Genomic DNA, 72,089 nt, shown 5'->3' on the forward strand with positions numbered 1-72,089 from the left:
TTTGTTCTTTCTTAAATTTTATTGAATCACCGTGTGACAGTTACAAGCTTTCATGTTTGGGTTACAATCGCATAATGATCAAACACCCATCCTTCCACCAGTGCACATTCCCCACCACCAATATCCCGGGTATATTCCCCCCTTTCCCTCCCTACCCCAAGGCAGTTTGTGGGTGTGACTTCCAGGACCCCATGGGGATGGGGGGGGCGGCCCATCCCCTATCCCTCGAGGCTTGGAGTTTGTCATCACTGAACCTGCGTACCTGCACTTCTCACTGGGTTCTGGAAGTTGGTGGCCACCGGGGTTTTTAGGGGACAGGCGCAGTGATGACACCTGCCTCCATCTGAGGCACCCCAGTGAAGATGGCCTGGCTTAAAGTCCGGAGGCTTCTCTGCAGCGAGCTGCTTGTTTCAGAGATTCTTTTGTATGTTTTGGGATCATGGCCCTTATTTCCATCTTTTCCAGAGAAATGAACTATTGGCATATGCCCTGCTGGGTGTGCCTGCTCACCACATTGCTCCGCGCCACCGGTCCTAACAGCATCTTTTGATCTCTTTTGAGATTTATGGGTCTCTGAAATAAGGCCAATAAATGAGCTTATATAGCTGAGCCGGAAGTGGTTTGTGGGTGTGGCTCCCACATGCCTAACTTTCGGCTGTTTAGTTTCTTGGTATACTTGGCCCCAAGTTGCTGGGGTCTGGCCAAAGGCACTGCAGCAATTTTGGGGTATCTGGAAGCCTGAAAACACCATCAGGCTGCTGATGCACTCATCCCGCAGGTACAGGTTGACCTCCAGGTGGCACCGTACCTCCACAGACAAGGTTTTTTAAAGCATCACTCAATCTCTCAACACACTGCCCTGGGGGGAGTGAGGATGGGGAACAGCCCCAAATACAACTTCATAGCCTGGGTAATCCTTCATTATTTTATAGGCTGACACATGCTTTCAAGTTCTCCTGCATGCGTGCTCTCTCAGCTCCCTTATCTCTTCTTAAAACATATTATCTAAAAATCTATTTTTATTCGCATTGTAGTTATTTACTCATTTGAAGCAACTTTTCTAACTGTCCTTATTCAAAAAATTGGTTAAAATCTTACGGGCCTTGAGCAAATTTCTGTAATTTGCTCAAGTTCCGTTGACAAATGTTTAACCTGGGATTCAATCCCAGGAAGACCTACTCCAGTAGCCATCTTTATAAAAAGCTCTGCATATGGCAAGGATGATATTTGTTGCTTTTTTGTGCTGCAAGAACAAATCTTGGGAAATCCTAATAAATGTATTTGTGAAATTTCCGTATTTCTACCCAAGATTAACAGTAAAGGAAGTTCTAGGAATGTCCCATGTGAAGAATCAAAGTGCCAGCCCTAAACTTTAAACATTCTCTCAATTACCAGTGGATAAACAATGGGTTGCATTATCATAAAATTTAATACTACAATGTAAATCATATGAGCAGCATGAATAATACTAAAATATATTATTCTGAGGGGAAATAGTGAATGATAGTTTCAATGTAAAAGCCTGACTTTGTATATGATCCTCTCTAAAGGCCTAGAGAAAGTCTAGTGTTACTGTTTAAAGAAGTTTCCTTGCAATTTTAGATTTTTAGTTCATCTTAAAATGAGGCTCTATTTATGGGAATCTTTATACAAAGCTAAGAATATTTTCAAGAGCAATTAGTTTTATGCTTGGTTCAGCCAGTGAATAACTCCTCTTCCTTATTAGTTTGTTGTTTTCTGTATATTTGTTTTGTGGGGCGACATCCAGTGTGTGCTTTGCAGTCTCGAAATCCCAATATTCAAACCATAATCTCCCACATGTAAAACATACATTCAGCCCATCGAGTTATCTTCCTGGTCCTTCTTTTAAATTAGATTTTTTAGTTTGGAGACTTGTGAAACTATGAAACTAGTATTCCAGTTTCAATTTGTAATCACCAAGCTTTTGATAATTATTTCCCAAGGAAGAGTATTATTTTTCAGCACAAAGATCTAATGAAGATGAATTCACTTTTTGTAGCCTTGTGTTAGTGAGATTTTTTTTTCCACTGTTGTAGCTGTGAATGTTACTTACTTTCAATTCCAGCTTTCCATCTTGCTATAATCAAACACACTAATCATATGCGGCCATTAAAACACATTCTGTGGTTACTGAGGGGAGAAGTTCACCACAACCAATGCTGTCACTGGCTTGGCCTTAGTACCAGGTTGTTTATTTTACTCATGGTTTTTGAGGCTATAATTTTTTCTTTTGTGGTGAGTGCTGCTTTTAAAAATATATATACTATCTTTCAGCCAACATTTTTAGCTTTTGTAGCAGAAGGATTTTTTAAATTTTCTGTTCCACAGTGTTCTCTTCAAATAAATTTTGGAAATGCTAAACTCTTAGGAAATTCAAATCATTAGCCTGTTCTAGAAGAGCAGGGTGACCCTTCTGAAACAGTATGCACCAAGCTCACTTCTGACCTGAATTTACCCCCAAGTCCTCATTACATTTGAATATTATGGAGATGATTCTCCCTATGGGTACTCAATCATTGTATAACTAAAATCCAAGCACAAAAAATTTTAAGTCTACAACTGTACCTCATGGTGTTTCACTAATAAAAATTTTTTAAAAATCATGTATTAACTTTTACTTTATTTGTGATTGCAAGGATTTTACAGCACACAGGCTTGTGTTTCTACTAGTGGATGTAACAAATCTGCAGTTTTTAAAAACAAATGCTAATAAAGCACAGACGATACTCATGTTTGAATATTATGGAAAGTATAATTTGCACTAGTAAGAAAAAATACAATTTAAAGTCTCTGAAGGATGACTTGGTGCCACGGTATCTTCATGTGGTTTTGGCCACAGCTGGTTCTCATCTATGGAACAGTCAGAGATATGAAAAGTCTTAAAATACCCTGCATGGTCTTGTTATTAGTCAAAATAGTTAAAAGCTGATGATCTAATCAGAATAGTCATCACTGAATGTTACTGAGATTCATGCTTAGAATTTATTCCATAGAAACTTAGAATTTGAAGGAAAATGGAAAAACGACAGTGCTGTAATTTTGTGAATCTAGCAGGCTGTCCCTTTGAGGTATAAATGTGCTTTGAATCTAAGAAACTAATTATAATTTAAAAATTTAGCAACTAAATTATGTCGCACCATTTACAACAGGGCATAAAAAAATCTGATAGCATAAGTATTTCTAAAGTATAAAATTAAAGAAGCATGATTCATATCTGTTAACTAGATTCAAACTCTTTATGGAGATTTATAGAGTATATAAATTATTTATAGAGTATATGCCACTGATTAGTTACAAAAATAAGTGAGAGAAAAAGCTTATCCAAAGATTAATATCAAATTATGCCTCTATCACTTTCCTATGTAAAAGGAAAATGATTTTCAGAATCCAATCCTAGGTCTGCAAAGAACTTTCCATAGAGATTATTGCTAGGGGTTCCTGTCTCCCTTCTCCACCCACATCACATACACAGCTTAAAGATTACTTGTGTACAGCTGAGCGCTCACAAATCTTTTTCAACTTCAACAACTAATACTGTTCACATGCATTAGTTAAACCTCATACTGGATCAGCTTTTATTTATTTCATTTTGAGTTACACACTGTGCTCAAGGCTTACTACTGGCTCTGCACTCAGGGATCGCTTCTTGTGGGCTTTGGGGACCATACGTGGTGCCAGGGATCAAATCCAGGTCAGACATGTGGAAAGCACAAATCCCCAAACCGCTGTACTATCACTCCAATACCTCATCTCCCTTATTTTAATATTTTCTTTACCAAGAAAAAAGCTCTAAGGAGGACAAACAATATTGGGTTCCAATGTATCCATTTCTCTCCTGTATTATGCATTCTTACTGAAATTTCTCAGGAACTTGTACAACACTAGTACAAACTTGTACAAACACTAGGTTACAAAGGGAAATACGATTAAGTCATGGTGGCAGAGATGTTAAGTGTCAAATCTCCCTGTTCTTAATAAGAACATGGCAAAATTTCATAGCCCGGCTTAGTGTATGGTGAGATGTGACCCTGTGACAAAGTCCTCTAGCTGGAAAGGCAAACGAAGTAAAGTATGTGTGGTTTTTGGCAGCCTAGTTTTCAAATCTCTCAGGAAAGCTCCTCACACTTTCCTCTTCTGATGGGTTGGGGTAAAAATGGCCACAGACACTTCAGAAGCCATGTGGTGATTGGACTTAAAACCAGTATGTACTGGATAGCATAGACTCTCTTAACCTGAATCCCAGAAAACCCATGGGAAGAAGGGCGGTGACTGCCAGTGATACCTGACACGAACAGAGTCAACTGTAATAATATATTTGTCCTAAAGATCCTGGGATTTGGGAGTCTGTACTAACATTAGTAACCTCATGAAATTCACATATTCAAAGCAAGAATTCCTATTATTGTGGAGTACCTGCTAAAGTTCCTTCAAGATTTGCCCACTTCAAAAAAAAAAAAAAGTGGACTGTTTTGCAATTCAAGGTGATTGGCTTCAAAAGTTGTGATGTTACCTACCAGGAAGCATGTATGACCATGTTTATGTAGGCTAAAATACCATAACATATGATGATCTGGGGTGGGGGAGGTTTGGGACTAGTCCCAGCTGTGCAGAGGGATCACTCCTGGTGGTACTTAGGGGACCGTAAGAGGTACCAAGGACTGAGCAGGGGTAGCCACCTGCCAAACAAGTTCCTGCTGTACTTTCTCTCTTAGCTCCACCACAGTCATCTTGTATTTTTTTTCCTGTTTATCTCATAATCTCATATTTCAGACAGATAAGCATTTTAGCCTATTCTCTGAGAGAGGTGCTTGGTAGTATGGAAGTTTGAGAAATTTTTTTCTTACTATATACCCCTCTACCACATTTCAAAAGTGAAAAATCAAATCTCCATTATTTAATTCTGTTTGAAAGGGAACTCACTGAGAAGCATCCCCTCCCGCCCTTTGTGCTTTTATCTTGGCTCTGGTAGTGGGGAAGGTGAACGGTAGACCAGAAGCAAGACCATGTTAGTCCACAGTGTTTGGATGGACCAATCAGAGGCCTCTCTTGCCATTTGCTCCAACCTTGGCCTCAACAAGCCCCAATGACAGAAAGACATTCAAGAGATGCAGAGTTCTCACACACAATGCAACTGGTCAGGCTGAGCACATGGACTTATCCTTGATTTTATGCACTTGGCAGAGTTGGTAAAAAATACAGTTTGGGTTTCATCAAGTAAAAGAAAAAATGAGAAAGAAAAAAATAAGACTGCATGGAGAACAGGCACAGAGGAAAAAATAATTTTAACAAATATTTTCATTGCTTAAGCAAATTTTTGTGAAAATACATGAAAAGCATCACAACATTTTACCTTACTTTTCACTATCATAAGATTTCGATACAAATGGAAATTTACAATAAAATAAAAACAAAATATCAAAGAATATGTACAAATTTGTGTTAAGTTGTAATTCACGCTATTCACTGCTTGAAACTCTTATATTGATTTTCAATTCCAGTTGCTATAGATGCTATCTGAGGAAGTAAAACAAATATGAAGAGAAAAATAATTAAATATATCACTAGGCTAAAGAACAAAGCCTATTAAAAATAATATAAATAACAAATTTATAATGTATCACAAAACATTTTAGTATAAAAATGGCATCTGCACAAAGAAGCTACAGTTGTTAACAAATATGATTAAACTACATTGAAATCTGACAAAGCTATGAGCCCACTTATACATCATCACAGTTCACATGAAACTTTACTGAGAATGAGAGTATCTGACAGTCACATCCTGATCTGAAGCTTTCAAAGGCCTTTTACCTGAGCCTCCTGATTCAGAAAAGCTTTCACCTAGCTTCCCCCCTCAACATGCATCAGAGCTGACTCCAGTTTGGCTTTTCAAAACAAGCTATAATCTTCTCAAGACGACCAAAACAGGACTGAGGTAACAAGATACCACTAAATAAGAAGGAAACTGTTGGCACAAAAGACTGACACGAACACTTCCCAAAACGTTATATTTGGTAGGATCAGTCAGTTACACATTTTTATAACACTAGCAGAAATAACACTTCAACACTGTGATGAAGAATATAGATAAAACACTGTTATACATTAGCAAATGAACCTTCTTCTCCGTTCTTTCTTTCACTTCATACCATTTTAAGATTTTATGCTGATAACTAAGATGTACACCCTCCTTTTTTCTACTCTGGGGGAATATTTCTCAATGGATTAACTCTTGAATGCTTTAATAATAAACTTTCCTGGAAAGACATTTTTAAATCATTTACTCCAAAGACTGTGATAACACTCAGGCTCCGTAGACATAAGTATCTTCTAAATGTTTAGCAACCACGGCTACCAAACAAAGGTTTAGGAAATACAAGTTAAAATTTGGCTTTCTCCGAGTCAAAAATCAAACAGACTGTCCAAAGCTTGTTTATTGACCACTATAGCAATTGTGAATTTTTTTTTTAATATTAGAGGTCTGAATCTAACAGAGACCATGTTTATGAGAACAGATTCTTGACCAGGCAGTACAAAGTACAGCAAGTTAAGTGAGTCCTGCGTCTCCCCAAAACCAACCTTTTTATTTCAAAGGAAGAGGAATGACTATATGTTCTGTCCATATGAGCTCTCTAGTCAAGTTGGGATGGTTTTGCAGATCTAGAACAAGAAGAATAATTAAGAAAATAGAAAAAAATAGAAAGATATTTCAAACTTTCCTTCTAAACAATGAAAAGGTACTTTACTCCTATTACTAATATATGAAGTATGGTACCCCTATTATAAAATGCAGATTTATATATTTAATTATTCAAATTAGGATTTAACATAAACACTATAAGGGAAAAAAATAACTGAAATTACAACACAGGGATGTCCAATTATTATTTAATTTTAAAATCCAGTTGTCATTGAGTTGAATTCTGGTCTAAAAACATTAGTTACAGAAAAAAATTTATAAAAAATCCCTTCAAATGTTCAGTCTAATTTTAAATTATTTTTGGCTAACAATTCCCCTTTAGTTTTATTTTACATTTGAAAATAAACTTAATGACCTTAAGTGGAAAGAAATAAAATTAGGTACTTATCAGACTATCAATAAAACTTCTACTTTTTTAAAAATGAAAAATGGTTCCTACAGTCTCAAAATTAAAAATTTTAACAGACCCTCCTAACAGGTTTCTCTCCCCTCCCTCAAATTATTTTTAATGAGAAAGAAAAGACCTTTTTCTTTTTAATTAGGTGCTATCTGGGGTACATTTGGAAATTAGCCTTACATTTTTAAAAAGCTAAAATAGCTTTTTTTTTTCCCTTCTCACTCTTCTGGTTTTCAGTAATCCAGTTGGCATGTGCACAGGCGCACACGCAAGTTGACTGGTGAGCACACACAATTTTCGTGTGGCAAGAGGTCTATCTGAACTCCTTCCATATCTCTGAATGGGAACTTCATCATTCTGAAAGCTTTGTTTTGGCTGCTTCTAAGAGGAAGCTACACAGTGACAGGAGGCAGGTCCAGCTCAAATCTGAACCAGTTCCTGCTCTCTGGGAGGCAGAACTATCAAAACTGCGGCACTTCGGGTGAGGATGCGGCAGAGACCTGCATGGTGGGAGGGGCAGGTGAAGACCAAAGTCTCTCAGTTGTTCATTTCTCTAAAATCTAAATTTTGCCAGAATAAAAACTCTTTGTGTGAGGCTTGCTATGAGTTTATTCAACTAAACTAATGTAGAGAAAGTTTCAGAACCTCATCGTATGTGAGCCTGCCTTCAGAGTAAGTTAACACAGGAAAGGGTTATCTAAACAGTCAGGAAGAAGAATGCTGCATATTTCTTTTTAAAGATGACAGAAACTTTTTGAATTTCATAAACCTGTTCTACTTATTATTCTGTCTGGACTCAAGGGGAACAGGATCAACTCTAGTCATCTTTCATAAACTTGAAATCTAATTCTATGCATTTATTCTAGGACATAAATCAGGTAAGCAGTAGATGTATGGATTTTTCAAAAAGAAACTGGGCCCCCTGGGTACTTAGGGTAGATTGAGTATTGAGAGATTTACAGGGATACAATTCTATATGAGATTAAGAAAGAAGGAAATGAAACAAAATCTTTCATTTCCAGATACTCACTTTCATTAATTCTTTCACCAAAAGCACATCACAGAAAGAAAACCAGAAATGATATTTTTCAGTTATTATTAGAGTGGCTCAAGAGCCAGAGAACCCCTTGAGATGAAAATCAAACAACACAGCATTTAAGGTTTCTTCACAAGACTCCCTTATACCAGGAAAGACTTTGTGCTTCAAAAAGAATACTGTTAAGTGAACTCTGGGGAAAAAAATCTACTACATTGTGGCAAAAAAAAAAAAAATCCTGTAAAACCTCTACTTCCTTTTGAATCTCCAAAGATTACAACATTTCATTCAAGATGCCTGGCAGTCATGGCTTCATGAACTGTGGTTCCTGATTGTCTCAAGTCTTAAGCTGGAATAAAGGCAACTGACGGCAAGTTGGCTGCTGTCTTTTGTTGGCTTTCTCTTACGAAGGAAGTCTGGTGAAAAGTGTGGGAAGCCAGTAGGCCCACAGTGGGAAGCTGGAAAACTTCAAGAAATAAAATTTAACAAGGACATTTAGAACACTGTGATGATCTCTAAGCTACAATACCCTGTCGGGCCTTCTCAATTTATATTTCTAAAATTGTGTGCCATGTACTATACTGATGTTTCTAAGAGTCTGACAAAAATTAATACTCAACCTAAGAAGAGAAGCAAGACCTCTGCTGCACTTTGAGGATGCTTGGGACATTTATTTTTGTCGCAGAGGACCTGAGTCTTGCCTCGGATTGTGCTAATGAGGGGGTTTAAATCCTCTGTCAAAGATGCTATAGTCCCAATGAAAAGAGCTTGTGCCCCACCGAAGTCCCCCCAAAGGAAGCTAACACCATGTTTGTCTATATCCTGATTGTCCTGCCCATAACATTCTCATAATGTTTATGAAGCTTAATGCCACGAGATCACATGAGTAGAGATCTTTTTTGAAGAGAAGCTTGCTCATTCAGGAAAAGGATTTGGTTTGAATAGCAGAGCAGAGGGAAGTCGAAGTATGCCTCTGGTCTGTTTCCTTGGGAATACTGCATCACACTGATGGTCCCTTACTAGCATGTGGAATTTTGCGCTTCCTCAGCATCTCTTCTGGCACCTCTGAGGCAGCTGCAGGGGGCTGCTCAGGGAGGTCTCCAGTCCCATCAGAGTCTGCCTCTTCCTGGGTCTCTCTCAAAGGCCCCTGATCCTGAGTGTCACCCTTTTCCTCATCCACACAAGAATTAGAGTTATCTTCTTCCTCTTCTTCCTCGGCTTCATCCTCATCTCCAAGGTCTTCTTTCTCTTCTTCATCATCTACAAGGCTGTCCTTGTTCTCATCTTCATTAGAATCATCTTTCTCCTCCTCTACATCCTGTTCAGCTCTATGAGCCTCCTCTGACCCCCGATTCTGTTCTGTGGAAGAAAGAGAGGGAAGCGCCTCTGAATCAACAGCATTACCTAAAAAATCAATGAAGTGCTCTTAGCTATAAAATGAAACAGTGGGGGCCCCTGGTCACATGTCAGGAATCTCCACTTTGGAGCTGCACTTTCAGAGAGCAAAGCTCTCCAGTTGGTTTTCTATACCCCCATTCCAGACTTGTATCTGTCTCTGGAGATTTGTCTATTTACAAATTTTGGAAGAACATATGGGCAAGGAAGGCAAAAGTTCTTTCAGACACTGTGTTTTGAACCTTAGAGAAGGTACTAAAATGAGAAATTATGATTAAAGGAGAAAAACTCTCCTCTAAGGTGACTGCTAAACTGATAAAAGGTTAAGTGGGCATTGTTGGCATCCATGGAATCAGCCACGTGAAAACAGAAACCTAACAACGCTTGACCTTCTCTTGAAGTCAGAACATTCTTGGACTTTCCTTATGTAAGCTAATAAAATTTCCCTTCCCCTCCTAAATATTGTTAAACTGGACTACTGTTACTTTTAAGGAATTGATGGGATACTGGAAATACATTTTCTAATTATCTACAGAAGTCTCAAGGCCTCGAAAACCTCAATAACTGAAAATAAATATAAATTTACTTTAACTCCCATAAAATTCTATTATTATAAAGTCTCATAAAAGCCTTCATGAAGCTGTTAGGAGAGATGAAGTCATGAAATTTGCTTATAAGTGGAGAGTTTCATGCTAAATGAAATGAGTCAGAAAGAGAGGGACAGACATAGAAGAACAACACTCATTTGTGGAGCATAAAATAATATAACATGAGACTGACACCCAAGGATAGTAGACACAGGGGCCAGGAAGACTGTGCTATAGCTGGAAGCCTGCCTCATGAGCTGAGGGGAGAAGGCAGCTGGAATGGAGAAGGGATCACTAAGAAAATGATGTTTGCAAGGATTGGTCGGGATGGGAGATGTGTGCTGAAAGTAGATAAAGGATATACTGGGGAGATTGGCGGTGAGGAATGTGCACTGGTGGAGGGATGGGTGTTTGAACATTGTATGATTATAACTCAAACATAAAAGCTTGTAACTGTATCTCATGGTGAGTCAATAAAATTAAATTAAAAAAAATTAAACAAAAAAGAAAATTAATAAAAGGAAAAGCAAATAAGTATTTGTGCAGGGGCCAAAGGGTAGCACTTGCTCGGCATGCACTGGATACGGGTTCAATCCCCTAAACCCCACCTGGTCCCCAGACCCTGCCAGGAGTGATCCCTGATTACAGAGCCAGGAGTAAGCCCTAAGCACTGCCAGGTGTGTACTCAAAACAAAACTGAACAAAAAAGTCTTCATGCTAAGTCTCAAAATAGGAATAAAGATATTAAATTCTATCAGAAAATGTGGCATCACAAAAGGATTGGGAGAGAGCTTTCACATGACTTAGAATACAGAAACTTTTCAAATGAGTCACTATCCTCCTTCTCAATCCAATTAAATGAAAGAAAATTTATTAACTGATTAGTAAAGGGTATACCTAAATGGGAAAGTGCAATTGCCAAATGAAATATTCTCTAATTTAGAAAAATGGGGAAAGAATTGTTTTTTCAAGTCTACTTCGAGAACATAATGGTAGTGGTTTGGTCACTTAGAAAATCAGAGCAGAAACCAACATTTTATAGGAGTACAAGAGAGTACACTATAGACCAAAAAATACTCTATTAGACTAGTTTATAATATTTTACAAGACTTACCAACACGTTCAAACAGATGCCTAGGGAACGGCACATAGAAACATTCTGATATTACCACCAAGACCTAGAGAGAAAAACGTAGTTTTACAATGAATAGATAGGGCACTTACAATCACAGAACTTCCCAATTGGGCATTGTTTCTATAACCAATCACATATAATTAATTAACAGACCCCAAAAATGCAAGGATATCATTATGGATGTCTCATTTTTTTCAGTGTGACAAAATACAGGAAAACACTATTGATTTACCAATCAGAATTTCCCATTTCCATACTAAAACAATTAGGGAAGACTATTAATTTAGAACAAAGTTAGTGTTTATAGAGAGTGCACAGAAAATAGATGCCCACAGACCCCCACTGTAGCTCAAGTCATAAAGCATCTGTGAGGCCATGTCTGCCATCTATGGCACCATATCCAAACACCACCTGCCTCCTGCATGCCAGGTTTGAGTAGAGAACTATCAGATAGACTGAACATTTTCAGAACTAGCACTGGGAGACAATCCCCAAGGAAAACAAACCCTGATAAGCTCAAAAGAACCGTGATCTGAAGTTAAATGGGGTGTAGACTCTGGCACTCTGGTGGTCAATATGCACAGCAGCACTGCATATATGAAATAATTAATACAGGTAATATTGTAAAAAAATATTTCAAAAGAGAGTGGTACTAGAAATTTCTATAAATTCAAATCGTGAGAAAATGCATCAAGAAGAGGAACTCAATTACATTTTCAAAGTGATCGATTGACTTCACTTCTCTAATTCCCGATTCCCATGAGTTACTTTCTGCTCTGTGTAAGCATCCCATTTTCTTGATATTCTCCTTGAGGAACAGATTCATCCTAATCCATGGCCCTTGCCCAGCGTGAGCCACAGTGTTAATGTTGATGTACCATGTGAATGAAATGAACAAGTTGGCTAATGCTGGAATAATGTGGAATCAGTACTGACATCTTCCTCTACAATTACACACACCACAAGAGATCCAACATAGAAAGAGGCTGCCTGTTTAGAAAAGTATACATTTCTTCTCACAGCTAGCTAATACCAGAACTTAATCTTCACATTCACAAACTGTTCAATATGAAGCAAAAGATCACTGTCTCTGTTTTCCAGTCTTTTCTGCCTGTCTAGAGTTTTGCTGTCTCTCGTCCTTTAAAAGAGTTGCTGATGGCATTATGGAATTATACTGCCAGAGCAAACTGTTGCACCAACTATGCACTTAAGGGTCTTTCCGGTAAGAGGTTTGAATGCACAGTATATATTTGATTTCTAAAAGTAAGCCCTTACTTTACCTGTTAAAAATACTTTTCAGTAAACTATTTCAACTATCACAAGGTCCAATCAAGTAACAACACATAAAACTCAAACTAGCATTCTTGTTTGATTCTCCAGCTTTAAAATTTAGGGGAGGGGAGGAATCAGAAACTTAAGTTAACTGTACAGAAAACAGTAAGTTGATCAGGAAATCATTTCTCTAACCTATTCTGCCCCTCTTTGCTGCTGCCTAAGTTAAAAGCGTAAAGACTCTGAGGGATGGGACCTTGTCGTTGGGACTGGCTTCACCTGGTCCCAGAGGCGTCTGCTTTCCACTCCCATGCCAGTTCGGGGCAAAGGTAACAGAGAGCACTAAGCCACATCTTGATACCTAATTGAAAGAAAAAATTGAGGCTGTTTTCTGTGTGGTAGTTTTTTTTTTAAAACACATATTATAACTAGATATGGATTCTGAGCAGATGGGTGTGCTTTTTTGTTATTTTATGGGAAAGTATAACAAGTAATGTATAGAAGTTAATGTATGAATTTATTACTACTTTAAAATTAATATTTTGTCAGATGAATCTTTTCCAATTTTTTTTGTTTTTTTTTAGGGTCATACACAGCTGTGCTCAGGACCTCTGGCTCTAGACTCAAAACTCTACTCCTGGAGGTGTTTGGGGAACCCCATGTAGTGCCGGGGATCGAACCCTGGTAGTGTGCATGCAAGCTAGGTGCCTTAGCCACTACATTCTGTGCAGGACCAGCAGAAATGTGAAAAACAGTCATCTTTATATTTTCACATTCCTGTTCTGTTTGGTGGCGTGTGCATACTCCCTCCCTCCTCTCCCTTTTTTTGCTTTTGGCTCACCCTTGGGTGCTCAGGTGCTCAGGGCTTACTCCTGATGGGGCTTAGGAGACTATATGCAGTTCTGGGATTCAGGAAAGAGCTGACTACGTGCAAGAAGTGCCATAACCCCTACACAATCTTTCAGTCCCTCCTCACAACTTCATATACAAAAATGATGTTCTATATCACTTATTCAATTGATTAAACTAGATTAATCAACTGCTTTATTTTGTTTTGTCTTGGTTTTATATCACACCCAGCAGTGTTCAGAGCTTACTCTGGGCTCCAGTCCCTAGAATCAACTTTTGTCTATCTTCAGTCCAAGCCATAATAACCTTTCTACATTGAATATTGGAATTACTTTTTAACATTAACTTAGGACATAAGCATGCCCAAAGCTATATTTCTTGTTAATCTCAAAGATAAAATTCTAAACATTCTTTAACAAAGTAAAATTCTAAACATACTTTAAACTGAGAAGTTTACAGCCACCTTCTAATTTTTACTCATTCTACCTTCTTCCATCATTTCACCTTAGGATCTCATTTCTTCTACTTAGAAGAAAGAACCTCACACTCATGGCTCCAAAAAAATAGTGTAGAAAAATCTCTGACTGGGCATTGGATGGGAAAAGTATATTTACACTCAATTTTTTTTAGGTAAAGCATGACATGTGAATTAGTAATAAAAACCAATGCAATAGCATAGAACCCATCCAGAGCCCAAAGAATGTTCTATCCCCATGTGTGAAGTTAACAGCAGCAGAACAACCTCAAATTTATATTTATGTTTATATCATAACATGAAAGAGTATGAGGGTCTCTATAGAGTATAGTTTTGCCCAATCATGCTATGGCTTGCTATACTTTTTACGACCACTAAAAAACTATTATAAAACTTGAGGGTAAAGTTTGAGATCATGTTAACATGTCCTTTTCATATAAATTTTTAGTAATTATCAATTATTTTTATTGTAGAGTTAGGAGCTATGTCATTAATATACAGCAAAGTCAACCTTAATATACTGTTGTCTTACAGGTTAAAGAAAATCAAATTAACTAATGTAGAAAAAGAGAAAGACAAAATATTTATATCAAAGAGGTTAACAGTAGTTTATCTTTATAGTTAAGTAAATACATGTATTATTTCTACTCTAAAGATAGCTATGAAAAAATGCAGATATGACTAGGTAATGTTTTTATGCCCAACTAAATAAAGTGATGCATATTAATGCATCTTCAGTTTTTCCCCAAAATATTGACATTTTTTTAATCCATAATATCTCACAAATGTATCTTGGGAAAAACAGCGTGTGTATAAGCAGCTGGTTCAGATTAGAGGCTCAACTAGAGGATGTAAAGAAAAAGAAAATCAGCCTGTTTACTCAAGAAACAAATTTAGCACCTCGGAGCTTTTTGGAAAGCCAGGTATGAGCCAGTCATGACTGGGAGACTGAAACCTCAAGGGAAGGAGGGCGTTCCGGGCTCGTCCTTCACGCCCTACCAAGGTCACAGGTTGCCCCCCACGAGCGGCTCTCTGGCACGGCCATGGCTCTAAAGCCACTGAAACCAATCTCATAATTATCTGACTCTCGGCAGAAATACTTCCAGGCTTAATAAGTAAAATATTAGAAATCCAAAATCACGCGTGTCATCATTTGATTCTTGTAACCAGCTATAGAAACAAATTATTTCACAATGTCTTTTCAACAGGTCTGATCTGGGGGTGTAAGCTCTACATAATAATGGTGCATCTTTTGTCCAAACAATGAATCTAATCAAAGTAGATAGAGTGTTAACTAGAATTCATCTGCCACACAGGCATTGGGAGGGTTGGGAGGGCGTATATTGGGGTTCTTCTTGGTGAAAAATAAGTACTGGTGAAGGGAAATGTGTTTGATGATCGCATGACTGAGACTTAAACCTGAAAGCTTTGTACTTTTCTCACAGTGATTCAATAAATAAATTTTTAAAAAATTACCATTTTGTTTTTATCACTACAGTGTCCTGATCAAGTAGGCACTGTGAAAAATCACAGGTGATATGGTTCTCTTGGAAAAAGCAACTGTGGATTCAGAAAGGCCTCTGTTTCTCCTTTTATCACTGTCTGCACTCTGGGGAGCACACAACTGCAGAAGTTGTCAAGGTCAGAATTAGGAGATAATTTAGTGAATTCTTTCATAACAACTCAAATTAACATTGAAAGTAATATAAAATAAGCAGTAATACTACGCTGCCTCGATTATACAGTAACACACAAAGGACATGTATGTGCTTCTTTGTTGGCTGCTTTCTACTTTGGCATGAAACCTATACAGCTTTAAGGACAGGCTGGCGTTGTCTCTTACCAGACCCATGAAAAGGCCGAAAATCAAGGTGGCTAAGACGAAAAAGACGTAAGAACACCAAGCAGGAATTCCCAGGTTCACAGTGAAATAGTTGTGAAGATGCTATAATCGGAAAGAAAAAAAAAATTGACTTATGTGAACCACAAATGTGTTCAACTCCCTTTAAGCTGTTACACCAGTCTGCAAATTATTTTTCCATATATGAGCTCCCCAGCAAAAAATCAGAGTCTAACTCTATTTTAATGTCTCAACATAGAAATTGCTCAAATATCTCCCACTGACTTCTCAATTTAAAAATGTCAATACAATTAAAAATGCATAATTAACAGGTATTCAATGACGTGACAGATTTAATTTCTTAAGTAGGAGAAGATAAAGATATAAAGTCTCAGCAAGTCTTACTTATAGCTTCAACAATTATATTAAACAGTGTCATGTGTAACTGAAATATTTAATAATATCTGTTGAAGAAGGAAAAGATACCTTAACCAAAAAAACCCTTAACTTCCTTATGCACAGAAAATACAAACAACTCTTGTAGTGGAAACATGTCATCTGTCCTTTGTTGAAGGTATACACGGTCACCCTTTTATCTTTATCCTGGGAAATTTCTTATTAAGAATAATCAAGCATTCTAAGGCTAAGGGCAGAAAATATACTTAGGGGACAAGAGCAATAGTACAGCACCTTGCATGTGGCCAACCTGGGTTCAATTCCAGGCAACCCATAGAATTCCCCAACCCCCAACAGGAGTAACTCAAGTGCAAAGCCAGGAGTAAGTCCTGAGCACTTCCAGGTGTGACTCCCCGCTTCCAAAATATACAGGTTATATAATATTTAATATGTAAATATATAGTTGGGATATTAAATGATTGTTTCATTCAAAATGTTTTCAAAAGAAGTTCTAAAATTTACTGTACAGTTCTCTGGTTTAGAAAATTCCATGTACTAAAGACAGTTTATGCTTTTCTTGACAATTCAATGCCAGTATCAGGATTAACCTCTGAAATACCCAGTGAATGAGAAGATGTGGAGAGCTAATCTAGCTTGGTGCTGATGCATGGATGCATGTCTTGAGGAACTGGGTTTATAATTAGCTGCACATTCCCATTATTCATAGAATAAATCATGCAGTTATATGCTAGAGAGTCATATGCCCTTCCTGCAAAATAAGTTAATCCTCAAGAAACTTTTAAAGTTGCTTTCTCAAATTTAATAAATCATTTGCTTTTGAATCACAGCAAAGCCAAACTTTTTTTTTAACACAGTCAAAAACATCCTCTAATTTTAATAGGTGCCACTTCAACCGCCTTATTTGAAAAGTTTATGCTTCAAATGATTTCTTTGGGCTACTTAGAGAGACCCTGCCATCTTGTGGTCTTTCATGTGATTTGTATTGAAGTTTCATTAAGCAAATTCCGTTTTTGCAACTATAAACTACAAATCTTTGTCTTCTGTCTTAAACCAACAATTGTTTTAGAGCACCAAAACTATAGTAGTATTTGAGATCTGCTGTATATTTCCAAACAATAACTAAACTGAATACAATTAAATTTTATATTTCTGTGTTTATTTTAATTACCTAGAAAAATAACAGTTCTCACTTAGGTAAGTAGTATTCCTTGTTCAATATTATATATGCTCACTACACAAAGTACTTTATTTTGTTTCCTTAACATACCCAAGAATTTTTTTGATGAGACTCCTGGACCTACTGCCTCTTATTATACTACGACAATAGATGACTGAGTTAGAGCTAACTTTGAGTTACAGTTAGGTTTAAGTAACAATGATGGCACCATTAAAAGTAGAATAAATGCACAGAATATTCTAACCAGTGATAAGACAGACTTAAGGAATAAAGCCAGGTCAAAGCATCCAAATAAGAGGTAGGTAGAGACTTCATTTCACAAGTTGGCCAGCTTCCCCTCTGGGATCTGAATGACTGAAAGGCAGACCAAACACTACTCAACTATATGTACCTATTTTGCCCAATGTTACACAGTTCTCATTCAGAGATGGAACAGCACTCAAGATAAAAAGTCCTTTAGACTGAGATTCTACTCATGCTAGAGCCTAGATCCTAAGGAGGTGTGGGGCAAGCCCTACATTTTCAGACTGGATCAGGATCCTAAAAATACCTTTCCTGGGTAGGAATAGCTCATAAAAACTTCTTCAGTGGTGCCAAGGAACGGTTCCTCTTGGATGGTTTCATCTCAACACTTGCAGTAAGATATAATCTTAGTCTCTTAAATGTTGTGGGTTGCATGTGAAGTATCTTAGAGATCTGTACTATTTCACTGTGATACGATGCTGACTGATTTTATAGGGGGAAAGTGCAAAATCATAAGAGATAAGGTGCCATTTTCCAGATCAGTTATGGGAGGGGAATGTTTTGGAGTTTTACAATACATTCTGGTGATTGTTCAGCCTAAACACTCATGACTCTTAATTTTAAGAATAAGGCATTTATTTTATTTTTTTCTGCTTTTTGGGTCACACCCAGCAATGCTCAAAGGTTACTCCTGGCTCTGCACTCAGGAATCACTCCTGGCAGAGCTTGGTGGACCATATGGGATGCAGGGAATTGAACCCAGGTCAGCTGCGTGCAAGGCAAGCGCCCTACCCGTGGTGCTATCACTCCAGCCCCGAATGAGGCATTTGTAAAACATTAAATCTTCATCACCTAGACTCTGATGCAAAGGATACTACTATAACTGAATTCTGAAGAGAGGTCACTGTCACTGTCACTGTCCTGCCATTGTTCACTGATTTGCTCAAGCGGGCCCAGTAACATTGTGAGACTTGTTACTGTGTTTGGCATATCGAATACGTTATGGGGAGCTTGCCAGACTTTGCCGTGTGGGCGAGATACTCTCGGTAGCTTGCTGGGCTCTCCAAGAGGGGCGGAGGAATCAAACCCAGCCCGGCCCGGCTGGCTGCAGGCAAGGCAAACACCCTACCCGCTATGCTATTGCTCCAGCCCCTGAAGAGAGGTGAGTTAGATAATACACTAGGATTAGTGAATAGCACAAATTAATCAACTACAATAAAATTATGGTTACGTACACTAAATTGTTAAACCTAGCTAGCAAAAGAACATGTCGTCTAACTGCCAGTGTATATGCTATTAGCTTTGGTTAACAATAAATGAATAAAAAGATAAAATGCTCCCTGTTGCCTCATAAAAGTTAAAAAAATGACATCAATATTGATATTGAGGATATGAATAAGACAAAGTTAAGAAGTACACACCAGGGGCCAGGTTCTTGGCTAAATCATTCAGCATTTAAGAAACAGCCGTCTATAATAGGGAAAGCAAATGGGTTTTGAGACAGATACACAAAGTAGAGAACAATGACTAGGCTGTCTGAGGGAGGTTAATGGCACTCAAATCACTCTGGCCAACAGTGAAAAGAGATGAAAAGACAGAAAGACTTGCAAGTCTCTCTACAAATGTGCACAGATAAACCCTAGGATTCCGAACTCCTGTGACAACTGACCTGTTAATAATGCTTCCCACACTAAGTCCTCTGCATACTTACTTCAGAGGATTGGTCCACCTTGTACTGTCCTTTAGATTCTGAACGTTTCATTAACTTGAATCACTTGATTCCAGAGAAACTTTGTATTTCTACTGCACTGTAGCACTGTAGCACTGTCCTCCCGTTGTTCGTTGATTTGCTCGAGCAGGCACCAGTAACGTCTCCATTGTGAGACTTGTTGTTACTGTGTTTGGCCTATTGAATATGCCACGGGGAGCTTGCCAGGCTCTGCCGTGCGGGTGGGATACTCGGTAGCTTACCGGGCTCTCCGAGAGGGATGGAGGAATTGAACTCGGGTCAGCCACGTGCAAGGCAAACGCCCTACCTGCTGTGCCTATCACTCCAGTCATGATTCAATTTTGTACTAAAATTATAGAACAAATTCATCTCTTGACCTTTATCATAGGTCCTAAGCTTTTCACCTTCTATTGTTCCTCACAATGACCAATCATAATTATCCTCTACATAAAGACAGTCTGAGGAAACAAGGCTCTTGATGTCTATTAAGACAGATTTCTGTCAAGCTTTAGTGTAAATACGCTAAAAAAAGAACCTCTTTTTCGCAATTCTCAGTTTTTAATTACTAATTGTCAGTCTGTGAATAAACATCTAATTTTAAGAAAACAGTAACTATAAGAAACCATAAAAAATCAAACACTAACAATCAGAGCAATTCTGTTAGATGTGGCAGAAATAAGTCCACCTATAAATAAAATTCAGCCAAAGGTTATTTGATATACTCAAGATTATATAATGTTCAATATTTGAACTTAAAATTTTTTCACTAAAATGACTTGGTGAAATAAAACAAGCTATACAACTTTTTTTTTTTCTCCAAAGGACAGAGAGTAAATATTTTCAGCTTTTAGATCAATTCTCCACAGTATGAAAGAAATCATAGATAATGGGAAAAGTAAAGTAAAGGCCCACCCGTTGATCATCGATTTGCTCGAGCGGGCCCAGCGGTGCCTAAGGTTTGCCTTAGGCGGTATAGATAATGGGTAATAATGAATATAGCTATTTTCCAATAAAACTTTATTTATAAAAATACATCAGCTCACAAGCTATAGTTTGCAGATTCCTGACATATAAAATCACTTTCCAATGTAGGTTATTTTGACAACAGAAAACAAGATGAACTGATAAATTTATCACTAACCTAAAAAAAAAGACTGATTATTTAGATTTTTGTTCAATTTATGCTTTTCTACACAGACTTTTCTTCACCAGGGAACCCATGTAAGAGTAGATCAGAGAATGGCTTAAGAAAGGTTATTCATAAATGTTTTTCTATTATTTAGAAACTACAGTCTTATTCTTTAAATAAAAAAAACTTTATCAAAGATAATTGCAGAAGATAAATTTAAGATTACTCACCCATATTTGGCCAGAGATGCTAAAAAGACCAGCCATGCCAGACATTCTAAAAAAAATAAGGAAAATAAGGGCACGGAGTAAGGTATACTGAAAACATAATCCTCAGGCTACATGTTTGCCTCTAGATTACTTTCAATACCTTGCTCTTCCTTGAATTTACTTCCATTCTTACAGGGCTTTGGGTCCCAAGGCAATTATTTAATTCATCCTGCTCATGTACACTAAAATCCCTAATTCTTTCTCTATTATAAATTCTTTCTCTCCATATATATGTTATCTGTAATATATATACTCCACAAGCACAGCAGGTAGGGCCTTTGCCTTGCACACAGCCAACCCGGGTTCGATTCCTCCACCCCTCTCAGAGAGCCTGGCAAGCTACCGAGAATATCCCACCTATACAGCAGAGCCTGGCAAGCTCCCCACGGCATATTCAATATGCCAAAAACAGTAACAAGTCTCACAATGGATACGTTACTGGTGCCCACTTGAGCAAACTGATGAATGGGAGGACAGTGCTATGTCATATATGTTAATATGTATAATTTATATATTAACATATATTATGAATTTTATATATAGTATATATAATATTAACATATGAATGTACATATACACATACACACAAAACCTCCAACCCTGGGTTGCTAAATGTCAGTGGAAAAAAAAACCTCACACAAACAACTGACTTCTCTTCCTACACAGTCATAGAATTTAGTAAACACTTTACCACATTCCACTAGAAATTTTAGACTCTGAGAAGCTAATTCTAAAATATCATGTAGTACATGTTCTCCTATCTCTGAACCTAATTTCACTATTTCTTTAACTTACCCTATCAGTGAGCAAAGACTCCTTGTATGTCACTTTGAAATTAGAAGCCAATATGTGATCTCTCTTATCTTCCTACAACCAAATCTAAGCCTGGTGTATATAGCTGCATCTGTCTTCTTTCATCACAGCTAGAGAAAGTCTATCTCCCAAGGAATCTATTTCCTTCACTTTTGTCCTGGATCTAATCCCTTGGGTCTAGCCAATAATCACTGGTTCTGTTATTTCTTCTTTTGCAGCTATAATTTCTCCCTTTCTACTGGATCATTTCCTTTGGCATAAAAATAAGTTTTACCCTTTCATCTTCTAGAAAATATCCATGGACTTAACATGGAACCCTCTATTGTTCAAGAGCTATTCCTTTACCTTAATAATAATTAAAAAGGATAAATAATTTAAAAAGGAAAAAGATAAAGAGCATACAAGGCCATACTTTTTAAAAAGCAAACATGAAAATATAAAGCTAGGAAAGGCTTTCTTAAATGAATAAATACTAATGTACTAATATGGTTATGAATCAAATATTTAATTACTAGTATACTAATAGCTAGTTAAAACATATTCAGGTAGTAAAAAAAGAAACAGCACACAGGCCGAGCAAGGCTATTTACAGTTGGGATAATCAGAAATGAATTTACAGAAAAGTATAGGATGTGTAGATATATGGTTTGGTGATAGGACACTTTCTATTATATTAATAACAATAATTTAAAAAGTTACGTTAAGGAAGCTGGAGATTTCCATCCAGTCAGAGGCTCAACTGATTGCCATTTCTTCTCTAAGATATAATTCTGCAGATCTTCAAAGATTCCTGGGCCACGGTATCGGCGGAATATCCCATCCTTTGCACTGTTATAAAAACAAGCAGGAAAAAAAATTATAGGCTATTGTATATGTATTATATACCAAAAAATGTAAGTGTTAATACGTTACAAATATGAAATTTCAAAATAGGAAGCCTTAGACATTTTATCACTGTATAGCTTGTGTTTATAAGCACAAAAAAATGTTGTTTTTGGCCATACCCAGGCATGCTCAGGGCTTACTCTTGGCTCTGTACTCTGCGATCACCCCTAGTCATGCCCAAATTACCATACGGGTGCCAAGAACTGAACCTGGATTGACTGCACACAAAGCAAATCCCTATCTGCTGTACTATCTCTCCAGGGTCTAGAGCCTTGACAGAGTTTTACTATTACTATGTTACTTTTTTATTACTTTTTTTACAATGATTTAGTCATTTCACTTAAAAAGTATGTTAGCAAGTTTTAAAAAATTATACTCTCATTTTCAAATTCACATCATGCCCTCAAAATCAACAAAACATTTCCTACTGGCATATTCCCCCTCTGTCTTCTCTCCTCTCACTTTCTTCCCAGATCTCTATTTTTAACTGTTATCTGACTCAGATATGCATTCTCATTACATATCTCCAGTCTAGGTCCCTCTTCTAAGATTTGGATCCTGATCTCAAACTGTCAGTTAAACTTCTCCAATCTGAAAATAACAAAGGAATTTCATACTTTTCCTTCTGGTTTCTAATCTTCCAAGTCCAATCTAATCTACGGCTTCTCAATAGCTTTTACTAGTTAGGAATAATGGTCATCCTAGTATCTCCCTCCCTGCAGTCAGTCAGTCACCACGCCTCAGTGATTCTGCTTTGTACCTATCTCTCGAAAGCATCCTTCCTGTCACTGATCAAGCCTCTCAGGTGACATCACCCAGGAAGATCCAACTGTACTTTCCGGCCAGGCAGAGAACAGCTACAGTTTTCAGGAGGCACAAGAGTTTTTCCTGGGCTTTCCCACATATGAAATCTCTTTCTGTTTTGAAAGGTGTTTCCCAATTTGCTTATGAATTCATATTTATCTATTAAAAATCTGGAGGCTGAAGTAATAGTACAGCAGATAGGGCCTTTGCCTTGCACTCGGTCAACCCGGGTTCAATTCCCAGCATCTCATATGGTCCCCCTAGCACTGCCAGGAGTTAATTCCTGAGTGCAAAGCCAGGAATAATCCCTGTGCCTTGCCGGGTGTGACCCAAACAGCAATAAATAAATAAATAAATAAATAAATAAAATAAAAATCAGCCTATCTTTTATATCATCACAAAAATCTTTGTCTCCCTCCTCGCCACTACTGACTGCCTGAAAGTAGGTTCCTTCTCAGAAGCACCTGTTGGAAATTAACCCTAAGTGCTTTAGGCTTCATCAGTGAATTGCCCCCGTTTCTTCCCCCAGAGAAGCTTAAACAAGTGCTCTTATGAGCACTCCGAATCCCCCAAATTTATCTTGAACCTTTCATTTATGCTTTACCTCTTACTGCTATATTCCCCAAGTCAGTCATGGTTACTTGTAAGTCAAAACTTCTGGTGATCCTGGACTTTGTATTTGAAGTAAATTGCTTTTCTATTTCCCCTTTAACTTTTCATATTTTACTATAGAGCAATGTTCTTTGCTTAAACACAGAAAGACCATTAATATTTGGGGGTTGACTGACTCAATTATATCTACTCCTGGGCATCTGTCAAAATTAGTTGACTCAGGCTTTGGTTTCTGTCGCTCCTAACACCCTATAAGAAGGGTCCCACTGTGGGTCTTAGATAGACCAGGCATCGAAATGGAAGAGTCTAGAAAGCATAAAAACACAGATACAAGCTGTTATGAATTAAAAGATGGGACCTCCATGGGGAAGGACAAGATAAACCACCTTAGGACTTAGTCCTGGATTTACCTACCTACTGTAAAAACGCTTAGCTTTGCACACCCTCAGAGCCGAGAGAACTAGTGTTGGACTCTATATCTCTGTGTTTATCCAAATAACTGCAAGTATTAATAAGAAGTAAACTTAATTGCTTAATATATACAACCGAAGGCAAAGAAAAAAGCAATACAGATGTCCCTGGAAGACAGAGAATCTCCTTGAATTAATCCCAAGAGACTTGGCTCCATCAACAGGCCTTACCTCTGTAAAGGATTAAATACACGTATGTGCAGACCTATACCTCAGATTTCTATGACTATGCTAAAAGCTCTGCATTCACAAGGGCCATTTTCATCCTTCACGCCCAATCGAGGCCATGAGTTGCCCCTCACAAGGGGCTCTCCGGCACAGCCTTGGCACATGGAACCAGAGGCACATGGAACTAATCCAGAGCTTGCGGCAGAAATGTTAATGGACTATGCATTAAGTTTCAGCACCATGCACCAACTCCCTGGGAGGGAAAGGGTGTCTGTCTCTTCCGCCCCCCCCACTCCCCCCACAGCATGGTGGCCGCTGCCTCAGAGCTTATTGGAAAGCCAGGTATGAGCCAGTGGTAATGGGGCAACTGCAGCCTCATGGGAAGGGGGGCAGAACTGGCTCATCCTTCACGCCCTACCGAGGCCACAAGTTGCCTACCCCCCCCCCCCCATGAGTGGCTCTCTGGCACAGCCATGGCACCAGACGCACAGAAACCAATCTCGTAATTATCCGGCTCTTGGCAGAAATCCCTCCAGACTTAATTAATAAAGTACCAGAAATCCAAAATCACATGGCCGTGATATGGTTTTCATAACCAGCAATAGAAAACAAATTATTTCACAATGCCTTTTCAGCAGTTCTGATGTTCGGGGGGTGGGGAGAATTCCAAACAACAATGATGCATCTTTTGTCAAAATAATGAATGCATTCAAAGTTGAGAGAAAGCTAAGTAGAAATCATCTGCCTCACAGGCATCGGGAGGGATGGGAGGGGGGTATATTTGGGTTCTTGGTGGTGAAAAATAATTACTGGTAAGGGGAGGGGTGTTTGATTATTGTATGACCAAGACTTAAACCTGAAAGCTTTGTAACTTTTCTCATGGTGATTCAATAAATAAAAAAAATTAAAAAATAAATGGGCCATTTCACCATCATTTCGTGAGTCCCTGTTTTTTTGTGCCTCTGCTGGGAAAACCTGGCACCCCAGAACCTGAGCACATTGGCATCCTTCCCTTTAAATAGAATCTTTTAAGAAAAATCAGTTTTTCTTTCAAATGTTAAGATGAACGAGTGGTGACAGTGGAAAACATCAGTGTCTTGGTAAAGGGGCCAAGAGACAGTACAGTAGGAGGGGCACTTGCCTTGGATATACACGGCCATCCCTGCCACCCCCTCCTGAGCCCCACTAGGAATAATCCTTGAGTGCTGAACAGGGAGTAAGCCCTGAACACTGCGAGGTGTGGTTCCAAAACAAATAGAAAACAAACAAAAAAGCATTCTGTGAAACATATACTAATTTATAGTGCTTGATAGGTCAGAAAATTTTTTATACTTACTGAAAAAATGCTGGGAGAGTGGTGACAAAGAAGCGGCCACTCAAACCTAATTGAAGAACAACAAAGACACAAAAGAAACAGAGATTAACCAAGCACCCAGCTTAAATTCTTTCTATGAAGTCTCCCAACTGTTTTTATGACCACATATATAGGAATCATTACCAAAGAATAACATTTACTATTTTACTTAAATGAATTTTATTTTTAATCATTTTTATATATGTGACATTTTCCACTTACTGACACAGAACACTTACGTACTTCAGTGTGTTACACTGGAATTTTCTAGCTTTTCTGTCACTTAGAGTTAGTTGAACAATAGCTGAGTGAATATCATTTAAAGTCATGTAACACTGAATAAATACATTAACTATTTACTAACTTGTGACCTTAGAGAAATTACATAAATTTATCAACAAAATGGGTATATTAAAACCTAGCTGAATTATTCTCAAGTTAAATAAAGATTAGTATATTATATGTTGAGCACACAGTAAAAGATATACTAAATTGTGGGTAATGTTATATCAAGTATAGGCTTCGAAATAAGATAGGAAATAGAGTTAAAATTTGCATATTTACATTCATCTGGGGAACATAAAGTAACAAAATAGGAGACTAACATCCGAGATTAGTACCAGGAATTTTGCTCCATGGCTTGGAGGCCAGCCACACATGCTAGGGGAAAAGGGAGCTCAGATAGAGAAGGGAACACCAAATAAAGGGTGTTGGGAGGATCCTCCCAGGATGGGAGAAGCATGCTGAAAGTAGACTACAGACCAAACATGATTGCCACTCAATGCCTCTTTTGCAAATCACAACACCCAAATGGAGAGAGAAAACAGAGGGGAATGCCTTGCCACGGAGGTAGGATGCAAGGTGGGGGGCGGGGGGGGGAAGGGATACTGGGCTCCGTGGTGGTGGGAAATGGGCACTGGTGGAGGGATGGGAATTTGACCATTGTATAATTGAAACCCAAGTACAAAATCTGTAAGTCTGTAACTGTACCTCATGGTATCTCACTAATAAAAATTTTTTAAAAAAATCAAAGTTCAAAAAAAATTGCATATTTATACTTTTTATAAGTTCTTCAAGGAATACGACATACATTAGCTGTCTTGCAAACCTTTACTGAACACTAACTACATATAAAATACTGTCCTGGGAACATGAGAAAACAGATAAATTTTGAAAACCCTACTCAACAAATATTTACAAAGAACTTTTTCCTCCCCTAGGAGATAACTGTTCCACACATGGATAAGCAGACAACAAAAGACAGCTTTTACTTTCACACAACTTACAATCTAGAGGTAGAAGGAAACAATGTAGTCCAATAATTATAATCACAATTATAAATAGTGACAGATAACATCAAAGGAGCAAACCACAAAAACCTGAATGGGACTAGTTATAAAGAACTAATGACTGCTCTTAAATGCTAAATAAACATTTATGTCTTTGTTTAAACACCCTTAAATATCATGGGTAAGTGACCTGAAGAAGGAAAGTTACAATATCCCTTCTTACATCAGGGTGACAGCATAAGGGTGAGTGTACATGCTCTGCAAACGGTGCCCAGGGTCAGTCCTGAAACCACATGTTCCTGATCACTAGCCAATCCCTGAACACTGCCACGTTTTGTTGTTGGTTGCAACAACAAAAATTGAAAAATAAAGCATCCTGGCTATCCTAGAAAATTGACATATTTAATGTATCTTTATTTACTGTAAGTAACATTAAATTTAATGTAAATCACAAATTTAATTTATATCTCATCAGTTTGCTTTTCCCACTAAGGGGAATATCTGTACAAAATAAAATACTGATTGTAGTAATCTGTCTTACATTTTAATTTTATATCTCTACGGCTACCTGCAATTTGAGATATTAAATCTTCACTTTTAATGGCATGGGAGATGTGTTTATAACCACTTTATAAACCAAAATTTATTCAGCAGAACAACTTACTAAGGATGAGCCTTCTTCTCAAAGCTTTGTATATTGTTTCCCGTATCAAACATAAAATTTCCCTACGACACTTAAGCGAAAGCATACTGAAGATAGTAAGAGTTTATGTTACAAAACAAACAAATAAGCAAAAAAAAAAACCACATTTAGTAGGTTCATTTATCATCATACATTAAAAAACTAAATAAAGATTATTCTGAGAGTAGAAAGACATTAGTGTCTTGAGAAGTCAAGAGAGGATTGTTGCAAACACCTCTGAATGGACACTTTCAACCTGAGCATTGTTTGAAATATCATGCTACCAGACAAGAATATCTTCTGAAATATTTAAATTAACAAAGGAAAATTATTGGTAACCCTAAATGTTTAAAAATCATTATACACATTTAACTGCTAGAGCGGTAGCACAGTGGGTAGGGCGTTTGCCTTGCACGCGGCAAACCGGATGACCCAGGTTCAATTCCTCCATCCCTTTAGGAGAGCCCAGCAAGCTGCCGAGAGTATCTAGCCCACACGGCAAAGCCTGGCAAACTACCCATGATATATTCGATATGCCAAACACAGTAACAAGTCTCATAATGGAGATGTTACTGGGCCCACTCGAGCAAATCAATGAATGGGAGGATAGTGCATACAGTGCTATCATTGGCCCTAGCAAAAAAAAAAAAGTGAATCTATAAATCAAAAGAACATTATTTTACTAATTATTTTACACAAACATTATTTTACTAATTTTCAACCTATAATGGTTAAGCTCCCTAAGTTCCAATTTTCTTGTATCATTGTTTTTAATCTTAAAATATAGTTTTTAAGATTAAATATTTGACATCAGAGGCAATTCATCTCAAATGTCACTTCTAAGAAACTGAAATATTTCATAAAGCTCTATGTCTCAAGTTATTTCTCCAAAACATCTCATCCATAATACTGATGCCATGGAGAGACATCAGTTTTATGTTTGATACTGATATTGATGACATTTCAATCTTATAAATTTGGTTGTTTTTCAGTACTTTCTACTGCTACTTTCTTGGTGATAATAACTAACATTCAATAAGCATTTACTTTAGTTTGTAATTGTGCTAAGCACTAAGGTGTTGTCTCCTTATGACAACACCTTTATTATCTGCATATCTCTGTATATCTTAGCAAACTGAGAGAGAGTTTCAACTTTGACTACCTGAAAAGTAGATGACCAACACATTTAAGGTTGTGACATCAGGGATTTGTATACCTTTTATTCTTTTTCTTTTCTTTTTAAATCTTTTTGATTTGGGGCCACATTCAGATGTACTCAAGGTTTACTCCTGGCTCTGTGCCCAGAGATCACTCTCAGTGGTGCTTGAGGGGTGGTGTTACATGGCTGGCCACATTCAAGACAAGCACCCTGCTCACTGTACTACCTCTACAGCCCTGAAAACAAGAAAAGATTTTTAAAAATTATGAAGCTATGAGAGCAGCTTATTTCAAAATTTGAAGAATGGTTCACTGCAACAAGCTTCCTAGAAGTGTAGTAGAAACATATCGTGTGATCGTGTGTGTGTGCGTGTGTGTGTGTGTGTGTGTGTGTGTGTGTGTGTGTGTGTGTGTGTTTTAGGGGCACATCTGGCAGTATTCAGGTTTTACTCCTGGCTCTGTGATCAGGGCTGACTCCTGGAGGTGCTCAGCTGACCATAATAATGCCAGGGATTGAAACTAGGTCAGTCATGTGCAAGGAAGGAGCCCTTAACCCCTATACGATCTTCCCTGTATTATATTTTCTACCCTGCACTCTCTCCAAATTTCTACATGTCCTGTTACTCGAAGAACAATTTATACTTTTAAGTGAAGATTTAAAATTGTACAGGGGCTAGAGCATTAGTACAGCGAGTAAGGTGCTTGACTTTCATGCATATGCCCAAACCAGATTCAAGCTGTGGCATCCAATCTGGACTTCAATCCTTGAGAACTGCCAGGAGTGATTTTTGAATGCAGAGCCAGGAGTAACCTCTGAGCCTCACTGGGTGTGGCTACCCCAAAAGAATATAATGCAATATCAAAAGGGGAAAATAAAAATTTTAATTAGCAAGTTGACAAAAAACATATCCAAATACACATGTTAAAATCAAATGGAAAATTATGATAGGAAACTAACTATACTTTGAGAAAGAATGACATATTGGATATTATTTTTAATTAATACTAAGTAAATTGGACTAGATATTAACTTGTTCTACAAGTTACTAGTTGCATTACCTTGAGTGTATTACTTAACCTTGCTAACACTCAGTTTGCTGAGATATACAGAGATATGCAGATAATAAAGGTGTTATCATAAAGCTAAAATATATAAGTGCTTAGCACAATTACAAACTAAATGCTTATTGAATGTTAGTTATTATCACCAAGAAAGTAGCAGTAGAAAGTACTGAATCATTTCTGCCCAGAGGGGAAAGGGTGTTGCTCCCTTCCGCCCTCCTCCCTCTGGAAAGAAAGATGGCGGCCACATGGGGGCCTTGTGGACAGCAGATATGAGCCGGGGGTGTGGGGGCGACTAAAACCTCATGGGAAGAGGGGCGTTCTGGTCCGTCCTTCACGCCCTACCGAGGTCACCAGTTGCCCCCCGCGAGCGGCTCTCCAGCACGGCCACGGCCCCAGAAGCACAAGGACTTAATGCAGAACCCAGCAGCTTGGAGCAGAAAAGTGAACGGACTCTGCATTGATCCAGGCCATCAAGTCTGCCGGAGGGGAAAGGGTGTTGCCCCATTCGCCCTCTCCTCTTTGGAAAGAAAGATGGCGGCCACATGGGAGCCTTGTGGACAGCAGGTATGAGCCGGGAGTGTGGGGGCGACTAAAACCTCATGGGAAGGGGGGCGTTTCGGTCCGCCCTTCACGCCCTACCGAGGCCACCGGTTGCCCCCCGCGAGCGGCTCTCCAGCACGGCCAGGACTCCAGAACACAGAAACCAATTTCTTAACTATCTGACTTTCAGTAGAAATACTTCCAGGGTCAATAGGTAAAAGAGCAGAAATCCAAAACCAACATTTAATTCTTGAACCCAGCCGTAGAAAGCAAATCACTTCACAATGCTTTTTCAGCATGTCTGATTTGGGGGGGGGGGGGGTAAACTCTAAATAATAGTGGTGAATCTTTTATTGAAACAATGAATCTAATCAAAGCAGATAGAGTGTTAACTAGAATTCATCTGCTTCACAGGGACGGGGAGGGGTGGGGGGTGGGGCTTTATTGGGGTTTTTCATGGTAAAAAATAAGTATTGGTAAAGGGAAATGTGTTTGATATTTGCATGACTGAGACATAAACCTGAAAGCTTTGTAACCTTTCCCACAGTGATTCAATAAATAAATTAAAAAAAAAAAAATAAAAAAATAAAACGTTAAACTCCAAAAAAAAAAAAAAAAAAAATAGAAAGTACTGAAAAACAACCAAATTTATAAGATTGAAATGTCATCAATATATAACTCAACACAATAAAAATTACCATTGTCATTGTCACTGTCCCCCCTTTGTTCATGGATTTTGCTCGAGCGGGTCCAGTAACGTCTCCATTGTGACAATAGTTACCGTGTTTGGCATATCAAATACGTCACGGGTAGCTTGCTAGGCTTTGCTGTGCGGGCAAGATACTCTCAGTAGCTTGCAGGGCTCTCCGAGAGGGGCGGAGGAATCAAGCCTGGGTGGGCCAGGTTGGCCACGTGCAAGTCAAACGCCCTATCCACTGTGCTATCACTCCAGCCCATTACAAAATTAAAATATTAGCAACACTGGAATAGAGTGCACTAAGTTGATTTCTGTAATAATTCAGTGATTTTTAAATGCAAGGCTTAATTGTGGTTATAGAAAAATCTAAATTATCTCTAATCTTGTGAAATAGCTATCACGAAGGTGTGTTCTCTGAACAGGTGATGCTTTTCTGTCCTTGACAACTAATTTTTGAGAACAGAAGGTTCGAGTACATACTCATTAAAAGTAATTTTCCAAATTGAACTTAACTGAACATCTCTCTGGACTATGCAGTGTAACCTAATGTAAGGCCTAACCTTTGTGGTGACTCCCACATCTCTTGCTACAAAGGTGCAAAGTGATTATAGTGCCCAGCATTTATATTTCTATTTTCGATTAAAATATCTTGCAAATCTATTAGATATACAATAGAGAATTATAGGCATAAATTAAGAATATGCATGAGCACTTCGTAATGTTTTTCTCTTTTTAAATTTCACTTGCATGGAAAAAAAAAATAAAATGACTCTGTATTATCATTGTAGTGGCAAAGTAGCCCTGCTAAGTTACTGTACTATAGGAGATCTGTGGCAAAATATAAATCTATACACAGAAATAGTCATTAAAATATAATCAATGTATCTATTTTGATTGTTTCCACTGATCACTCAAGATGATAGACTTTGTGAAAATGAAACAAAGACTGAAATAGTTCCTTAGAATAGAAACAAAACTGCTCCAGGGACTTGAGAGAGAATTACTGCTCTATAAGACACTACAAAATACACCAGAGGTTTGAGAGTAAATTAGTACTATGTAAGACACTCCTCTCTAGAGGTCATTGTTTGGGGGGTACAGAATCATTCTGGTGGTACTCAAGGCTTATTTGTATTTCTGTGCTCAGGGTCACTTCTGGTGGTGCCCAGGGAACTAACTTTACACACTGCCAGGATAAGAAACGGGGGTATGCTCCGTGAAAGCAAGCACCTTACCTCCTATACTACCTGTCCACACCATCGTTTTCTTTTCATCGTTCCTGTTTCTAAGTCACACCAGTGGTGCTCAGGACTCCTGGCTCAGCACTGGGATAACTCCTGGTGGGACTTAGGAAGATGGAATCAAGGTCAGCTGCTTGTAAGGCACCCTGTGTACTGTCTCTCCAGAGACATTATCTCTCTTTTTTGGGAGGAGGAGGGAGGGCGCATACACAGCAGTTCTCAGAGCTCACTCCTGGCGGGACTCAAGAAGCACACGTGGTGCCAAGGACCAAGCCTCGATCGGTCGTGTGCAAGGTGCCATGCCCTCTGGACTAGTATCTCCAGACCCAGAAGTTCTCTCTTTTAATTTGGCTTCTAGAACCCCCAATTTTTCATCTCTCTAGTATCACAGAAGCCTTATTCTTTCCTCTCTGCTAGAACAATTTCAGAAAAATTTCTGACATTGAAGCTCCCTGGTTCACAGTCCTCAAAATTCTTCTCTGCCACATAATCCTTAGGTAATCAAAATTTATCCCGTTTCTAATACTGCTGCATCGGCAGGTGCACAATTCAAGCTCATTTCTATTTGATTCTATTAAGTATCTCAAACTTAGAACTTGCACCAAATCTATTCTGCCTCCATCTTCTCCCTTCTTTTGCTTTCCACCAAATACTATAAGAAATTAATCAAGAAGCTCTTTTCATATAAACCAACCAAAAGTGATATATCGAATCAAACCACTTACTATTGCTGCTACGAGTTCAAGCTATCACTTTTATCACCTTGGACTACAACACTTAACTTCTTAATTTCTATTTCTTTCCACTTATGAACTCCTATTCTACAATTTATTTCACAGAGCAATGAAAAAAATGAATTTAAAATATACTGTATCTAAGCAACCCCATGCCAACACATTCTTTCCTCTCGGACTTCACACAGCATTGAAACTTCTTGCTAATTAAGCAACAAGACTTTTAATAGATGCCGTTCATTTTTTTAAATCCAACTCCACAAATCTATAGCAGCATTTCTCAACCAGAGGCCATATGACTACCTGTGGGATTCCAGGACAGTCCAAGGGGTGACAGGAGAAAATCACATAAATGGGGGGCCATGGGCTGGAGCAATAGCACAGCGGGTAGGGCGTTTGCCTTGCACGCAGCCAACATGGCCGACCCGAGTTCGATTCCTCCGCCCCTCTCGGAGAGCCCAGCAAGCTACCGAGAGTATTCGATATGCCAGACACAGTAACAACAAAGTCTCCAATGGAGACGTTACTGGGCCCGCTCGAGCACAATGATGATCAACGGGAGGGCCTTTACTTTTACCTTTTATGGTACTCCATGGTACTAGAGTAAAGGGCCAACCATTAAGACTGGTGACACAAGAAGAGAAAGTTTGAGGAGGGTGACATTCAGAAAGGCAGAAAAACACTCAACTGGCAACTCCCTTGATCATCATAATTGCTCCACAAACAGCCAAGTGCAGCCCCACTTCCACCTGCTGTTTGCTATGCCAAGAATTTTCCTAACCTAAAACATACTGAAATCTACTTCTTGATCTGTCACGATCTCTGATCAAAGAGACTCTTCCCTGAATACCCTGATTAAAATAATGGCTACTACATTTGTATTCTACTTTCTTCATAGCTCTAGCTACCAGATGATATTATTTTTCCATTTTGCATAGTTACTGTTTATCTCCTTTGCTACAATGCAAATTCACTGGGGAACAAGTTCTTTGTTTTTTCTCTAGGCATGTAATTTTCTTACCATCTGTATCAATAGCACTGGAACAGAACCTTGCACATGATAGAAATTAAAAAAATTTTCTGAGTCAACACTTTTTTCTAAACCTTATAAAATATTATTTTAAAGTCTTAGGTTCATGATTTAAAGTAAATAGCATAATCTTCAAATGAAATATTCTCTAGGTAATTCAAATAACCATGTGTGCACAAGACTTAGGGCTGGAGCAATAGCACAGCGGGTAGGGCGTTCGCCTTACAAGCGGCCAACATGGCCGACCCGAGTTTGATTCCTCCGCCCCTCTCGGAGAGCCCGGCAAGCTACCGAGAGTATTCAATATGCCAGACACAGTAACAACAAAGTCTCCATTGGAGACGTTACTGGGCCCGCTCGAGCAAATCGACGATCAACGGGAGGGCCTTTACTTTACTTTACTTTTATATATATTTATTTTATTTATTTCATTAGCTTTTGAGTCTTAGCAAAAATTGAATTTTTAGCATTTCCTAAGAATTCTAGCACTCTATTTTAAATTTTTGTTCTAAGAGGTAAAGCAACCTCTTAGAACCCTTTTCATTTTTGTTAATTAGATACCAAATAAGACTACTTTGCCTCTTTGATAAATAAATTAGATGTAATGTATAGTTTTTGAAAATAAATATTATGAATCAATGACCAATTTTTAATAATTCATAATAGATTTATTATACTTCATTTACAAAATAGCATGCAATTTACTAACAATGTAAAAGTAGATATGAATCTACATCTTAAACTAGAAAGACAATACTCAGACTTTAGATATGTAAATCCAACACAAAGGCAGTTCTTTTTGTGTAAATCATGAGACAAATTCTGGGCAAGTATGCCAAATCACTCAAGTATAAAAACTGGCCAGTCTGCATGTCTGAGGCACTCATCATAAAGTGTGTGTGGTACTCACTAATTAACAAAGCTTACACCTAATTTCATTGAACTCAAACTTCATACTAAAAGATGAAAACAAGTTTACAGTAAAAATGAAGTAACACTGATTTGACCTTCAAATAAAACAAGTTATTACAATAGACAAAAATAATGAACTACTAATTATAATTTCCCAGCTCCTAGGAGCACATGAGTAAATATGGCTTTGATTCAAATGCTCAAGGCTCTTTTTATTTTTATCTCTCCATGGGTTTGTCAATGTATTGATCTTAAAATATACCATCCATATTTTTTTGTCCATGTAACTGGTAATTCATTACTTTTTTTTTAAACTCTCTATGTTTATTATAAATTTACCTTCTACTTTCTTTTTACAGGAATGGAATAGTTAAAAATTAAATGTAGATGGAAAAAAATGACTGTTTGATGGGAAAAAAATCAAACAGGCTGGATTAATAAAAACCTAATAATGTTCATATTAATATACAAAACTATTCCTAAACTACAAATACAAATTTACCATGTATATCTGTTCAGAATTTAAAAATCTATTAGTCTCTCCTTTGAAAAACTGTCACTAACAGCTACAACACAGAGAAAATGACAGCAGTATAAATCATTCTGGAAACTACAAAGAAACATTTGGTATAGGCAAAATTCTCATGGATCTTAAAATGACAGCACACAAAAAATACTAATATACAAAAATAATAATAATACATCTTTATGTATAGGGTATTTACTGCCATCACTGTTCACTACTCATACTAAACACCACAAACAGTAATAGCATGTTATCTCTGATAGGTTATGATATAACGTCACAGAATCATCTATGAAATGCCCTTGCTAGAACCTAAAATCATGCCTCTAAACTGAATTTTGTATATTTATAGAAAATGCAGAATAAGAAAACACCTAGACCAATCCCTGGACTATTATTTACTAACATCAGTGTCAGGAAAAAATTGAGTGAGAAGGACTAAATTAATGATGTAAAAGCCAAATGCACTTGTTAAACCCTTGTTAAACCCTAACTCTAACATTATTTAAATATGTGAAAAATAAAGCAAAGTTAATATATGACTAATATTTAAAATTTAAGCATGAAAAAGCACTTATATATATATGTGTGTCTACACATACACACACAAACACACACACACACACATATATATATAGGAACGTGGCTCAGTGATAAAGCACAGGTCTTATATGTGAAGCCCTGGATTCAATCTCTAGCACATAAAAACAAAACAAGAAGTATATATATGTATATCTATAAGATATACACATATATCTGTATATATATGTGATGATACATATATCAACCAAGATATATAAAAATATTTGCTGATACCAGGTGATTTGGTATGCTTATAAGTGATAACTGTCCTATCAGTTGCCATTTCTATATGTTTAAAATACTCAAAATAAAAATCAATTCACTTCTGCAACTAATATTCAACATTAACGGTACCTGGTTCTTGAATGACATCTACCTTCCCAACACTAATCTGAAGTTGTTCACCATTCTTTGCAAATGTCTCCCATTCTGAATCAGTCTGTTGGCAGGACGGACACCAAGGAGCATAACTGTAAATGAAAAATAGCTAATGAATATAATCGGATGAAAAAATTCTATAAAATACAGTATTTAAATCAAAAAATAAATTTCTAACTAAAGGGAAACAAAAGTAAGCTTCCCTCCAATTCATTTACTGTAAACAGAAGCACATTTTCCCTCTAAAATTAACAAACATCACCTCCCTGAGAAATACATTAGCAAAGTTTGAGACATTTTCAAGAATCAATGTCATACATTAAAACATTTCATTTCAATAGGGTTAACTCTCATTTTGTAAATTTCAAGAGAGCATTTGATTTGAGGGTGAAGAGTTTTACATGCTCTACAAAAAGAGGACAATTTTCACAAGGGTATCCCTAAACTAGACAAACCAATTTCAGATTCCATGAGCAGAGCCTAGCTCCTCTGAGCTGGTTCACCTAGAATGTCAGTCATTTTTCAGTTCTGTGGTAATACTGAACCATTCTGAGAAGCAAAGTAAAAGCCATTAGCTAAAACCTCTCTACCTAGCTTCTGCACATCAAAGGAAATGATGACAAAGATACAAAGAGAGCCCAGAGAATGAAAGAAATTATTTACCCAACACTCATCTGATAAAGGGTTAATATCAAAGATATATAAGGCACATCTAGAACTTTACATGAAAAAAAAAAAAGAAAATCCAACCCCATCAAAAAATAGGGAAAAGAGATGAGCAGAAATTTACTCAAAGAAGAAATACAATGAGCCAAAAGGCACATGAAAACATGCTTTGCATCACTAATCATCAGAGAGATCCAAAAAAAAAAAAAAACTACAACAACAAGATACCATCTCATACCACAGAGAGTGACACACATCAAAAAGAACAGGTACAACCAGTGCTTCAGTGGATACAGAGAGAAAGCGACTCTCATTCACTGATGGTGGTAATGTCAACTGGTCCGGTCCTTCTGAAAAACACGATCATCCCTAAAAAAATCTAGGACCTCAGCTTCCATTTGACCAAGCAAACCCACTTTTTGGAATATACCTCAAGGGCCTAAAACAGAATAGAGAAAGACATCTGCATGCTGTGTTCCTTGGAGCACTATATCCACAATAGCCAAAATATGGGAAAAAACCCAGTGTTCAAAAACAGTTAACTGTATATGTCATTTGCTGCAACATGGAGGGACCTAGAGAGAGTATCGTGCTGCGTGAAGTTATTCGGAGGGAGAGAGGAAAATGATCTTTCCCATATGCAGGACATAAGGAAATATAATGGCAGAAAAACAAATGCCAAAGACAATGGAAACAAAGAATGTGAGAGACTCCTGGGAATATATCCCAGCAAAGCAAAAAAGTATAGTCGAAGTGACATCTGCACTTGTTTGTTCATTGCAGCACAAATTCTTTACAATAGCCAGAATCTGGAAAAAACCTGAGTGCCTGAGAAAAGATCACTGGTTAAAGAAACTTTGGTACATTTACACAATGGAGTACTATGTAGCTGTTAGAAAAGATGAAGTCTCTGGGGAATATAAAGAAACAAAATATGAGATTAATATCCAAGAATAGCTGAGATCAACACCAGGAGGATTACTCCATAGCTTAGAGGTCAGCCAGGCATTCTAGGGGAAAGGGCAGCTCAGATAGAGAAGGGAGCACCAAATAAAGGGTGTTTGGAGGATCCTCCCAGGAGGGGAGATGCATGTTGAAAGTAGACTATGAACTGAACATGTTTGCCACTCAAAGCCTCTTTTGCAGACCTCAACACCCAAAAGGAGAGAGAGAACACAGGGAATTGCCCTGCCACAGAGGCAGGGTGAGATGGGAGGGATAGGGGTGGGAGGGATATTATCCATGGTGGTGGAAAATGGGCACTGGTGGAGGGATGGGTATTTGATCATTGTATAATTGAAACCCAAGCACAAAAAATTGTAAATCTACAACTGTACCTCATGGTGTTTCACTAATAAAAATAAATAAATAAATAAAAAGAATGTGAAATAGTATTCAGTAGGTAACATGCCACTTGCGGAGATAGGAGAGGGAGGACGCAACCTGATGGTGCAGGGAAGCATTCGCCTGGGAGGAGCAGGAGGTACTGAAAGGTGGAAGCATTAAGCATGAAGCCCTATCAGTAACAACACTGGAAGCCACAGTGCAAAATCTCAGACACATAAAAGAACTCGTAGAAGAGACTGGCAGGAGGGAGGCAAATGGGGTGAGGGAGGGGGGCACTGGTGGAGGGAAACGGACACTGGGTAAGGGATAGGTGTAGTGCAATTGCATGCCTGAAACCTAATCATGAAGAACTTGATTGTCACAGTGACTAAAAGAGTCAACTATTTAAAAAATAAATAAAAATAAATAAAAACAGCTTCACCTGACACTTTCTTAAGCACAAAAGCTAGAAATACAACGTTTCACATTTTCCCCTCATTAGATAAACAGGAACAAGCAGCATGCTACAGCTGCTTGTACGGAATGGTGCCTCCTCTTCTCCTGTGGGAGGGCACAAGGCAGACACGAACACAGGGAAGTACCAGAGTGATAATAATCCAAATGGGAAACAGCCGAGCCGAGAGGGTAGAACAGGTGCTATGGAGACACTCTGGAGACAGGGACCTCAGAAGGGCCCACAGACAAAGAGGCATCTAAAACTAGTGCTGGCTTGCACACAGCAGGCCAGGGCTCAGTCCCCAGCATCCTATATGAATGATCCCCTAAGCCCTGCCAGGAGGGACCCCTGAGCTCAGAGCCAGAAGTAAACCCTGAGCACTGTCAGTTGTGCTGAAAAACCAAAAACCAAAAGGTAAATTATTTAAGGAACCAAACAGCAATCAAACTATCAAGTAGCAGCATAAGGGGCCAAGCACTGACCGCATCTAAATAGGAAAATGGTCTACATGAAGGTTCCTTCACATTAATGAGAGGGGAAGTTGAAGTAAACTGTTCAAAAGACAGGGGAGGAGAAAGACAATATTTCACTCATACCGAGTGAAATATTTCTCAGAAATGATTTCTCAGGAATCTGACCTTACAAGTTAAAGAGTCTGATTAGGGGAAAAAGCTGATTAACTTTGGGGAAGAGAGCATAGAGAAGTGGTTACAGATAAACAAAGGAACAGGAGTGACTGGGGCACTGTGATGGGTGTAACCTGATAAACCTAAGCTCCTTGTAGCAAAGGAGAAAGAACAAACCAATGTTCTCCTATAGTGAGAGATACCAAACCCCTGGGTTTTGGTGGAACATTCCAGAGGGAACTACAGTCATCCTGGATGCAACTGGGGGAAGGGGAGCCATTTCTATTTGTTCATTAAAAGAATGCAGGTTTCCAGGGTAGTGCTGAATGTGCCTTTTTCCCCCCTTTGATGATTAAACATGCTTCCCTAGTTGGAAAAACATTTGCTTACCAACAAAGCCCTATTTTTGTCTTCAGTTATTCCTGTGATTTGGAGTAATACTGGTAACTATTAAATCTGGATGATTACTAATAGAGTTTTTATACACTTTTACTACTTTTGAGTCCATTTGAAATTTATCATAATAAAGAATTTGAAATGTTATTAAATTAAAAGCTGCATCAAGCTCTAGAGAGGCAGGCTCGGAATTGCAAAACAAAGTAAATTTCTGCTACTGTATTTTCCACTCCTAAACTGCTTTTGTAAAAAGGGACGTCTGTTATTCCTTGATTGGGAGGAAGGATGTGAGAAAGAAAGAGAAATAGGGATAAAATGCTTAGCAAAAGAGTAACATGTTTATGCCCACATCCACAAATACTGTAAAATGCTTGAGGAATGGAAAAAAAACAACTGATGAAATTCTGTGAAAAGATTTAGTTATTTTATCAGTTTTTTTTATTTACTTATTATTTTCTAGGCCAAGGAATGTTTCGTGACAATACTCCGTGGGAACCTGGATAGTGATGATTTTCAGATTGTTCCCTTCCCTGCCCATGCTAAAGCTGTTTCTGTGATGACTAGCGGTTGCACGTGTGCCTGCTGATGGGGTTTGTACTCATTAGCTGTGATGCCCACAAAAGTGCTCACCAAGGGAGTCATACTACTAGCCATATGCCAGCACAACTTTTGAGTTGTGTCAAGGGGGATTGCACCCCTTGGCGCAAGTCATTACACACACCTGGCAGCACAGCTGCCGGAAATCATTGAAGGCACCAGAACCCACATATGGCAGAGCTGCCAAGCGCAAACAGCAGCGCTACAAATCTCCTAATTTGGGCACGCAGGCAGTCAAGAGGACGGAACTTACAGCTTTCATCAGTGCTGTAGCTGCTTCAGTCACTAAGTCATCTTGTAGTCCCCTGGTTCTATTTATTAATCCTGCTATGCTGAACTGAGTAGCAGTACGTGTGTGTGTGTATGTGAGATTCAGAGTGCAATGTATTGATACATGCAAACTGACTTTGCAGAAAAGAGAAAATTCCTGAAATGGAGCATTTGATTTCATTTTTATTGTCGTCCAGGTAGCATGGTTACAATACTGTTAATGTTTATGGGTATCTTCTTTCCTTGCAGTGTGTGTGTATGTGTGTGTGTGTGGGGGGGGGGTACACCCAGCAATACACAAGCGTTACTCCAAACGTGGAGCTCAAGGATCACTCCTGGTGGGGCTCAGCAAATACATGTGGTGTGGCGATCTAACTCAAGTTGGCCATATGTAAGGGTCCTTACCCTATCCACTGTTCTATTACCCTGGCTCCTTGATTCACAAATTGAGTGATTTTTTAATACATGTGGATGTCTATATTTCTAAAGCAAAAACATATTTCTAGTAAGCCCCAACTATATTTACATGACAAGTACTTGATAAATGTATAGTGAGACTATAAACAAACTTAAAAGCAACCAATTATGTTCTTGGAACAATTATTTCTATCCAAAAAGGTAAATGAGACTGAGGCAAGCAGCTAATAAAACTTTTAGAAAAAAGGAGAAACACTTTGTTATTAAATATGCTTCAGAGAAATTTCATTAGATAAGAGTTCTGCCAAAGGAATCAGAAAGATCAGCGATAGGGACTGGAGTGATATCACAGCGGGTAGGACGTTTGCCTTGCACGCAGCTGACCCAGGTTCGATTCCCAGCATCCCATATGGTCCCCTGAGCACCACCAGGAGTAATTCTGAGTGCAGAGCCAGGAGTAACCCCTGAGCATCAGCGGGTGTGACCCAAAAAGAAAAAAAAAAGAAAGAAAGATCAGCAATAAATTAATCATGTGACTTTGAGTAGGCTGGTGAACACTCTAAGCCCCAATTTCTACTGCAAAATGGGATGCTAACAACTACTAGACATGATATGATTACTGGAAAATTAGATGACACATGGAAAACAGGTACATATTAAGAACAACCATTGCTACCTTTGTGACACACTGTTAGTTTCCAAAACTGACACCTGAGTCAATCTAAAAATTAGTATCTCACTTGGTAACTTACAAGTATTTGTGTGATAAAAGAGTACAAGAAAATTAAGATTCAACATCAAAAGAGAGACAAAGGAAACAAAAGAAATTATGAAAAGGGAGAAATCTTGAAAGAAATATTTAATAAATACTAGATGCCTGTAGTTTTATTTCCCTTGGATGCTATTTTTATATATGCCTTGGAACACATTTTCTACATCAAAAATAATTAAATAATGCAAATGTTATTATTTTTTAAATCCCAGTCCCAGATCTCTAAATAGTCTACTATTTGAATTGGGGTTTTGGTGATAATTGATCCTCAGATATATAAATGCCATTGAGATAGTCTGAGATGTTCCATTTTCTATGGAGTTACTACCCACTGGTCTGTGACACTTTGAATGTCATTATTACTGAGATTTCATTAGAGCACACTGTGTTAGAATGTACCAAAATCATTTATTAATCTAGTGTGTTCTTTCAGTGGTGCAGATAAATCAGCTCTCAGTCTCAGTATGGGAATTGAGGCATTGCTGTTTCAGCTTTTTTAATTACTAGTATTTTCCTGTATATAAAGGATAATAATTTAGGCTTGTAACTTAGAACCTACTATAAAAAAATACCCCTAGGGCTGAACCAAAGGAAAGTCATCTGACTTTCATGGTGCTTCTTTCTCTGGATGTAAAAATTTTTATTCATATACATATGTATGAAAAATAAATCTGAAAGGGATGAATATGATTTTCACTTATATTATTTCAAGCAAATTCACAGACTCAAGAACTACCAGGTTTGTACCATGGCCCCCAAAACCTTATTTGAGGGACCCTTCCAAAACTAAGCAAAAATCAAATTATTAAAAACCTAAGTCATTCTTGGGGGCTGGAGAGACAGCACAGTGGGTAGGGCGTTTGCCTTGCACACGGCTGACCTGAGTTCGATTCCCAGCATCCCATATGGTCCCCCGAGCACGGCCAGAAGTAATTCCTGAGTGCATGAGCCAGGAGAAACCTCTGTGCATCGCTGGGTGTGACATAAAAACAAACAAACCAAAAAAAAAACCTAAGTCATTCTTGTCCTAAGAACCGTAAGACTAGACCTTCCACATTTTGTTTTTCACATTAATGTTTATCCTTCCTTAATTAAGAAACCCCAAGAGGAATTTGAAACATCTATAAGCTAGGACTCATAAAACAGTATCTTCCATTTATATTTTTTACTAGAGGCTGAAGTATACTAAATTAGCAAGCCTAATAAGCACTTAAAATATTTCCAAATAGCCAAAACACTATTTTGTCACAATAACTTAAACATTAATTTCATTATTTTTAGTCAATTCTGGAAAACAAAATTCAACAAAATGTTTTGATAATAGACCTTTTATGTACAAAGTACACTTAGATCCTGACATATACAAGGTGACTGAAGGCATAACCTCACTATGATGTGGTTCTTTATAGGGGGTTACTTAAGAGTTCTTCCTAGAGATAAAAGCATACTAAAAATACACTTTATTCTCCAATCAGGACAACTGTTATTGCTTTCTTGCCTAAAATTTGATCAGTGCTTCCAGCATACTTCTCTACCTCACAAAAAAGAAATGGAAAATGAAAACAACCAATTTTTTATTTATAACTTACAACACTGGTCTAATAGTCAAAAGATCCTTGACAACAAAGACAAAATGGTACACTAATCATTTTTATACATAATAAATGAAGCTAAGTAAGCCAAACATATATTAACTAAATCAATAAATATTTCCTTACTTAAACTGGATATTAGTTTTCTTTCAGGGAAATAAAAAAAAAATCCTATTGATAGCCACAAAATCATTTCTGGGATCCGTTATTTTAAGATGTAGAGGAAAAATAAATAAAGACATCAACTATGAAATCCTGACACCTGCTCAAGAAGTTGAACTCACTGCTTTCACAAGAATAAACATTCCATGAGGGCCCTAAAAGAGGCACTCCTTGGACCTGAAACAGAGCAAGGCATGTCAGTTTACAGTAAACATTTAATGTAATTAATTACATCAATTAACAGAGAAAATGCTAGTGATGACCCTTTAAAACCTAAGGGTCTGAAACCTTTAGAGAAAATCTAAAACATACATACATGTTTCTTTCACTGAAAAATCTCTTGATTTGAAAGAACAACTAACTGACAGGCTGGAGAGAGGGCTCAACAGATTGGCCTGCAGGGACTACAAGCAGGAGGCCCCACTGTGATCCCTGGTCCTGCATGATCCACTAAGCAACACCAAGAATGGCTGTTGAGCACTCGACCAGGAGTAACTTCTAAGCCTAGCCGGATGCACCCTCATACACAAAATAAAAAACTAAAGTCCATTTTCCATGAATTTAACCAAAGAGTATTGACTGAACAATAAATGAAGAGTTAAGATTCTGGAGGCAAACAACAAGAAGATATTACTTCTCTCTCAAAGTTTATCACTCAGTGGAGAAATCAGGAAAACAAAACCTAGTACAAAAATCTTATAAATTAATTATGATAAAGCCAATGGACTTAGAAAAAGAAAAAGGCAGAGAGAAATTTCTGGGAGCTAGGATATAAGACAGGCAGGGCACCAACTGAGTGGTGAGGAATGTCAGGAATGAGCATACTGTAATCATAAACTTAACTACAAAATCCACAGAGATGTTTGTAAAACCATGGGAGGACCTCTGAACGCTCTTCAAGTGGGTCAGGGTGCCTGCTGAAGGCTCTGGACTTCCTCCACAGTCCCTGCTAGTAGCTACACTCCCTGGCTTGCATCACGAATCATAGGGCTTGGGCCTACATTCTAGTTCCTACCCTCATCCATCATTCCATTAAGGTTCCCGCTGCTGCCCATGCTATAACTTTGTCAAGTTTTTATCTCTTCTAATGAAAACAATGACAATCCGGCATCACATTGCTGGAATGATCAATGTTCGATCAAACAATGCATGCAGAACATGTGATATTAACCAGTGTAATTATTTTCTGTGACTGAAATGACTGTGTTAATGAAGCTGACAACAAAGGTGAGGGTACTTGGTGGAAACAATCTGAAATCAGCCCCTGTATTTTAGTTTATGAGCTTCTCTTCGGCACAGCAATTTTCACCAAGTTCATTTAAAAATGTGGTGAAGCTCAATCTGGAAGAAAGAATGAAGTTGGACGGAAGCTCTTAATTTGTCTGATGTCACACGACTACTAGAATATCTAACATACAGAAAGAGCAGAGGCCACAGTGGGTTTTCCTCACATATTAAAGAACTGTCCACCCAAAAATACTAATATGCCCTGGTGAGAAGCACTGAAGAGTAAGACAGACAAGAGACACTCAGTAAACATTTACTAAATAATTGAATGTTCTATATGCTTGTTTTTTTCCTCAAAGCATAATCCTGAATTCAAGGAATACAGGTCTTTCATCTACACAACGAGGTCCACAGCCCTGAATTTAGTACATACTATCAAACATTCAATTGCGAAGTAAAAGAATGCAAGAAGTTGTAAATATAAGGTATTTCATTCATCTATAAGAAAGATATTAGAAAAAAATACTAAAACCTAAACATTCTAGGGAACTGTATCAGTCTTCTCTATCTCCAAAGGTCTAGTTTCACGTGTTAAATATGACCACACCAAGAAAAAGTCAGAAAAAGCAAAAGCTGCAAAGATCTATATGCTTTACAGAGGTGTCACGGTAGCACTGTCCTCATCAACTTTGTTGTTCAACAACTTGCTCGAGTGGGTCCAGTAACGTCTCCATCGTGAGACTTGTTGTTACTGTGTTTGGCATACTGAATACATCACGGGTAGCTCGCCAGGCTTTGCCATGCAGGTGAGATACTCTCAGTAACTTGCAGGGTTCTCCCAGAGGGGCGGAGGAATCGAACCCGGCTCAACAGAGCCGATGCACGCAAGGCAAACGCCCTACCGCTGTGCTATCGCTCCAGCCCTTACAGAGGTAAAATGACATAAAGGCATAATTTTCTCTTACATATTAATTTACCATTGGGAAGATCAAAATTAGGATATCTGGATATTTACTTATTACCTTAAGGGAGAAAAAAAATACCACTAGAACAGCATACAAAGTGCACTATATTGAAGTTTTTCCTGTTTCAAATAAGCAAAACTAGTATTCTCAAGAATCAAAATACTGGGATACAAGCAAGATTAAAACAGAAAAAGTTACAAATGAATGAAGATAATATGAAACAATAGAAACAGAAAAAACACCAGAAGGAATTTTAAAGATTAAATAACGTTGCCTGATACTCCCTCCTTCCAAAAAGATGAAACAATTTTCATCATAGGTTAAGGGGGAAAAAAGTTAAAAAGAAAAGAAGCAAAAAGCAATAAAAGGTTAAAAAAAAAGTAATAAGTCCAAAGCATTAAATGAAATGATACAACTAGTAATGGATTTTTTAAAAAGGTTTCCGCAAAAAAAGATGAAATAATTTAATTATAATTAATTGACATTTCTCCTGATAAATATGCTTTCAAACTGTAAAGGCCCAGAACTAAGAAAGAAAAAATCTAATAGGAGAGTTCTTCATTTCTCAGAGCAGACACACATGGCTAGGTCTCCAAAATAAATTAAAATATCAACAAGTAAATAAACTGTCAATGGATTATTGTAGCCTTGTATGAAATGAAATATTAAAAAAAAAGTATTAGGAGAGTTAGAATACAAGCACACAAAATAAATTTTATTTTAAAACTGTCAAAGTAATATCAGATTCTAAATTCTACCATAAAGCTTCCTTATTTGCTTCTTCAGAGAAGTAAAATAGATGGTCATAATCTGCCTCCATTCAGTGTGACCTGTTCATCTGAACAAAACATTATCACGGAACTAGATTGTTTATCTTTATGTCTAGATCAGAAGAACAATCTGGTCATATACTGCTCCAACAAATTCTTAAGAAAAAAATTGTAGGTGGTTCACTGAGAATATAATGAATTTTATGTATTTTTCCAGAGTTGGATTTTGTCAAAGAAAAAGGAGGAAATATCACCAACAGACAAGAACCGCAGGATTTCTTCAAGACCAGCAATCTCTCGGGTTCTTGCATATTAAAAGATGAATGTAACAGTTTAAATCCGCTTTCCAGTCTTGCTTCAAGTTGACCTCCTATGAAGAATACTCAGGGACTAGAAAACCATTAGAATAATCTCAAATGTCTACACTGCTGAATTCCAAATTACAAATCTCATTTTGCATCCGAGCTGAAACAAACCATGGGAATATGGTGAGTTTGGAACAATTTTCTGTCTAGATCCCTACATTTGAAAGGAAATAAAATTGGAACTGTCATCAAGAGCAGCTCATTCATAAATAATCCTTAATTGGAGTTACATTTACCCGTGCTTTAGTGTTCTTTCACTTAAAAATCTCTGTTATGCTAGAAGGAAATTTAGGAAGGGACTGAAGCAATTCAACATAACTGGTCTAGTCTTTAACCTTCATCGTGCACATACACAAATCCAGATTTAATCAAAAAACAGATCTCAGAAAAAACTATTGTTTAAGCATCTACTGAAGGAAACAAAAATCTGTATATGACAACATAAAGTCTCTGTTAAACTCTTAAAATCATTACAAACGTGACAATCCCTGAAGAGTTTGATTTACTTTAGAAGTGTCTCCATTAAAAAATAAATGATTCCCTTACTATCAACCAAAGCAGTTAACTGGTTTATTTTAACAAATGCTTCATGTACACGTTTCTTCAAAATTCTCATTGGTATATTATGATACCAAAGGCATTTTGCTTTTGCGATCTAAAATGTACCCTTCTTTACAAAAAGTGAAAACAGGTTTGAAAGGGGGTACCCCCTATTATGTTCTTTGAAATGTCAGTGTAGGCCCTGGTTTCACGCTAAGGATTCCACTCCAACACCCATTGCCTGCAATCTTAATTCAAAGGAAGGAAATTTGGTCTTGGACACTTAAGAAATGATCCAATTCTGTGAATGAGCCTTCAATGCAAAATCAATTATTTAACAGCAGTAATCAAGTATGTATACTGCGTGAAATCACAAACCAAGACGATGTGCTTTTGTCTCTGTTATTATTTCCCCAGGAACGAGTTATTTTCCCTGAAAGCACATCATTGTGGTTTCTGGCTTCTATCTCTGCCCAGTGCAGGTCTCAAGCCTCCTTTCCACTGCGATCTACCTCCCTAGGGGAAGTTAGGCTTAAAACGAAGATGAACAAGTAAATCTCTTGCCTGGTACTAATTCAGAACCATAGCCCCCCTTGTACTTTCAGCAAAAGCCATTCTCCACTATCCACCTGCTCGCCTTCGAAAGGGACAATTTATTCCAGCCCTTGCCTTGAAGATTCTAGCACCATCGAATTACCCAGAAAGTCACCCCCCCCAAACCCGCAAGAGATTGTCCAAAAAAAAAAAAAACTAAAAGATGATGTGAAACTCTTTAAAACTCGCCCCCAAACTTTAATTTTTTTTTTTTTACCAAGACATCCGAAGACACTCAAAAGGAAGCCCGCCCGCGAGGCTCTGCACACACCGCTGGCATCCCTCCTCCACTGCTCTACAATGTATCATTCAAGGAACACCTTGCACTTTCAAGGATCTTGTGACACCGACCAGTCCAGGAGCGCCATCCTTCTCCCTCTCCGGACACACCAATCTCAAAACCCATTTTTCACCCCTTCCTTGGCCCCTTCTTCCCCTTTCCTCGATCAACCGCCCACCTCACACCCCATCCCAAAACCAGCTTGCCAGGCGCGGAGTGCAGGACACCCTCTGCGGGCGCGGCGGCGGCGGCGGCGGCGGCGGCGGCCGCCGCGCGGGTGCGCATGCGCCATCGCGTTCCGGCGCTGCAGGTTGTCAGCAGGGCGGCTCCGGGGGGCTGCCCCCAGGTCGCCCCCAAAGCCCCTCGGAGTCGCGTCGGGAAAAGCCCACGCTGGGGCTCGTGGCCGGGCAGTGTGGAGGTCGCGGGTGGGGGGCGGAGGCTCCCGCCGGGGCCTGCCGCGGGCGGGCGGCCACACTCACAATTTCAGCATCCACTCGCCCTCCATCACCATGGTCCAGTTGGAGGCCGTCATGGGCTGCACCAGGCTGCGCTCCACGGGCCCCGCGGCCTGCTCGGAGTCGGCCGCCCCCTGCGCGGACAGCCAGGCGACCACCAGCAGCGCCGTCAACAGATGGCCCGCCATGTTGGGGCGCGCGGCCACGCTTCCTCGCGGGGCCGTGCGGGGGCCGGAGAGCGCGGGCGTCGCGACGCCTTCGCGGCCGGCCGGACGCAGGCTGCGGCTCCCCGGGCTGTCGGCGGCGAGTCCCGGCGGCCCCGCCTCCCGTCCGGCCGCGGTGACAGGCCCAGCGGTGGCGAGTGGGCGGCCGGCGCGGCCTCTTATCCGCCGGGGCCTGCCGAGGCCACGCCCCCTCGCGCCGGGACTCGCGGTTGCCCCGGGCGTCGGTTGCCTTGGCAACGGCCGCCAGTTCTTCCCGACCGCGCGGCTGAAAATAAACAGATGACCCCACGCTGCTAGCTGAGAGCGCGCAGCGCGCGTGCCCAGGCGCCGCAGTCAACGGGTGGGCGCGTGCGGGTTGTCCCTTAGGGCAACGTGGCCTGTATTTGTAAAAAAGAAAAAAAAAAAAAAAGGAAAAAAATTCTATCCCTTGTTCCAGGGTCGCAAAAATGATTAGCATTCAACTGCAAAAAAAAAAAAAAGAACTGTTTTGAGAAATGGAGGGGTCAGAGAGAAGAACATTTAAGTCCTCTCTGCGAATGTATATTTAAGTGTGACAGTTTCATGGGAGGAAATCGTGAAACTGGGTTTCGCAATTCTTTTTTGCAAAATCATATTCATTTCACACAAACCTTGAAGAAGCGGGCAGTAGCAGATAAAATGAGTCTGTTAGTGAAAATGTTGCAAGTGCCAATGAAATGAACTTCACAGTTCTTGCTGATTGCTTTCGTTCTTCCTTCCTTCCTTTCTTTCTCTCTTAAAATACATATTTTAATACATATGTATCTTTCTCCCTTCCTTCCTTCCTTTCTTTCTTTTTTGTCAGATCTAAAATGAGTACTTTTAAATGATCTCCGGTTACATTTCCAGACACACTGCAGATACATCTGCACCTTAAGACTACTACATTGTTCGTATAAATGACTGAATTGCAATTAAAAAGAGGATATATTTTCCAGAATTTGTGCTACAGGCATGTACTAAGTATGCACAGCATAAAATTGGTAACATGGTCAATATCACATGAATTATATATGATTTGTGCATTGGGATTAAAACAAAGACAGATAATCAATTAAAAGTATTGTAGGGCACTTAAGATCTATTTCCAGTCAGCAGTGATAGAAGAGAATGATTAATTTTACCGAAGGAGAACTTCTTACTTGAGTTAAATATTAATTAGTAGCAGCTAAAAGCTATGTGGACCTAATCCTTATTATCAAAATACAGAGTCCCAGTGTTAACAAACATTTGTAAATTTGAGGAATGTCCTCATAATGAGTGTGACTATGATCATTATTATATATAGATTAATGCTATAACATAAAATCCAATAAATTATCGTGCTTGTAGAAAGAAATAATTTTTATACCAGAAAACTTTCATTCTTAGCAGTCAAGCTTATATGATACGTATGGAGGAAAAGTGAAATTTTCAAAATAATTTATGATGTTTTAAAAATTCTCATAATTTTGTTGGAGCAAGCAATAGGAAATAAATGTGTTATATGCCTGTCAAGGTGGCAGATTGGGAGTGGCAGGGAACCTGAGGATAAGAAAAATTATCATATTATTAAAATATGTATCTATATACTGTATGACTGAAACTGTATCATAAACAGCTTTGTAACTGTAGCTCATGGTGATTCATTAAAAAAAAAAAGGAAAAGGAAAAGAAAAGAAAAAAGAGTGGCACAAAATATAACCTCCAGAAAGCAGGAGGAGGCTGGCACTTTAGCACTATAGCACTGTCCTCCCTTGTTCATCAATTTGGCTCGAGTGAGCACCAGTAAAGTCTCCATTGTGAGACTTGTCACTGTGTTTGGCATATGGAATACACCACAGGGAGCTTGCCAGGCTCTGCCTTGCAGGCGGGATAGGCTCTCCCCGAGAGGGATGGAGGAATCAAACCTGCGTTGGCCGCGTGCAAGGCAAATGCCCTACTCCTTGTGCTATATAACTCCAGCCAGAGAAAGAGGATAGCATAAAATTTTCTTCTTTTTTAGAGATTTGGGTTAAAGGTGGTGAAATATTTCTAAGTGAAACAATATGTCTAGCATTCATCTTATTATATCACAGAAATAAACTGGGGGGAGTAGAGGGAAGATGGAAGAAACAGCAACATCACAACATAATCCGTATGGAAACTGAGTTAATTTTTACTATTTTACTCATGTGTATGCTGGAATTTTTTTTTTAAATGAAATTCAACATAGTACTTGAGGCACGAAAAAAACTTTGCTGCAGCTCTTCTTATAAATAACAAAATGTAACTACAAGAAATTCATTTCTTGGTAAGACAAAGGTCAGTAAGAAAGGAGTAATGTAACAGTGCCAGTCAGGGAGTGAGAGGACCACACAGAGCGGGCTAAGAAGTGGTTACTGCTGTACCATGACTAGCATCTCTTCCAGAATCAAAACCTGTTAACAGGGTCTGAAGAGATAGTAAATCTTAATTTTTTTTTTCTGAGTCCAACTCAGTTTCAATCCCTGGTACCCTGTCTAGTCCCCTGAGCCCTGCCAAGAGTAATCCCTGAGCACAGAACCAGGGGTAAGCCCTGAGGCCTAAGTACACAGCCCAGTGAGGCCCATCCCCACCACAATTCCCTGAAATATCATTCAACATTACGATTCTGTCGACATGAAGGTCAAAATAGAATTAATTTCAAGTATTATTTGAAAGCAACAACATACTATCAAATGCTAAAATTTTCCTGCATTAAAGTCAAATTTATTTATCGTGATACAAAGTCCTTCTCAATATAGCTTCAATTTTGCCCACTTTAAATTCCACCATTCCCATGACCCGCAGTACTCCACTACCACAAAGCTACTACTCATTCCCCAAATACTGATAAAATCTTTTAGAATATATGAAAGATCCTATTTTACTGGTCACTGCATTTCTTCCTCATCTTTGTACTTGAGGAGAGACTTGAGTAACAGAAGCATTTTTTTTTCATCCCTAGTTCTCTGTATTTCCCATAGTAGTCACATTGTTACTCGATTTACTTTATAATCAAGCACTGTATTATTCTAGTTACAATCACTGTACCTGTAGAAAACATGAATGGGCTAACATTTATTAGACAGAGTTGACTCATTCCTGTTTATTTAACACATTCCCTACCACGAATCAATCAGTCACAGCACACATTAATTTCAGCAAATCAGGCGGCTGTGCAATGGCACTCTTTCAGGAGTGAGCTACTGCTCCTTGGCCAGATGAACATTTATTGAGCAAATACAAAGTATCTACATATCAGGGTAAGAGGCTAGTGTACAGTAATCAGAGAAACAGTGAAACCGAAAACAATTCCTAATATTAAAATAAAAGCCAATCACTTGATCCCTTGATCACTTGACATCCCATTACTCATCAATTTGCTCCAGCCAGCGCCAGTAACATCTCCATTCGTCCCTGTCATGTGCTAGTGTAGCCCAAAGGCGTCTGCTCGTTCTAGGAACACAAACAGTCTCAAACCCATCATAAAGGGTCTTGATGAAGAAGTCTGACCATTTCATAGGCGGGCGGCCACGCAATCTTTTGACGTCCCATGGAATCCAGTCAGTAATGGCTCTGGTCCAGCGGTCAGTGATCTCCAAATCTCATTACGTGCCCAGCCCATCTGATTTTCGACGCCTTGGCAAATGAGACGGCTTTCCTGATTCTTGATGTCGACGGAGGTCAGAACTCTGGATTCCTTCTCTCACTTGAGTGAAGCGTGATACTCCAAGCATAGCCCTTTCGATTCCTCTTGGGGGACATGAAGAGTGTTCTCATCCTGTTTTCGCAGGGCCCAGATCTCTGAGGCATATGTAATGCAGGAAGAACAGTGGAATTGAAGAGATGTGCCCAGAACTGGAGATTCTTTGTCCTCTTAGCTATTTCTTCGACGCTCTTAAAGGTGTTTCAAGCTGCTCTCTTCCTTCTGCACAACTCAGGTGCCAGGTCATTTGTCATATTGACTTCTCGACCTAGGTACACACAACTGCTGCATTCGAGATGTTCGTCCCATTGAGAGCAAATGGAACATCAGAAATGAGACTGTTTCTCATAAACGTCTTCATGAGATTCGGCTGTAGTCCAACCTTTCCACACTCATGGTGGAAGTCGGCCAGCATTTGTGCCTCTTGGCTGATGTTTGGTGTTATTAGAATGATGTCATCAGCAAAGCGGAGGTGGTGTAGTTGCCGACTATCTTCACTCCCATTTCTTCCCATCCCAGTCGTTGCATTACATTCTCGAGGGTGGCACTGAAGAGTTTCGGTGAAACGGTATCACCCTGCTGAACCCCTCTCTTGACATCAATGATCACCTCCTGTAGAATGGTGAGATTCTGGTAGTGTATCCACAATACAGCTCACAGGGGATACTGATGTATTGAGTTTGAATGCCCTGTTTGGCTAGGGCCTCAATGACCGCTTCAGTCTCAACAGAATCAAAGGCCTTCTTTAAATCAATGAACATTAGACAGAGAGGCATCTTCAAGATGCCGAGAAACCTCAATGAGCTTGGTTATCGTGTGGATATGGTCGATGGTGCTGAATCCTTTGCGGAACCTGGCTTGCTCACATGGTTGTCCTCCATCTAGTGTTCTGCTAATCCTATTCAGGATGACTGAGTGAACAACTTGTAGATGACAAACAATAGGCAGACCGGGCGATAGTTGCCAATGTCGTGGATGTCTCCCTTCTTGTACAGTAGTACAGTCCTGCTGGTTTTCCACTGGTATGGAACCTTGCATTCAGACAGGTAGAATGTGAAGAGCTGAGCCAGTGTATGGATGAGTACCGATAGAAGATTCTTCAGGTGTTTGGGTCTGACCTTGTCTGCACCGGGTGCTGTTCGCTTCTTTACCGATGAAATGACATGTCAGATTTTGGAAGGGAGAACTTTGGGAATGACATATCCATCCTGCGGAATTTGGTATGTGGGCAGGTGGCCATGGCTATCGAAGAGATCCGAGTAGAAGTCATGGATAATCTTCTCCATTGCCCTTCTGGAAGACGTGATAGATCCATCAGGACGTCGGAGGGCAGTCATCTTGGTCTTGTAGTTGGCGGAGGACAGGCGGGCGTTACGAATGCTTTTTCCAGCTTCTGCCACATCTGCCAGCACTGCTGCCTTTCTCTCTTTGAGGTCTTCCTTTATCTTCCTTGATATAAAAGCCAATATTGGTTTCTATTTTCAAAGGAAACTCAGGGAATATGTGGGCTGTGGCAACATGATAAGACCACAGACAATGAGACCTGTGCTTGCATGTCATTTCAGTTCCCTGGAAACACTTCTGTGTTCTAGCACGTACTCCATGTCTGTCTTATACACCATGCCTCCAACAATTCCCCTTACTCTATACTTTTCCTTCAACACCTCTACCCTACTTAAGTCTTCTGAATGACACATATTTAAGCAGAATCTTGTATGGGTTCTTCTGAATTCACAACAAGTTAGCAAGAACCTATTTAAGAGAAACCCAACTTTTTGTGGACCAGCAAGATAGTACAGCAGATCAGGTCTTGCACATGGTCAACTCCAGTTCAATCCCTGCCACTGCATATGGTCTCCCAGAGTCCAACCAATAGTGACACCTTAGCACAGAATCATGAATAAGGCACTGAGCACTGCCATGTGTGGACCTAAAACCAAACCAAGGAAGGAAGGAAGGAGAGAAAAAAGAGAAAAGAAAAGGAGAGAGGGCTGGAAGGAGGGAGAGGAGAGTAAAAAAGGAAGGAAGGAAAGAAGGAAGGAAGGAAGGACGGAAGGAAGGAAGGAAGGAAGAGAAAGAGAGAGAGAGAAACAAACCAGCTTGCATGACTAGCACCTCACATAAGGGCAAGAAAGACACCCACAATCATGATGTTACAGCCAGTGTCTTATTAAATCTGTGTTCTCTAGTGGGTGGGGGTGGTACTTGTTTTCCTCCTTGCTGCTCAATTCTGCTAAGAGCACTCTTTAGTTGCCTATTAAATAATTGATTTGGCTACAATTTTATAATTATAGGAGCCTCCAGTAGCTATATGTACTCTATCTTCTCAGATCAAATTACTCAGAACCACATCCCTAGCCTGCATGAGAAAATATGGAATTTTGCAGAGTTAATGCCCTCTTTTTCCATTTTGTCACCCCCCAGTAGGAACTCTCCCTCCCAGGTTAAAAAGCTTTGCCTTAGTTATATCTGAGCTATGACATAACAGAATACTCACCTCTTAACGCTGCTTGGAATAGTCATCTTCCCACTTGGCCTCCATGATCCCCATCCCCTGGTATTCAAGCCATTTGTGTAATCATCCCAATTCATTCAATACTGATTCTACTGACTCATGGTTCATGAAGAGAATTTGTAATAGTGGGTTATCGAAGCTGGAGTAACAATGGGTAGGGCACTTGCCTTGCATGCGGCCAACATGGGTTTGATCCTTGGCACCCCATACGGTCCCCTAGTCCCCATCAGTAATGGTCCCTGAGCACAGAGCATGTGTGAACCCTCACCCCTCAAAGAAAATAAGACGTGAGCTGTCATTTCTGTGATTAAGTACACAAAGCATCTATTGCATTCTCTTCTTTGCATACTCTGAGATTAGACAGTATATGGTGTGAGGACAGGCCCAAAATGGACCACCAGAATTAATTTAGCTTAGCTTAACAGGAACCCACATTGCAAAATAACTGGTTTTTCTGCCCCTGAGCAAGGAATTCAGATACAGGTGCCCCAAGTTGCAAGTCAAGAGAAGGGTGGGGGGTCAGACCAGATAACCAGATGTTTCTCACAAGACCCAGGACTGCCCTAAAAACCAGGATGTTCCTAAGCACTGCCGCAAATGCTGATCTTTAAACTATAGGCTAAGGAATGATGTGCTTTAAAATGGATTGGTCAGGAAAGTGTGGATTGTTACAAATCTATTGGCTATGAAATGAGTGAGCTCTGCTCTAACGGCTGATGAAGGCCTATATAAGATCTCCTTTGGAGAAGCTCGGAGTCTTGCCCATCCTGCTGGACCTGTATGTCTGCATAGGCAGCTTGACCCTGGCTAGCCAGTCTTAAAATAAACCCTGCTTACTGTTTGCAGTGTCTGGAGTCTCTTTGTCGTTAAAGGGAGATCACAATCCGAGTCCTAACATATGGAGAGGTTTAAGTTATAAGGAAAAAAGGGTCAACTTGTGATGGTTTCCAGCCAACTTCATGTGAGAAAATAAAGCCTTAGTCCAATAGCCCTGGAAGAACAAAATCCAGCCCGTCAAGAGATTTCAACCACTTATTGATACTGAGGGACATTATGTACACAGATGGGCAATTGGAAATCACTGCTGTAAACGCCCATGTTTTTACCCTTGTTCTATAAGCAGAATCTTCCCCTACTAGAGAAATAATTAACAAGAACAAACAACAACTGTCGTCCTGTTGTTCATCAATTTGCTCGAGCAAGCCCAGTAAGTTCTCCATTTTGAGACTTGTTGTTACTGTTTTTGGCATATTGAATATATCATGGGTACTCTCGGTAGCTTGCCAGGCTCTCCGAGAGGGGCGGAGGAATCGAACCCGGCTCTGCCGGGCTGGCTGCATGCACGGCAAATGCCCTACCGATGTGCTACCGCTCCAGCCCACTAAAATCTCAGAGAAAAAAGTTTCATTGGGTCCTGGAAAGTGGTATAATAATCATTTTGTAAAGTTAATTAAAATTAGGATAATTGGTTAGGGTAAACCATGGATACTGGGTCAGTTCTCAATCCTTTCCATTAGTATCTGAGGAATTACAGCTTTAAGAAGGTTGGTACAAGGTCCTGGAAGAAAGAGCTGTCCTTCCCAAAATAGTTTCCAATAGTGGCACTTCTGGGCAACCATGGTAACACAAAAACACATTAGTCTGTTTCTTTGTTTGTTTTGGGGTGGGGGTGATTGTTTCACACTCAGCAGTGCTAAGAGGCTATTCCTGGCTTGGTATTCAAGGAATCATTTGCAGTTCTGGGGATCAAACTAGAGTCAGTTGCATGCAAGGTAAGTGCCTTAACCCCTGTAATATCTCTCCACCCTCATTGCCTCCACAAATACATGACTCTGAATAGCAATAAGGATTCCTTGGACTGTGATGAGGAGACAAGATAGCAGGAAAGAAAGAATACGGTAAATGCATATCCAGTTCCTTTCTCTTCCCCAGCACACAGAAAGGTACATTTCAAAATTTCCTTTGAAAAGAGCACTTCCAGAGCCAGTGTTTTGACCAATGGGCTGCAAGCAAGAGGTATGTATAATTTGTTGTTGCGAGAATATTCGTTCAGTCAGAAGCGCTGAGACAAGGAACTTGAAAAAAATTATTTTCATGGAGGCTCCAAGTTCTCTAAGATGCTGTGACAAAGGTAGAGAACCCCAAAATCTCCTTTTATTGATTATGGTACCTCTAAAGAGCTCAATACAGTGAAGCCATCAAAAGGAGTCACAGAAAGAACATTGAGGCAGCAAAACATATATTGTTTTCTTGAGTCAGCAGGCCAGTAATTTGGCCTCTGGAAAGAAGATACAAAACCAAAACCCAAACCTTTCTTGGGCTATAAATCTTTGAATTTGTATCCCAAAGATCAGTCTGGCTAGAGCCTGGAATCTACAACCCAAAGGCAAGTATCTGGATTTGCATCCCAAAGATCAGGCCTGGCTAGCACCTGAGATCTGCATGTCAAAGACCAGCCAGGTTTCTGTGAGAAAAGGAAAACTGCCCCTTACAATATACTGAAATTATTTACTAAAGGCAGGTTTTTGTTTTTGTTTTTGTTTTGCTCTTTGGGTCACACCCAGCAATACACAGAGATTACTCCTGGCCCTGCACTCAGGAATCACCCCTGGCAGCGCTCAAGGGACCATATGGGATGCTGTGAATTGAACCCGGGTTGGCCGTATGCAAGGCAAACCCCTACCCGCTGTGCTATTGCTCCGGCCCAATGAAGGCAGTTTGAAGGGGAAAAAATGTTCAGTCTCATCCAAACTAGTCAGGACAAAGAAATCTCACCCATTTTCATGGGTCCCTATGTTCCTGTCCGTTGTGCGGTGCAGTCTACATGGGCTCACCCTGACAACTCAGTCCAGCCCCAACAATTTGTAGGAGGAAATAATAACAGGTACCAGACTATATGGCATTTCCTCTTTTACCATGTACATTGTAGAACAAATCATGACCCACAAATCTCTATATGAATTCCCTGGATTGCTCATATGTACTATGGGGAATAATTGCCCCACAGTGTTATAAATTTAATAGGGTTAGCTATATCTACTAAAATGTCAAGTGTAATGATTTTAAGGACAGTGTTTTGCTTGGATTTTTTTCATATTATGGCTGAAACTGATGCTGGTGTGCTCCACGGGTGACTTATGTGAAGTGGGGAGAAGAAAGATGGTCACTTTCTCCCCACTTGCCTCTGTCACCCGGAATCAGGGTTACTGGGTTCTTGTCTCACCTTGCAGAAAGGAATTTCAGGAGTAGACAAGCAGTGGAACAGATTTTATTTGGAGGACTTTTAAGGGGGAGAGAGTGAGAGAGAGTAACGGTACTTAAGAGAGAGCACGGGCTTCTCCAAGGGCGGAGAGAGCCTCTACATACATATCAGCATTAGATATGAAAGCATGAAAGTACACATCTTAAGAGGGGAGATGCCAGAGACACATGTGCTTGGCCCCGTGGTTGCAAGCAACACATGGGCTCGGGGTAGCATATGTGCTCCCTTCCTTTGTTAAAGGTAGCCTTTATAGGGTTTCTCCAACCTGCCCACACATGGGGCTTCCTCCTAGGTCAAAGTCCATTGCTAAGGAGGTTACCAGGGGGGTTGGGAATGGTGATGATTGTAAGGTCCCATGGGACCCTGAGAGAAATTCCAGAGTTAAATTCTGCTGATTAATAACTCTTCCTTACCTGCCCCCTCCCTGGTAAAGCCTTGAGATGTAAATCCTGCCCCCTCCCTAGTAGAGCCCTGAGCTGTAAATTCTGCCTCCACTGTTGACTCTTCTTAATTGAGATGTAAATTCTGCCTCACTGTTGACTCTTCCTTATCTGCCCCTCCACTAGTAACTCTCCTCTCATTTCTCCCCCCCCCCCCCATCGGAATATCGGAATGCAGGTGTCCTGAGCTGTAAATCACAGGGAGCCTGGGGTAGACATAGAAGATAACAAGATGTTTGAGTTATGAGATACCCGCTAGCCACAATGCTCATGTACGTAAATGCTGATCTTTGAATCTATAGGCTAAGGAGTGATGTGCTTTTAAATGGATTGGTTAAAAAAGTATACGGTGTTACAAATCTATTGGCCATGAAATGAGGGCTCTGCTATACTGGCCAGTGAAGGCCTATATAAGATCTCCTTTGAAGAAGCTCGGGATCTTGCCTGACGGCTTGACACGGGCTAGCCAACTCAATAAACTACCTGCTTGCTGATTGCATTCCTGCGTGGTCCTTGCTTGCAGTTGGAGATCCAGAGTCATGCCCTAACAATGATCTTCTTTAAAATTCGTTTCCTGGTCTTTTGTTCCTGCAGGAGCTTCTTTGGGTCTGTTGCTAGAGCCAGATGAGGGTCTTATCAGACCTTAGTTCCCTGTTTTCCTATTTTCTGCTGGTCTGGCTTTTGCCATTGCCTTGGGAGGGGGCCTTCCCTCTCTACCTGCCTTCATCAAAACAAGCCTTAATCCTAGGGTTTTAGGTCTTGCAGTTTCTGGTAGAGAATGATTCGGAATAGTGGAAAAGTGAGGGACTGGTGAGATATCTATCTAGTTCAGGAAGTTGTCTAGTTCAGGAAGTTGTTTTTTTTTTTTAATTCAGGAAGTTGTTTTATATAATCATCAGTTTTATCTAATTCAGGTGGTGGTCTGGGGACATACTTTCTCTAAAGTAAGAGAAATATCCCAGAGGCATGGGCAGAAACTGTACTGGTTCTTTTTTGTTTTAATCAAATCACCATGAGACACAGTTATAAAGTTCTTCATGATTGGGTTTCAGTCATACAATGTTCCAATACCCCTCCATTCACCAGTGTACATTTTCTGTCACAAATTCCCCAATTTCCCTCCCACCACCCACAGTCTGTCTCTATGGCAGTCTCTCTCTCTCTCTCTCTCTCTCTCTCTCTCTCTCTGCACTTTGGTTTGCAATATCACCTCCTTTTAGCACTCAGTACTTGTCCAGAGTGATTATTTCAAATAATCATTGTCATAGTGTTTCCTTCTCTGTACTATATGCACTCCCCCCCCCCACACACACACACACCGCCCATCTTCCTACCACTTGTCTTCCAGGTCTTTGTTTCTACTTTGTTTTGTTTTTGCTTTTTGGGTCACGCCTGGCAATGCACAGGGGTTACTCCTGGCCCATGCACTCAGGAATTACTCCTGGCGGTGCTCAGGGAACCATATGGGATGCTGGGAATCAAACCCGGGTTGGCCGTGTGCAAGGCAAACTCCCTACCTTCTGTGCTGTTGCTCTAGCTCCATTTGTTTCTACTTTGGATAAAAGTAGAAACTCTTCCTATCTTTGGGTATTATTTTCATATTATGTCATTTTAAAAAATATCTCACAAATGAATGTGGTAATTCTAAGTTTGTCCCTATTCTCTGACTCATATCACTCATTATGATACTCTCCTTGTCCATCCATGTATAAGAAAATTTTATGACTTCATTTTTCCTTAATGGCTGCATAGTATTCCATTAAGTAGATGTACCATAGTTTATTTATCCACTCATCTGTTCTCAGGCACTTTAGTTGTTTCCATATTCTGGCAATTGTGAATGGTGCTGGAATGAACAGGAGTGCAGATGACTTTTCTGAATTGTGTTTTGGGTCCCTACTTTGTACCTCAAAGGAAATAATGACCAGGATACAAAGGCAGCCCACAGAAATAGAAAAATTATTTATTCAACAACCATCTGATAAGGGGTTAATATCAAAGATATATAATGCACTGATAGAACTTGTTAAGAAAGCACTCAACCCCATCAAAAATGGGGAGGGATGATGAACAGAAGTTTCCTCAGAGAAGAAATACAAAAGGCCAAAAGGTACACAAAAAATGCCCTACATCACTAATCATCAGGGAAATGAAAATCAAAACAACAATAAAATGTCACATCACATGACAGAGACTGGCACACATGAAAAAATACAAAAACAACCAGTGCTGGTGTGGATGCAGGGAGAGAGGGCTCTCATTCTTTGCTGGTGGGAATGCCAATTTTTTGGAAAATAGTATGAATATTTCTCAAAGAAATAGAAATTGAGTTTCCATGCAACCTAGCAAAGCCTCTTGTGCACCGATTCTTAAGATGTCATTTCACAAGATTGTTGCTAAACTTGTTTATAAAGGATTCAAAACAATAGGATGACATTTAGTAGGCAGGCACATAAGTATCAGAAAACTTTTGTACACTGAAACCTTTTTTCATATTGCAGAATGCAATAAAAATTCACAAAATGATTAAGGAATTTATATTCCAATGACAAGAACTTCTAATACATAATAATAAAGACCATGATAAAGGTGGCAACTCAGGATTTAATTAATGAGATATTAGAAGATTGTTTTAAGGTTGCAAACTTTCATTGTAACAGAGCACAGAGGTATATACAGCAGTTTCCCAATTGAGGATGGTGAAAATGGTACAGAAACTTTAAATAACTATGCTCAGCTGTAAAATTAGTCCATAGAGTAATAATGGTACAGGAATTTAATTACACAAACAGATTTGCTAAATGCCTTACAGGAACAAGAGGTGGAGGGAGAATTTAAATAGGACACTTTGCTAGAACAGATGGTATAAGAAATCATGAAGTATGCAGATACACTGAATTGTCCCAGACTGGTAATTAGAAACAAATCCAGAAGAAAATCTGACAAATCTCTAAGATACAAGAACCCAAGGACAAACTCTCATGAGTGATATTTAATTTTTTTATAAAATAATGAGCTCAAGAAAAGAGCAACTTGGGGCCAGGGAGAGAGCTATATGGTCAGGAGCAGATGCCTTACAATTATAAGGACACTATATCAATCTGAAGTACTGCATTGTCCACACCAGCACCATGACATGTAGCCCTAGTAACCCAGCACCTCACAAACTTTTAGGTTCAGTTATTGGCCAAGTATCACAGAATGACCTCCGAGGTACTTAAATACTTTTTGTGAGTTCCCCGTCAGAAAGAATAGAGTAGCTATGTGCAAAGAAATGTACACAAATATATTCACTCCCACTACATCATTGAGTGATCATTAAAATTGTAATAAAAGAAAGTCTCTTTCTCTCTACATCTGTGCCAACACTGGTTGCTCCTGTTCTTTGGATATGTGCCAGTCTCTGAAGTGTGAGATGATATCTCATTGTTGTTTTGATTTGCATCTCTCTGATGATTAGTGATGAAGAACATTTTTTCATGTGTCTTCTGGCCATTCGAATTTCTTCTTTTTTTTTTTTTTTTTTTTGCTTTTTGGGTCACACCTGGCATTGCACAGGGGTTACTCCTGGCTCATGCACTCAGGTAGCTTGCCGGGCTCTAGGAGAGGGATGGAGGAATCGAACCCGGGTCGGCCGTGTGCAAAGAAAACACCCTACCGCTCCAGCCCAAAGACTCAGTAAACAAAAATATGTATTTAATAGCTACGGTAACTTCAGTAAGAATCTCAAAGCCTCAAAATGTTCATTGTGAGTCAAAATCCATCTTGAATCTAAGGGATTCTCTGTGAAGGTGAACAGTAAGCAGCTTATTAAGAACGCAGGAGACTTCAAATTGAGAACTCTGCTTTCTCAGATTGCCTTCTCAGAGTCCTCAAGGATTCATCCACAATCATGCCATGGAAAGAGAAAAGGAAAAGACTAAAAGGAGCTTATGCTCTTGGTACAGATGTAAGACATAGCAGTTCCACCCTTATCACGAGAATTCCTACCTAATAGGAAGAATGATCATTCATAAGAATTGGATATTGCGGTATCTCCACAATGACCACAAATGGCAGGTAAACTCATGGGGGCAGGATATCACACTAAAACACAGAATAATAGGGTAATTTTCTCTTCATTCAAAATGGAACAAACAAAAACCATGTATTTTCTGCCCCTTCCTCTCACCAAATAAATTTCAGTGAAAATCAATCAAATAACAAAAGGCATTGGCAAAATTTTGGAAAAGTACTTGTGGAATTATAAGGCATTTCTAAGTCACTTGATCACTTGATCACTTGACATCTCGTTACTCATCGATTTGCTCAAGTGGGCGTCAGTAACTTCTCCATTCGTCCCTGTCACATGCTAGTATAGCCCAATGGCAACTGCTTGCTCCAGAAACATGAAGAGACTCATTCAGGGTATTGATGAAGAAGTTTTACCATCTTGCAGGTGGGAGGCCACTCGATCTTTTGATGTCCTCTGGAATCTAGTCAGTAATGGCTCTAGTCCAGCCGTTGCCTCCAAATCTCATTATGTGTCCAGCCCATCTGATTTTCAACACCTTGGCAAATGAGGCAGCGTCCCTGATAGTCTACGGATTTCGGAACTCAGGATTCCTTCTCTCACTTGAGTGAAGCGTGATACTCCAAGCATAGCTCTTTCAATTCCTCTTTGGGAGATCCAAATAGGGTTCTCATTCTGTTTTCTTAGGGCCCAGGTCTCTGAGGAGTATGTTAGTGCAGGGAGAATGGTGGAGTCAAAGAGATGTGCCTGGAACCGGAGGTTCTTCGTCCTCTTAGCTATTTCTTTAATGCTCTTGAAGGGAGAACGTTGGGAACGACATAACCATCCTGTGGAATTTGGTATGTCGGCAAGTGGACATGGCTATCGAAGAGATTTGAGAAGAAGTCATGGATAATCTTCTCCATTGCCATTCTGGAGGATGTGATGGATCCATCAGGATGTCGGAGGGCAGTCACCTTGGTCTTATAGTTGGCGAAGGACAGGCGGGCGTTACGAATACTTTTCCCGGCTTCTGCTGCCTCTACCAGTACTTCTGCTCTTCTCTCTTTGAGGTCTTCCTTGATCGCATCTCTGCACTGCTTTGCGAGCTCAGACGTTAGCTTGCGGTTGCCTGAGGCATGCGCCAAACCACGCTGGCGAATTAGTTCAAGAGTTTTCGAAGATAGGCGATTTTTTGTGGCTATCTCTCTCTTGGCGTTCCTCGCACATTCATGGAGGTGCTGAACCAGTCAATCGTATTCCTCGTCAATGTTGTCAACAATGGCATCTTCCCATGTTGCCGCAATAGTACCAAAGAGTTCCCAGTTGGTGGTCATTCTGGGAGTTCTCTTTTTGAACTTTGCAGCCCTTTCTCCCCGCTGCAAAGGAGACGGTGGTCCGAACCTGTTCGAAATTTTGGGACAACAGCGACATCAGTCAGGCAAAACCGTCAATTGAATATGATGTGGTCTATTTCGTTGTGGAATTGTCCACCGGGAGACTCCCATGTCCATCGTTTAGATTCTGCCTTCTGGAACTGTGAGTTACCATGAATGGTCTTGGTCGACATGATGAACTCAGACAGTCTCTCACCCTGTTCATTCCATTCTAGGCCATGGGTCCCGATGTGAAGTTCTTCAGCTGATCTTCTCGGTCCTATCTTGGCATTAAAATCACCCACAATGATCTTGTAGAAGGTGTGGTCTTCTTTATAGAACTTCTCTAGCTCCATGTAGAACTTCTCAATTTCTCTTTCATCATAATGAGATGTTGGTGCTTAGACAACGAAGATAGAAACTGCAGGCAGTGAGCCACATCTATTCAAATGTAAACGTCCGATTCGGGTTGTTAGGCATTCGAATGAATCAATGCTCTTGGCCAAGTTTGTGTTGACAAGGACACCGACGCCTCCAACACCTCTTTTATCGCATGTTCCGAGGAACAATTCTTCTCCAGTGTCGAAAACGGCATGGTGAGATTCGTGCCTTCTTGTCTCGGTCAGACCAATGATGTCGTACTTGATCATTTGCGCTTGTACCATCAGGTCCTCGATGGATGCATCTGATGCTAGCATACGTGCATTGAAAGTACAGACGATCATTTTTGTCTTCCTTCGTTGTGGCAGCCTAGGTCGGCCTTGAGATTTTGTCGGCCTCTCCTTTCTCATCCTTCTTAGTGCTGCCATGTCGGTGAAGCCTTCAGAGTCAGGTGAATGAGACCAGTTGTAGTTACTGGTTTTGGCATATCGAATACACAGCGGATAGCTTGCCAGGCTCTTCCGTGCGGGCGGAATACTCTCGGTAGCTTGCCAGTCTTTCCGAGAGGGATAGAGGCTTTTGGGGTGACCTCTAATTACCCTTGTAGGTGTTACCATATTTGAACCCTATCAAATATGGTACGACAATTCCAGAAGATGGGTATTTAGTGTCTTATGATGTGTCCGGAAAGCATCCTGGAGTGTGGCGACGGCTGGGTAGTGGAAGTAGTGTGGAGAGTGGAAGTCTGCCAGTGGGGTATTTATCTGGGTAGGGTGGGTCTCCTGTGCACAATTCGATCCCTGGGTGGTTGATGGAAGCAGACAGGGCAGGGTAGGGTGGGGCTCCTGATTAGAATCCCTTTGTCACCTGTGGTGGTGGGAGCAAGCAGAGAAGCTCTGTCCCTGGGTCCGCCGAGCCTGGAGTCCAAGGTCTCAGAGAGTTCCGCTTATCTTTTTCTGTGGCTCTTCAGTCGTGCGTGGGTCTCGGCCGGAGCTGCCACGTGGGTCCGGAAAGCGTTCTGGAGTGTGGTGACGGCTGGGTAGTGGAAGTAGTGTAAAAAAACAAACAGCACCCGGCCCAGACAAGGTCAGACCTGAACACCTGAAGAACCTGCCGTCAGTACTCATCAATACACTGGCTCGGCTCTTCACTCGCTACCTGTCTGAATGCAAGGTTCCGTCCCAGTGGAAAACCAGCAGGACCATACTACTGTTCAAGAAGGGAGACATCCATGACATTGGCAACTATCGCCCGATCTGCCTATTGTCTGTCATCTATAAGTTGTTCACTCGAGTCATCCTAAATAGGATTGGCAGAACACTAGATGAAGGACAACCATGCGAGCAAGCCGGGTTCCGCAAAGGATTCAGCACCATCGACCATATCCACACGATCACCAAGCTCATTGAGGTTTCTCGGGAGTTCAAGATGCCGCTCTGTTTAACGTTCATTGATTTAAAGAAGGCCTTTGATTCTGTTGAGACAGAAGCGGTCATTGAAGCCCTAGCCAACCAGGGCATTCAAGCCCAATACATCAGGATCCTCCCTGAGCTGTATTGCGGATTCACTACCAGGATCTCACCATTCTACAAAGAAGTGATCGTTGATGTCAAGAGAGGGGTGCAGCAGGGTGATACCATTTCACCAAAACTCTTCAGTGCCACCCTCAAGACCATCATGCGACGACTGGAATGGGAAGGAATGGGAGTGAAGATAGATGGTCGGCAACTACACCACCTCCGCTTTGCTGATGACATTGTTTTAATAACACCAAACATCAGCCAAGCGGCACAAATGCTGGCCGACTTTGACCGTGAGTGTGGAAAGGTAGGACTACAGCTGAATCTTACGAAGACAATGTTTATGAGAAACAGCCTTGTTCCTGACGCCCCATTCGCTTTCAATGGAACGACCATCTCCGAATGCAACAGCTATGTGTACCTAGGTCGAGAGGTCAACATGACAAATGACCTGGCACCCGAGCTGCGCAGGAGGAAGAGAGCGGCTTGGAACGCCTTCAAGAAGGTCGAAGAAATAGCTAAGAGGACGAAGAACCTCCGGCTCCGGGCACATCTCTTTGATTCCACTGTTCTTCCTGCATTAACATATGCCTCAGAAACCTGGGCCCTACGCAAACAAGATGAGAACGCTATTCAGGTCTCCCAAAGAAGAATAGAAAGAGCTATGCTTGGAATATCACGTTTCACTCAAATGAGAGAACGAATCCGGAGTTCTGACATCCATCGACGATCAAGGACCAGGGACGCTGTCTCATTTGCCAAGGTGTCGAAAATCAGATGGGCTGGTCACGTAATGAGATTTAAAGACGACCGCTGGACTAGAGCTGTTACTGACTGGATTCCACGGGATGTCAAAAGACCGAGTGGCCGCCCACCTACCAGATGGTCAGACTTCTTCGTCAAGATCATGAACGATCGGTTTGAGGCCCTTCATGTTCCCGGAGCGAACAGATGCCATTGGGCTACACTAGCACGCGACAGGGACAAATGGAGACGTCACTGGCGCCCGCTCGAGCAAATCGACGACTAACGGGAAGTTAAGTGATTAAGTGATAATTGCTCTTGAAGGCATTCCATGCTGCTCTCTTCCTCCTGCGCAGTTCAGGTGCCAGGTTGTTTGTCATGTTGAGTTCTCGACCTAGGTACACATAACTGCTGCATTCAGAGATGTTCATTCCATTGAGAGTGAATGGAACATCAGGAACGAGTCCATTTCTCATAAACATTGTTTTCGTGAGATTCAGCTGCAGTCCAACCTTTCCACACTCACGGTGGAAGTCGGCCAGCATTTGTGACACTTGGCTAATGTTTGGTGGTATTAGAACGATGTCATCAGCGAAGTGGAGGTGGTGTAGTTGCCGACCGTCTATCTTCACTCCCATTCCTTTCCATTGCAGTCGTCACATGACATTCTCGAGTGTAGCACTGAAGAGTTTTGGTGAAATGGTATCACCCTGCCGAACACCTCTCTTGACACCAATGATCACTTCCTTGTAGAATGGTGAGATCCTTGTAGTGAATCCATAGTACAGCTCACAGAGTCTCCTGAGATGTATTGAGTTTGAATGTCCTGTTTGGCTAGGGCTTCGATGACCTCTTCCGTCTCAACAGAATCAAAGGCCTTCTTTAAATTAATGAATGTTAGACAGAGTGGCATCTTGAACTCCCAAGAGACCTCAATAAGCTTGGTTACCGTGTGGAGCAAAAATCGACGATCAACGGGAGGGCCTTTACCTTACCGTGTGGATATGGTCAATCATGTTGAATCCTTTTTGGAACCCTTCTTGCTCGCATGGTTGTCCTTCATCTAGTATTCTGCCAATCCTATTCAGAACTCAAGTGAACAGCTTATAGACAATAGACAACAGGCAGCTCAGGTGATAGTTACCAATGTCGTGGATGTCTCCCTTTTTATACAGTAGAACAGTCCTGCTGGTTTTCCATTGGGACAGAATCTTGCATTCAGACAGGTAGTGTGTGAAGAGCCGAGCCAGTGTATTGATGCGTACTGATGGCAGATTCTTCAGGTGTTCAGGTCTGACCTTGTCTGTACTGGGTGCTGTTTGCTTCTTTGCCAACGGAATGGATGTCAGAGGGCAGTCATCTTGGTCTTGTAATTGGCAAAGGACAGGCAGGCATTGCAAATTCTTTTCCCAGCTTCTGCCATGGTGGCCAGTACTGGTGCTCTTCTCTCTTTAAGGTCTTCCTTTATCTCTTCTCTGCAATGCTTTGTGAGCTCGGACATTCTCTTGTGGTTGCCTGAGGCTCACGCCAAGCCACATTGGTGAATGAGCTCGAGAGTTTTCAAAGACAGGGGTCTTTTTGTGGCTTTCTCTCTCTTGGCGTTCTTTGCACAATCATGGAGGTGCTGAACCAGTTATCATGTTCTTTGTCAATGTTGTCACCGATGGAATCGTCCCATGTTGCCATAATAGTGCCAAAGAGCTCCCAGTTGGTGTTTGTTCTGGGAGTTTGCTTCTTAAACTTTGCAGCCCTTTCTCTCCACTGTGTGAAGTAGAATTTTGCACGAAGGAGACAGTGGAATTTTGGGACAACATCGACATCGGTCAGGCAAAACTGTCAATTGAACATGATGTGGTCAGTTTGACCACATCATTTCTAAGTAACAGATGAAATACACAAGGCCATAAAAGGGTTCTGTTAGACTGAAAATCATGAAAGTTTGTAACTGTTTCTCACAGTGATGTGGTGATTAAAAAAAAATTAGAAAAAAAAGAATTTGGTTAACTTTGCCACAAAATTAAAAATAATTTTTAAGGTCCAGAACAATAGTACAGCTGGTAGGGTGTTTGCCTTTCATAGGACAGACCAGGGTTGTGTCCCCAGCAGCCCAAATGGTCCCCCAAATCTGCCAGGAGTAAGCTTTGAGAACCACCAGGTATGGTTTGCAACAAACAAAAAAATGAAAAATTAACTTATAAGTCAAGTTTTCACAATGCCCAAAGATTTTATATCCCTGAACTTAAGAATTTCTATGAATAATTATGAAAAAGACATAAATCATGAGAACATATTTTTGAATAAGAAAAATAAAAATGGAAAATACGTTTAAATTCTCATGCATAATGAGAAAATATTATGAAAGTATTTTTGTAGATGCTAATATTATTTATCTGAGATTCTCTCATTACTCCTGGGGTTTAATTAATTTTGCTTAGAGCAAGCAATCTTAATGTCATAAAATCCTCAGCAGAATCTAAATTCAGTAACTACTTTTCTGTAACTCCTTGGCTCTCTTCACTCTTTTAAAAATGCTCTCTGATTACTTGATATTTGAGAAGCTGGTATGTATGTGTGCTGATTTAATTTTATTATTTATTTATTTATTTATTTATTTTCCACTTTTGGGTCACACCCAGCAATGCTCAAGGGTTACTCCTGGCTTTGCACTTAGGAGTTACTCTTGGTAGTGCTCAGGGGACCATATGGGATGCAGGTGAATAAACCCGGGTTGGTCACGTGCAAAGGAAACGCCCTACCCACTGTGCTATCCCATCGGCCCTGTTGTGAGCTGATTTTAAAGTACGATCAACTGGAATGGAAAAAAGGTACAAATTTCATTCTATATTTCAGGACACAAAATAGCAATTGTGTCCTGAAAAGTCTACATGAACGAGAGGAAATTACTTCTATGAATTTGGATATAAAAAGAAGACTCATGGTGCTGTAGAGCTAGCGCAGATGACTGCTAAGATGCTTGCCTTGCATGCAGCCAATCTGGGTTGAATCCCCAACATTGCCTCTGGTCCCCAAGCATAGCCAGGAGTAAGGCTTGAGCACAGAACTAGGAGTAAGGTTTGAACTTGGCCTGGTGTGGCCCCCAAACAAAACAAAACAAAATAAAACAAAACAATGACTCACAACGTTTGGTGATCTTTAATAATCACCAAGTCCTAGATATTGGAGCATACTAAATGATATATTCATTTCATTTCACAATTTGGGGGGATCTTATATGCAGATCTTGTGTTAAATACTGTGAGAGCAAAGAAGGTATTATTCTTTGTCCCTAATGAGAAAAGTACTAATTGTTAACATATGAATAACAATTAAATAATAAGATACTTTAGAATAGGAGCTTGAGAATATGTCAGTAAAGATAATAAATTTTAGAATTACAGACAGGAAGGTGGAAATAGACTGAATGAAGAGGTGCAGAGAGTTTCCAGGGGTAAATGGCATAATCAAAAGTATGATTCAAAAAAATCAGAAACTATATTTGAGTACTTAACACCTTAAGTCAAGATTTATTTTTATTGTTCCTTTTATTAAAAGGAACAAAGGTACCCCGTGAGCTGCTAGGTATTCATTGTTCTGCATCCAGGCAGTAACTTAAACCATCAGTTTCTGTGTCTCTGTACAATGATTCATATCACAAATCTCATTTTTGTAAACATTTCTTTACCAAATATTTCCCAAGGTAGCTTATCATGGAACAAAAACAATTATTTTTTGATCTTCAACGAAGGATAAAAAAAACTGTTTAGCATTTAATATGCTTAAATTTATACTCCTACTGTATAATCTTTGTTCCTATTTCAAGCTTCTCTCCCTATCACATAAAAATTTAAAATACCAAATTAGATACATACAAGCTTCAAAATTAGATTAGATAATGGATGCCAATTATTCACCATTTTGCTCTTTATATAATAAAATACTTCAGGATAACTTCTAAGCAGCAATTTATCTGTTCCTGAGCAAAAGTAGAAAACAGTTCAGGTATATTCTATAAAATAATATAATGTTAAAATATAATTAAATATTTTATATTTCTAAAAAATTAATAGCACAATTTCCTTAAGCATAAATATAACACTTTAAATCATAAACACAATAGAATAGATTCTATACAGCACCACTTAGCCCACACACCCACAGCTTGCTTGTAAACACATATTCCACATCCTGGAAATCAGGCGGCTATTGATTTTGCCAGTTTCTCTGTGCTATATTTCCCCGTCATAACTGATATTCAAACCACCAATTTGATGTCCATCGGGTAGTAAAATTTCTGAAAATTTATCAATTGATTCTCACACTCTGATGCAAGAGGATTGCAGCACCTTACTGCAAACATTGATAATGCTGCTCTATCATTGAAGCAAATGATTTCCTTTTGTTAATTTCAGCAATAGAGATTCAGATTTAAAAACTAATACACAAAAATAACCCAATGACCCACTGTACAGAGACAAATAATAAAGAAATTCTCGTGTGTGTGTGTGATTTCTTGATATATGTTCCACCCAGAATGGAATATCACTAGCTATAATGAAATATGAAATATTAGCTTTTGTTGCAACTTGGATGGATGCAACTATATGTAGGGGATCATTTTAAGTAAAGTAAGCAAGTAGGAAGACAATTGCTGAGTGTTCTACTCATGTCCTGTAGCACTGTCTTCCCATTGTTCATCAACTTGCTCAAGCAGGCACCAGTAATGTCTCCATTGTGAGACTTGTTACTGTTTTTGCCTCATTGAATATGTCATGGGTAGCTTGCCAGGCATTGCCATGCAGGCGGGATACTCTCGGTAGCTTTCTGGGGTCTCCAAGAGGGGCG

The 72,089-nt window shown here is 39.6% G+C and overlaps 1 protein-coding gene across 1 annotated transcript; it reads right to left on the reverse strand.

Annotated features, from left to right (window-relative positions):
* Nucleotides 1-5,286: 5,286 nt before the first annotated feature.
* TMX4 (thioredoxin related transmembrane protein 4) lies at nt 5,287-49,388 on the reverse strand. The gene is made up of 8 exons (XM_056121709.1): nt 49,113-49,388; nt 36,588-36,703; nt 25,760-25,805; nt 22,184-22,312; nt 20,633-20,678; nt 15,711-15,812; nt 11,251-11,314; nt 5,287-9,513 (listed from the first exon to the last, which is right to left on the reverse strand). Exons 1-8 carry the CDS (start codon nt 49,274-49,276, stop codon nt 9,155-9,157), a joined length of 1,026 nt encoding a protein of 341 aa, XP_055977684.1. The 5' UTR covers nt 49,277-49,388; the 3' UTR covers nt 5,287-9,154.
* Nucleotides 49,389-72,089: the final 22,701 nt, after the last annotated feature.

This window comes from Sorex fumeus, unplaced genomic scaffold (genome assembly GCF_029834395.1).
Source record: "Sorex fumeus unplaced genomic scaffold, SorFum_2.1 ptg000044l, whole genome shotgun sequence".
Taxonomy (NCBI): domain Eukaryota; kingdom Metazoa; phylum Chordata; class Mammalia; order Eulipotyphla; family Soricidae; genus Sorex; species Sorex fumeus.

What these genes read in the sequence shown, in the direction of transcription:
- TMX4 (XM_056121709.1), bottom strand. Translation starts at nt 49,276, where the DNA reads ATGGCGGGCCATCTGTTGACGGCGCTGCTGGTGGTCGCCTGGCTGTCC. An exon ending in ACTCTCCCAGCATTTTTTCA is followed by an intron (nt 22,313 to 25,759) that starts GTAAGTATAAAA and finishes TTTTTATAACAG; the next exon opens with TGCAAAGGATGGGATATTCC. An exon ending in GCATCTCTGGCCAAATATGG is followed by an intron (nt 15,813 to 20,632) that starts GTGAGTAATCTT and finishes TTCCGATTATAG; the next exon opens with CATCTTCACAACTATTTCAC.